Below are 72,089 nucleotides of genomic sequence, written 5' to 3' on the forward strand. Positions count from 1 at the left end.
ATCATTAAGGAGTAAGGCAACATTATTCCTCTCCTCGCAGCTCTATGGGCATCAAGTGCCCTCCTGCTATGTACATTTTAAGGGCAATTTCAGATGTGCATTTCAGAAAGCTGCATTATTATGAAAAATGCCCCTTTCTGCAGCCCGAGTGTGAACACACTGGGCGGAATTCAATTCTTTCTAGCCCCTATCGCGCCCGACGGAGCTATTCAATTCTTGCTCCTGTCGGGCACGATGAGCTGCCAGCGCTACATTTCAGCTCGCAGACCCTGGGGGATGAGAGCTGAAATGTGCAAAAAGTGACATGTTTGGGCGCCCAAACATCACTTTTCGCGATCGCACCCAGCACGTTGGTCGGGTTTAGCTGCTTTACGCGGCTAAACCTGACCTCTATGGGCGCGATCAGCACGAACATCTTGGACAATTGCATAGCGGCCCGCGATCTCCTGTCACTTTAGACTGTAGATGCGGGCCGCGAATACAATTGAATTCCGCCCACTGTACACATTTGTTACTGTGATTCACCTATAACACAATAGAGTTGTATATTGTAAAATACTACATGGTTGGAGGCAGAGCCACACAATCACACATCGAGTAAAGGCTAACATTTAATATGTGTCTCCAGTAGGAAGGAATAAAAGAAACACAGTCTCAGCCAATCCAGAGATGATTACGATGCTGAGAACGCGGGAGACCACGTGTTCCTGCTGACAGGCGCATAACTTTCCCATTTCATAGAATTCTTGGGTTTCCTTTACCCATCCACCACTATGTCGCCCTGAATTACTGGTATACAGTATAATAAACTGTGATAGCACAGCACAGAGCATTGCAATCTAGTTTATCACAAAGTTGCATATGTATCAAACCTTGGAGAGTGAATAAGTGGAAAGAGGTAGTACTAACCAATCAGCTCCTGCCATTTTTCAAACACAGCCTGTGAAATAACATATGAGCTAATTATTTGATACTTTATATCTCTCCACTTTATCTCTCTCCAAGCTTTGATACATCTCCCCGTAATCATAATCCATCTGAGATTCAGAACTCAGAAACTCTGTGATATGACAGAGTTACACACCTGTCAGCTGGGGAGCCATAATGCTGTCTGAGTTTTCAGTATTACAGTCAGGGGGAGATTTATCAAACCTTCTAAAGAGGACAGGTGGAGGTGTTACCTATATTAGCCAATCAGAATCTAGCTATCATTTATCTAGTAATGTCTATAAAGTGACAGCCAGAATCTGATTGCTTGCTATGGGTAATGCCCAGGGCCGGTGCAAAGTTCATGTTTTCTCGGTACCCTAGGCAAAACTTCAGCCTGTTGCCCCACCCATCACCAATATCCTCTTTCCAGCCTCTCAGGTGAAAGTGTGAAGGCAGCATCTTCGAAGTTTAACAGCCATCATCTGTATTTAGTACAAAAAGAATGTCTCTCTCATACCCCTTCCACACTGCCATCAAGTAACCTGGGTTATTGCATATAAATGCGCAGCAACCCGGGTTACTGTGCAGTGGGAAAGTGCCCAGTTGAAATAACCCGGGTCAAGCGTTCCGGCAATTCAACTCTGGTAACGAGCAGGGCTAAACATGAGTTAAACCCGCTCGCGGTGCTGTGTGAATGGGTAACCCGGGTCAAGGAGACCCAGGTCCTGTTCACTGCATAGGGAGAGCCGGCGCTTGGAGATGATCTCATCTCCAAGCGCTGACTCAGCAGTGATGGTGGTGACGTCATCGACCTGACATTATTGCCGGGTCAGGCCGCTGGCCTGAGACAGATCGCACCCGGTATGGACCCGACCCGCCATTTGCGATTTGAAAGGGGTATTAGAGACATCCTTCATTTTGTGAAAGGCAGACTCTCTGGCGCCCCCCACATCCTGGCGCCCTAGGCAGCTGCCTAAAGCTGCCTAATGGTAGAGCCGGCCCTGGTAACGCCTCCACCTGTCCTCTTTAGTACTCTAGTAATTTACAAGGAACACACTCCGGTGCAATCCTCTATGCACATTGGTGGAACTTTAGGTGCACTTGGGTTAAGGCTTTCAACACTAGCTGTACCTGGACCTGGACCATTACACACTTCATAACATGAACTTTATTCCTAAAGTTTTTGGTAACACCAAACAAGCTCTTTTCCATTTTTAATGATTATATGGTCACTAGGTACTAGACACTATTATGGTTCTAACGTATATTTAAATTTACATTTAACCTATAGAATAATTAATATGGTAAATTTCCCTTTATTATAAACTAATTTAAAAGAGTCAATTTGCAATTCAATAGATTAATTTAATGACTGAAAATTTACAAGTTAATGGATACTGCTTTTTAAATTCACATATAATGTTTACAGTCTCTATATGACAAAAAACATGCTGTATTCCAATAGCAAGTTTATAGAAAATGTATCCTATTTCTGAAATATTTAATATATATTTGTATTTTTTTTTCTAAAGTATTTTTCCAACAAACTCACTGATACAAATGAGTGCTTATTCACACTTATACACTTGGAAAATGCAAAAGATACAGAGAGGACTCCGCACAGGATATCATAATGTCAATAACATTTAGAAAACCAACATCTAACATTCATTAGTTAAAGGGAGAAAAAAGAAAGAAAAAGATCTCCCTATCTCATAACACGGTTGGTGGTGCTCCCCTAGAGTAAAACAGTATATATTTATCACCCTGGGTGATTATATTTCTGCACAAACTGCGGTCACATTTTGGTCTATTTAAACCGCAGCGCAGATATCCTTTATCAATTTTCAATCTTACTTGGCTACAGTTATATATGGTATACAATACTGTGGTGCTGAGCATTTTATAATGTGTGTGTTGTGGTCTGTGTTATTTGTGTTTTTTGTCTGTTGTTGGTCTTAAGTGTATAATAAAATTAAAAGCTATGTTTTAACTTAATTTGAGATATATTCATCAAGACTGCCCCCACAAAGGAGAGTCTTTCTGTTATCCTACTATATAGGATAATTCTTTCTAAATATACACTTGAAAAATGGTAACCAATGGAGTCAACATTTGTATATATTTGTGTTTATACATTAGGGGTGGCAGTGAGTTAACCATTGATGGCATGAAACCTTAGATGGCTTGCACCCATCGATAAGCATCCCTGCTGTGGGGAATGGCAGGCAGTGGGCCAATCAGGGAAGTGTGGCAGTGCTTAGTGGGCCACCAGGGGTTGGGGCCAGGATCAGTGCCCAGGGCTGCCACCAGCAATTGTGGGGCCCAGGACTGACTAAATAGCCAGGGCCCCCGGGCCCCCATGCCACCCCTTCTTCCCTGGGGCCCATGCCTGTTCTATGCTACCTTTTTCCCAGGTTTATTAAATCTGTACCAGTGCTCCTCTGCCTGGCTCTTTTCCTCACTTCCCTTTTCCCTGGTTTATTAAATCTAATGATTTACTTACCTTATTTCTTTGAAGAAAGCTCCAAGTCATTCCTTCTGGCTTTTTCTTCTCTGGCAGACCCTGGAGCTGCTCCTCTCGCGCTGCGGCTCCTCCGACTTCTCCCAGCGGGAAGGGAGAAGGGTAGTGCGGTACGGGGCGGTGGCAGCCGGCGATAGCTTTGCCCCACCTCTTTCACTCAAGAGGGAAGTACAGGGTTACATGCTCTGTATCGGCAGTAGGAGCGGACCGCCCCCCCCCTGTTCTGGCAGTGTCCAGGCCCTGGACTCCAGTGCCAGCAGTCCCCCCCTGATGGCGGCCCTGTCAGTGCCCCCTGCACAAAGAAAAACAAAATATTGCTGCCTAACAGTCATTGATGGTGGAAAACCATTGGATCTCCACCATTGAAGGCAAACCATCAATGGTTGTTTATCATCAATGGTCGATGGTTATACCAATTCTGCATAATTTTGCTTGAACAAGATGGCAACTTACTGTCTTGTTGCACACACATGCTTAGAACATGCAGAATGAACACAGGTAGCACCCTGGGGGCAGTTCCCTCAGGGTTGGTACCGTCTCTGTACTGCAGCCCCTGCATCTGACTAGCAGGGAGCCTGGAATGGGTAGCTCTTTACTTTCAGCTGCCTATAGCCCCTCCCCCTCACATGACATCACAAGTTTGGGTGCAGGGCCAGCACAGGGCAGTAGTGAGCCCTGCTCCAACACTACTGAACATATTGTATTTATACACACATACAAATGTAATAACATTTCTGTTTATATGTGTTTTTCTTGTATGTTCAACATTGCGATAGAAATGCAATGCAAATGTCAGTGTCTATGTAGCCTTACATAGTATTACAATAAGCCATAAATGTCCTGAGGCATGACTGTACAGAACTGTTTCCACCAATCTAGTACAGAGCACTAATTAGAGGTGGGTTATTACAATAATAAAATAATTTCATGTGTTACAATGTCTGAGTAGACAATGACACATGAGGATTCAAACAGCAGATTAATGTGGCAAGTGCACTGTCATATAAATATGCAGACTGTCATATATGTCTCCTTATAATGATAGACAGGGATACAATTATATCACGTTACTTCCTTAGCATCTGAATTATGCCTGGAGCTAATCGTTATTATAAGATTATGAATTATTTTTTTTCATGTTTGCATTATGATTTTAAATTAAATGCGCAACATTATGAAATAATAATATTTTCGCTTTCTTTGCTATATTTACATATCATATTTAAGAATGTTTGCAAATGTGTTTCTATTAAAGGTTGTTGTGTGCATTACACTTTCATTAAACTAAACAGGTTTGGAAAACAGGTTTAATCCTTTATTTATACTATAGCAATAAATGTAGGTTCATTGACTACTGGAATAATGTGTGACATATTGTTTTAGATACCAATACAAACAACTAAAACAAAAAACCTGCACTGAAAATGCTTTCTACTTCCCCCCTACATTTGTTTCAGCAGAGAGTATTCAGACAGGACAACATGTAATTTGAGCCACCTGCATCCCCTATAATTTACATAAATCAATATACAAAAGTAAATGTACTAGTGTGGGGGAGAGCTGGTCTAGGGAGCAGTAGCCAGTAGGGACCAGTGATAAACTGCTTCCTACTCATATTCCTCTAGCAGAGGGAGAAATAGACAATGCAATTAGCAGTGAAATGCTATTATATTAGCCATGCACCCTGACATGAGTCAGAATAAGGTATATGACTCTGTTACTGATGGAACCATTGTCATGTAGGAATTCTCACTCATATATGTTATTAATTATACCTTTTTTACATGCACAGTACTGTTAATATAGGCAACTTCCCTTTCACTCTGTTAGAATTTGAGCGCAGAGAATAGGGATCAATGAAGATTCACAGCATTCCAGATCTGTCACAAATGCCATCCCAAGGGGGAAGGGAGAGCTGGCTGGCTCTTCCTTCTCGTCTTTTACACATGTCAATGCTAATCCACTAAATAAATCAGGCTAAACAAGAAGAAATCAGCATCATCCCCATAGTGAATCACAGTAATTAAAGCTTTTAGTGGTATTATGCATTGCTTCCTTCCTGTACAAACGATATTTCTCATTGCCAGTCAGATGAGTCTTGTTGGTTCTTCACAAGAAAAGATAATTTCACAGCTACAAAGCGTCCTCTAGTTTGTATGGTGTGCAAACCATAGGGCTTAGTGATGGAGCACTGCGCCTGCGCACGGGTGTGGTCAGGACCTGGAGCTGCCAAAGAGCTGACAGTCACACAATGATACACGGTACAGCTGCTCGGTGCCTTTGTCCGCTGCTAAAGCTTATCCTTATTATAAATGCTCTGGTGCTGTCTTGTTACTTAATGTCAGTTAATATCATGTTTTTCCTGGAGACGTTTTGAAATAAGGGTAAGGGTTAACCACCAGCAAGTGGGCATTGCCAAATACACTGTAAGTGGGTGCCCTGCTGCAAACCAAAGAGTGGTATTCTGTCCTGCAGCATCAGTGTTATGTGACTTTTTCAAGTCTAATCGTTGATTCTTACACTTTGAATCCTCAGTTGCATTGATGCAGAAATGTGACAGGTCACTGAGAAAAATAAAGAAATCACCTTTTTGTTGGTTTATTTTCTGGCGTCTTCTTGACATCAGCTATGATGAGGCAGCAGTTCCTGCCGGGGTAGTGCAGTCTCTCAGCACCAAGGACAGCTCTGCTGAGACTGTGTAGGTTGGTTTATAAACTGAAACTTTAGGTTTACAGTGCAACAATAATGAAGATATTGCAGAATGTGTTATCATTTACTGTAGGACACAACAGGTGCAATTAATTGTATACTGCCCCTTTTAAATATATGTAGAGATAGGAGTGAGTGTGTGTGTGTGTGTGTGTGTTGCATTATTGTTATCCATTATTAGCCTTTCAGCACTGATATTATGGTAAATTGTACATGATATCCACTTGCCAGTAGCAACCAAATTCCATTCCAATTTTTATGTAATGCATTTCTCTGGAATGTACTACTGAAATAAAAGGGGGTGCATCCAAGGTTTTTAAGACAAACTGCATTATTTCATTTATCTCTCAGCCCTATTGGCAGATCAATATTTAATGCTTAGAGATTGAAACTTCAAATGAATGATATCAGGGGACTATTGGAACCAATCTGCTTCAGCCTAGACCTGCTAATTATTCATGGGCTCCTGCCTCTATGGTCTTTCTCTTACACAGCTCCACAGTGCTGACTCAGTGCCTTGTTCAGTCTTTGCTCGCTCTCCACTGCTGTAGCTGGATCTCTCACCTTCACATCCTCTGAGCATCTGTATACAACACCATGGCTAAAACAGCAATAGGTAAGGACTTCAATATATTATATAGTCACTTCTAGCACTCTGTGCATGGACATGGATGGGTTCTCTCTATTACATTTTGCAGTATTAGTATGCTTGCAAATAAAGGATTCATAGTTCAGGGCTTTAAGCTCGATATTGCTTTATCCTATATTTAAAGGCTGAATATATACATAATTACTTTTGGTACATTTCCATAGTATATTATTTTTTATTATTATTTATTTTTTTTAGATATTTATTTAGCCGTCCCAGAATTAGCAAATAATTTTCTTGTTCATATTACAATGATATGTACTTGTATGTATATTCTGTTCTATATATTTATTAAGTGGGTAAAATAGAATAGGGTGTCAGATCTGTGGACAGGACACGCCCAATTCACTGATGCATATATTCCTGAAATGTAATGAAACGTAATCTTAATATCATCTAACTGGATTTTCCATAATGCTAGTAATGTTAAATGTGCATTTTTGCTGTGTCAGTGATTATCCCAGACTGTGGGGTTAGACAATGATATACAAAAGCTATATACATAGTACCTGCACTTCTATGTTGCTAGCACTATAGCACAATGCAGACAGACCCCACCCATCTGCCTCTTTTCTTGCTCTCAGGCAGCACTTTTCAATCTTACCATGTTTCTGCTGCCCTCTTACTATTGTATAAGACAGGCGAGCATCTACCGTGCAATTAATTTGTCTTTCTGGAGTAAGATCAACACATACCAGTTATACAAAAGCCATTTCAGTGCGTATTCCCAACACGATTGTCATTTAATAGGCAATGATTACGATCTGCATTTGATTTTAGTACAATACATGTTGAATCCTTATAAAAATTAGCAAACTGACATCAGCACATCAATCCACCTTTGTTCATGTAATTAATAGTGAGACTGGGAAATAAATTAAATTAATTAATTAAATCAAGTCTTCCTAAAGACTGAGAAACCAGCTACTGTATTTTGTCATTATGTAGTTTAACTCCATATAGTCTATCGTAGAACCAATTCATTATTAATTCCCATTTATAGAGGTATAATTTTATATATTGAAGAATAGCAACCTTATAATGCCCATAAAGAAAATCGACATTTAAAGGGCTGGGTGTGATTATACTTTAATTATATGGCATAATACTGAAATTTACATAAGTTATTTAATTTATAGAGCATGCTACAGTACATAAAAGATCCAAAAGGCCCCCCATAACAAGCAGTTTGACTCTCTAGCACCCCTATAGTGGTTTCCGGGGGGAGGGCCACGATGACAGCTCTATATGTAAAAGGAATGAACCTGAGCTATGGGAGTCTGGCCAGCCCTGCAGTGCTAAACATGCACCCCTCCCTATTGCAGCAATATAGTAATCAGTATTGATAATTTGTAGTCACTGGGAGACTGATCACTGCAGAAGGCCACTCTTTTATGAATTCTCTGGCTGTGTATAGCTGTCACTATTTATTTGATGTTCGGATTGACGTCTCATCTGTCATAAATGTGTCTCTGGGTATGAAGGAGGTGTTTCAGATCATTAACATTGCTCACCAGACTTAATGATTTGATTATTTAAGTGCATTTGCTAATTGGATCATGCTTGACAAGCTGTATTATTAGGTCATATAATATAATAACTTAGAATCTGCATGTAGCAACAATAAATATAGTGTCACAATAATAAAAATGTATATACACACGCACAAACACACACACACATACTATACAGTATATAAAATGTACATTCACTGATGTGTATGTTTTATATTAGCAGACTTAAGCAAACGTGTGTGTGTATATATATATATATATATATATATATATATATACTGTAACAATTGTGTAGATCTACATACTACATATGTTTTCAAATAACTCAACACAAGGGGGTTATAGGGTGATCTCATGTTGCTTTATCTACTATAACCATGGATGTTACAAGCAGGATAAAACAATGGACTTTGCATTCCTGCTCTTGGGAGTGTTTCTGTATGATACTTGTCAGCATGACAGGGGAAGATCTGAGTAAACTGCTGCCACCTGGTGAGCGACAAGAAAACAGCAAGTTATTTGAAAAAATAAAAATCACTGGTTTGCAATTTATAGGAAACCTCTGGAAGGCCATTAGAACACTGAAGAAAACATAAGAGAGACAGAACTATGATTTTTCCAGTTATTTCAATGGATAAAAATATTTTTTTACTGTCATTTTATTTTTTGCACCAATCCTCCAGCCGCCCCGCCACCCCAGATTTCATAAGTACAATATCTTAGGTGTAGTCATTCTAGAACATCATCTCTACAGACCTGAGCCATATATATCAGTTTGTTTGAAACATTATCTTTGTTACATGGATAAAGGAAGAATGTGAAGCAATATACATGAGCTACATTTATATTGTACATGCAGGGTTTTCATTGATAGTAGTAGGGGATTTTTGCTAGTAATACATAACATGGAAGGACATTTCCTCTAAATTCATTAGCCATGTGTTGAATTACATAGCAAAATTACTTTGGCTGCCTTTGTTTCTTGCACTGTACATACAGTATGCAGAGTAGCTGCTGCCGGCTCATAGTGGAAGCAGCCATGTTGTGTACTGGAACCTTATTTATGAGAATGCACTAGTTCCTTCATGGGCTGACCTCATTGCCAGCACCCCAGAGTTGGTGGTTCCTAGTGAATTGATATGCAGCATTTTCATGTATACAGAGAGCGTGCACAAATATCTATCATTAAGAAAATAAATCTTTCTGTATTTTAGGGAATATATTTTGCAATAGAATGTGCCTATTTCATATTGGTATCTGACTATCTGTACATTTACACCTCTGGTGTGTGCAGTCAAGATACCCCTCTGGGGCAGGCCTGCACAATCTGTGGTTTTCCAAGTGTTGCAAAACATTTCCCAGCATTTCCCAGCATACCCTGCCAACTATCAGCTATCTGGCACAGCATGCTGGGGCTTGTAGTTTTACACCTGGAGAGCCACATTATGTCCAGTGTGAAGAACTACTAGACATTGCTTTGTAGTACCGTTGGGACAGGTAACATCACTAAGAGGATCTATCACCTATTGACTACAATAAAACAGTTATGGTATATTTTATGGTTGCTATAAAGCAAATACCTGATGCAGTCATTTAATGCTTAAACCAAACTGTTATTAAAGTTGCGGAGATACTGATTGTTGATGTCTCTAAGGCTGGCACATAGGGAGGGTAAATGAAATTAGTATTTGGGTATTTTTAGACATCGTGATTTATGAAGCGAGCTTTATTGAGTTCTCTCATCCAAGGACTTGGACAGGTCAGTGTTTTATGCTTTGTGTTAGCAGGCTATCGGCTATTCATCAGCAGAGCAGTGTATTTATTCCCATGAAAATGTGCCCATGTCAATAATTTTCAAGATCAGGAGCTGGAAATCTGTGGCATGATCGGTAACCATGCCCAGTCTTCAGGGGCCACTCACATACACCATAAAAGCATTCTATCCTGTTTCTCTAGTAATAATAGCAACATACATGATTCAAGAAACTGTGTTTCCTATCTGCAATGACCTAGCTACATGTTTTACTTATGATTCAAATCACACTGTAGTCATTTAAATACTTTCTAACACAAGAGATTAGGTTAGGCTGTTCGGTTTGCACCATATCCTGTTGTGCAGGGCCGTAACTAGGATAGTGCGACCAGTGCCATGGCACAGGGCACCGCAGGACAGGGGGCGCTGTTCGGGCCTGTCAATTTTCCTGTTTATTATCATTCTCACTTGTAGCTTCCTCTTCTTTTATTCCCAGCATCTGCTGGCCTCCCCTATCTCTTCCCTGGCCCTTCCCCATGAGGCCATGGCCCTTTTTCATGTGCACTATCTTATGTCCTTATTTAAAAAATGGGGAGGGCGCCAATGCTTTCTCTGGCACAGGGCACCAAAAAGTTTAGTTACGTTTCTGCTGTTGCGATCACCTAGACTGGTATATGACACACTGGTAAAGGTCAGGTGATGATTGCAGCATGAACATGTGTTTGGTCATTGGCTGATTGTACCGCTTGGGCCCAGGCTCTATAACTCAACAAGAGCTACTGTATGTTATCTGGCCCATAGTGTTTCTTTATTAAATCACTACATTTTTGTCCCTAGAGAAATTAGGCTAAACCATCAGATCAGCCCATACTTGGTCAACTAAAGAATTGATGTAAAAGAAATTGACATCACAGTCTATTGGTGATATTTATTTTAATTTTGGCCATATAAATTTTGGCCAGCTCACATTTATTTTATGAGGTTCTCTGCTGCAGCTGATCCATGGCCATAAAATCTGCTTCTCATTTATGGAGAAATAACATACACATATGATAGACAATAGAAATTGGTTTGCTGTATTGTCTATGTCATTTTAATCTTCATGATTATTACTGTAATCATAATATAGGGGCCAACAATGTGCTAATAATAATAATATATATAAATAATAAACCCTTAGTGTGCAATCAAAAATAATAATGTATTGACAATAGCAACAATGGTAATAACAGTAAAAGTAGACAGAGCAGGAAGGTGCTCATAGTGTGGTAAATTGGGACCAATATTTGGTGTTTTTATATTTCCTATATTATGCGTACTTTTAAAAAACAGGCTTATCTGATAACCCACCACTTGACAAATTGTAGTCGTCACAGCAATGGGGCTATAACCTATAAATGACTCCACCAACTAAAGTAGCAGCAAATCTGCAATTAATCCCAACCCCACAAAAAAGCATAGTGTACTATTTAAAAAAAAAATCTGGATTAAAAACCTGTACAGTACATGTAAATAAGAATGAATAAGCATCAAATATAATTCACCAAATCCCAAAAGGAAGAGCTGGAATGCATGTCACCACAGCACTCAAAGAGAGGGCGCTCCAGTGGCGGTGGATCTTCCAGAATGGGCGGTAACAGGAAACCAGGGAACACCACCAACGCATTTCAGATCATACTTCAAGGATGTAGAACAGGAAGAAGTGTGATACAAATCATGTTGGATGATAACCAGTAGTATGGCTGAAACGGACGCTATCGGGTGGACATTATATTTAACAGCGTTGGATTAAATCTTAATTTTTCTTTATTTCATCTGTGAGTGCTGGTCCACACTAACTCAACTCAGGTTTTGTGAGCTACAAGCTTATCCTGTACATATATGTAGACATATGCATATATCAGTGGCAAGGAATTTCCAGTTCTTTATTGATTACCAATATGAGTAAAACCTGTAGCATTGCCACTCTGTCACTGTAAGTATAAGACACTTCTGTTTGCAAAGTAGTGTGATTTCTTTGTAGGTTTGTCCAGATCAGGACCTTTTACATATTATTGCCTATATATATATATATATATATATATATACAGTACATTTTGTGTAGTAGGTACATAAAATCTGTATAGTTTGGTGGAAGCCAAAGCTGGAATGCTTCCTGTCAAAATCCTGCAATCACACCTAAATAATTATGACAGTAAAGCGGCCAATACACTGTGCGATAAAGCAGCCAATCCGACGGAGTGGTACGATTCGGCTGCTATATCGCACCATGTATGGGTATGATGTCAGACCGAGCGTTCAGTTACTGCAGGTTCAGTCGAACAGGGGATGCGATGTGCGATCCCATGCAGCCCTATGCGGATGGGGGAGGGGGAGCCGGCATATTGGGCGGTCGGTCACCCAATCGCACTGTGTGTGGGGACCGCCCGATATGCCGGACGTCGGATCCCCCGTCGCGTCACATGGTGCCTATCGCACTGTGTATGGCCGGCTTAAGTGTTTCTGAACCAAATACTGTAGTTGCCATGATTGATCATTTGTATCAGAAACAGAGAATCAGAGAATGTTATTTTTTTTTGTACCAAGTCTACTTTCACAACGGTGAGCGATAGATACAAAAATATAGTAACATGGTACAGATTGACTTTATGTACTTTAGGTACATTCTACTGTGATTTGAATCACTTATAAACATGTATATTTCAGTCCTGTATAGGCCACAAAACTATGGGATCTCTTGGGAAACACAAATGCCTATCAGTAACCTTAAAGAATTTTTATTTTATGCTCCATTTATTCTGAAATATAATTAATATATGACAGAAAAAATAAAATATGTGGGTCTGTAATATCATTTTCTCAGTCAAACAAAGGTATATAAATTAAAAGAGCTTTCTCTTTATGTGGTTAAATGGTTCAAAACATAGTTCACGTACATGCCTGAGCCCCTGAGGTTTTTGAATGTTTATTTTTCAAATAGATAATAGACAATTTTGGCAGTTTAATTGTGAAATTATATTTGAAAGTATTATTTGCACAACAGACTGAAAAACAACATATTATGTGGGGGGGCTCATCTAAGTTTGTGTGCAAACAATAAACTAAACGTTCTTAGAAAAAGTAATTCAAACAAGAACCTATATTTTCTTTTCATTAAATATTGTGTTCTTAAAGTCAGAAAACAGTGTTTGCATTCTTATTTACTGTCAGTTGAAAGCTTTTTATAGATGTTAAATAACAATATTGAAATAGTAATAATGCTTACTGTATGATTACTTACCATAACACATTTAACTCCATTAACAGATAGGCCTAATCATTCAACATATACCAAGCTGAACATTACTATTACAGGTTGAGTCTCCCATATCCAAATATTCAGGAATATGGAATATTCCGAAATACGGAATTATTTTGGCATGACTGAGATAGTGAAACCATTGATTTTTGATGATTCAATGTACACAAACTTTGTCTAAGGCCCAATTTATTCAAAATATTGTATAAAATGACCTGCAGGCTGTGTGTTTATGGTGTATATAATACACAAATGCATTCTTTGTGTATATTTAGGTCATATTCCCAAGATATTTCATTATGTCTTATCACATCCCCTCTCACAGTCCACACATAACCTCACATATTGTCTTTCTTTCACATACTCCTGACATTTTGCCGACATTCCTGTGTGACTGGATCATGCAGCCCACCAAGAAACTCTGCATTCTGGCCAGACCAAATTGCAATATATATAGCACCTATCCTTGTGTATCAATGCCTGTTTCCCTATAGATTGTAAGCTTGCAAGCAGGGCTCTCTTACCTCTATGTCTGTCTGTTATTACCCTGTTTTGTTCTATCAATGTTTCCAATTGTAAAGCGCAACGGAATATGCTGCGCTATATAAGAAACTGTTAATAAATAAAAATAAATAAATTATGGTATGGAATTATTCCAAAATACGGAATATTCCGTTATCCAAAATACTCCTGGTCCCAAGCATTTTGGATATGGTAGACTCAACCTGTACTGTGTTTCTATGGAAACAGTAGGTATGTTAGTTTGTTAGTCCTGTAGTCATTTCAATTCCAGGTATCTACTGCTTCTGTACAAACCAGCAACACACAAAGTTTTGTACTGCTCCTATTGCTGAACTACTATACATCCAGTATGTATCCCATGATGCTCAGCTTATTTATTCCAGTCATATGGCAGATTGAACCTAGTCTGGAGCATGAATGGTCTGTTTGGATCTTCAACTGCTGAATTTAAATGTATACATTACATGTACACTATCATATTCATTGTAAACTGTAAATACAAAATACTATACAATAAAAGGTTGTGTGAGTACAATATGTGGGGTTTTACCAAAACATACAGCACATTTGCCATCTTTGCCATATCAGTCCCATATTCTAACTTCAATGGCCAGCACAGGCCAGCAACTGAGATGCTCCTAACTGGGGTTAGGATTCAACTGTCTGTATGGATTGATGTTGAAGGAATTATACAGATACCTGAGTTTCCACCTTAGTCAGGATTAAATATTAAGGGGGAGATTTATCAACCCTTCTAAACAGGAAAATTGGAGGTGTTGCTCATAGCAACCAATCAATTCCTAGCTATCATCTATCTAGTACATCAACAATACAACAATAAACCAACATAAAGAGCTGGTAAGTCAGGGGAAAGACAATTGGCATTATTATTATGTTTCGCAAAAGACAATAAACATCTATTGAATCTGCCTTTCAGATCCAGCCGATAGACATGCCCCATCACTTTGTAACAAATGGCTAATGCTGGATGTGTATATCATGATTTTGCAATGGTTGTGGGGACAATTAGGTTTAGATGCTCATATTGAAGATCTTAATAGACAGCTTATTACATTAAATGAACAGTCTTCAAATAAAACATATACAGAACAGTCTGAGCCACGCTGGCACATATTGGTTAGCCCAGCAGATTTCTATCTTCTCTTGTTGATATACATAGTGCATACTGTCTGATATACTTAGTACATACTGTCACAAGCAGATTGACAGATAACGTCATGTCAGTCGTTGCTGATTAGTATGCCGGCAGATACAGTTTAATTTATACCTGTAATACAACAGTTGAACTAATACATTATAAAAGACCAGTGCTAGAGACATTGCAACATGTGACTCTACAATGAATGGTCATATACTGTAACTATAGCTCTAAGCTTTTTATAGACAATTGTGGGGTATAGCATGAAAATGTCTTTCTATACAGATGATGTCTAGCAAATAAATTCTACAATAGTCAATTTAGCCTATAGTACCCTAGGGCCTGAGTTGTATGCTATGCCAATGTCTTCACAATTGAGTGATAATCGGCAATCAGTGCATGCGTCAGGGTACATTACCATAGTCGCTCGTAGCGACTATTTACTTGCAGTGTGATTGACAGGGAGCATTTGATGAAAGCAATGGGGAGTGGCCACAAAGAATGCAGGCGTGTCGCATCTGTTTCAGGGGCGTGTCTTATTCTGCGTCTTCGAGCCCAGTTGCAAGCAATATGGCTCAGACGTCTGAATTGCCACGGCCTTTCTGCGGGACTATAGGCCTACTCAGGACTGCGGCAATGGAATGATATGTGACGCAGATGCTGTGACACTTTACGCAGATGCTTGGATTTACAAAGCCACAGGTGGTTGTCTCAAAACATCTCCCGGCGGCTGCGACATTTGCATATTTTCACATAGCAGCTGCTTACTCAGACGCAGCAGCAGGCCCTTAGTACATAACAATTTACCAATTATAATCACAGCACAGGTCAGGTTATTTTTTTTCAGAGCTGAGATTGCCATATCAAGAAAGTCTATTTGCAGACTAGCAAGATAAAGAGTAATTACATTTTCCCACAGGTTGATGGGTGACATTTTGGGCGTTTCTCGCTGCTACAGGGCAGATGCAATGATCGTAATATTGTTGGCAAGAGCCACAAAAATTACATTTTGTTTAAAATCGTAGGGTTGAAGATTGGGTATATTTCACCTCTAGCTTGTGTGTTAGTCCTTGACATAGGCGACATAAAAGCAAGGCCGGCTTAAGGGCCACATGGGCTTGAGGTAAAAAATGTTCAAGGGCCTATACTGAGAAGGGAAGGGGCTGTGTGGATGGGGCCAGAGCTATGTGGGTGTGTACACCCCTAAACAATCAGCCTCATGTCATAAAAATAGAAAAATTAAATAATTTTGTGTGAAAACTAGAAATTATTATGAGATGATGGGCCTATTATTATCTGAGACCTGGCGCTGTGGCTCTATCCGCCCTATTGTTAATCTGGCCCTGCATAAAAGGACCATAATCATACAGAATCTTGGAGGTGGTGGGAATTAGTAATTTTGAGTTTGTTACTTCAAAGTGGAAAACTTTAAATTATGGACCAAATATGTTAGCAGGTCATACTTAGTGCCTGGTGCTAGTTTCAGATATGACTTGCACGGTTCCTCCGCCCAAAGCACAATGATTACATAGATTGACCAGACTGCATTCAGTGAAGGTGTGTGCCTATGAATGTCCTGAGATGTACCAGACCCCACTGTGGCTCACTCTCATGGAACCTCCCCTATGCTACATGCCCAGACTCTGCTAAAGTCAGTGCTGCACTTGCAGCATACAGTGCATTACCACACTGACCCCACCACCTGCTACACTCAAGCTTCAGCCTATGGGGTTGCACAGCCTATGTGGATATGATCGCACGGGGTACAATGAAATAGTAGCACATAGCTAGTATAACAGAGTGTGAATATAGTTCCACACATGTCAAAATATAATTAGACTTACTATGGAAGTTTTACTGCTGGGCAGATGCATCCTCATGACCTGACCACTGGACAGAATCATTATAATAAAAAATACTGCATTTCAATCTTCACTGGTTATAATAATACTGAAACAGAACAGTCACTGCAATTGTACAAAACACAAAGAGCCAAGAAGGTCTAGTTGTTGGGGCACTCTTAAATCAAATTTAATAAAATTTAACCTTTATTAGTACTTATTAAAAAGCTGCGGATCTCCTCATTTTAATAGAGTAAATGGATACGGTGAAATAAATATTCAAAATAATTCCGGGTAATTGTGCTCCTATAAATTCTAGATTATTTATTCACATCATACAGGAGTTTTGTACCCGTGGTGATCCTCAAATCAACATAAACCAAATCAAATGTAATCACTTATGTCCCTGCTATTATACACTTAGGCCCTCATTCAGAGCCGTACGCTCTGAGCAGAGCGCACGCTCTGAATGAGGGCCGCCCTCCATGAAAATGGAGCGTCCTCCTGGACGCTCGTATAGCTGTGGGTCACCACCCACAGGCTATACGAGCGTGCAGTTTGATGGCCGCGATGGTCCTGACCATCGCGACCATCGAAACTGCGAGTCGGAGCCTGCGGTTGAGGTTTTCAACCGCAAGCCCCGAAGTGATTTTGGCTCTATCAGAGCCCAAATCACTACCACTGACATCACTAGTGATGTCAGTGGGCCGGCTTCTGACGGGAGGCGTTCCCGTGGGAACGCCCCCGTCAGGGAGGCACGCCCCCGGCACGCCCACCAAAGGGGGCGTGCTGTCAATCAACATCGACAGCACGCCCCCTTTGATCTCACACAACGAGCAAAGGACTTTCCTTCGCTCGTCGCGTCTGGCGCATGCGCACGACGGAGCTCCCTCCGTCGTGCGCATGCTCAGTGCAGAACATCGACCCACTTGCGAGCGGACAGCCGCTCGCGAGTGGGTCTGAATCAGGGCCTTAGTCCCGTTCTGCTAAGAAATCTGCTAAGAACGGAACTAAGGCCCTGATTCAGAGCCGGACACTCTGACAGAGCGCTCGCTCTGAATCAGGGCCGTCCTTCTTAATTTTAGAGCGGCCTCCTGGCCGCTCGTATAGCTGTGGGTGACCACCCACAGCTATTGCGAGCGGCCAGGAAGATGGTCGCGATGGTCAAGACCAGCGCGACCATCGGGCTTGCGACGAGACCCTTGTGGTAGGGTCTCGTTGCCGCAAGCCCTGGAGTGCTTTCGGCTCTATCAGAGCCGAGAGCACTCCCACTGACATCACTTGTGATGTCAGTGGGGCCGGCCCCAGACTGTAGGCGTTCCCATGGGAATGCCTCCGTCTAGGCAGCCACGCCCCCAGCACGCCCACCAAAGGGGGCGTGCTGTCACTCACCATCGACAGCATGCCCCCTTTGTAGCGAGACCCATAGCGACGGCTTGCCCGTCGCTATCCGGGTCTCACGCATGCGCACGACGGAGCCGGGTTCGTCGTGTGCATGCGCGGTGGGCCAACATCGACCTACTTGCGAGCGCTCAGCGCTCGCGAGTGGGTCTGAATTAGGCCCTAATTGTATAATAGCAGGGACATAAGTGATTACATTTGATTTGGTTTATGTTGATTTGAGGATCACCACGGGTACAAAACTCCTGTATGATGTGAATAAGTAATCTAGAATTTATAGGAGCACAGTTACCCGGAATTATCTTGAATATTTATTTCACCGTATCCATTTACTCTATTAAAATGAGGAGATCCGCAGCTTTTTAATAATTACTAATAAAGGTTACATTTTATTAAATTTGATTTAAGAGTGCGCCAACAACTAGCCCTTCTTGGCTCTTTGTTTTTTGTACATGTTATATTTTGGGCTTTGGGAGCACCACCACCAACATGTTATGTCACAATCTCTAAATACAAAACGAAATATGGTTGGTTGTAAATTAATGCCGTAATAATATATGGTTCTGTGCGGTACCAAAACCCCCCCATTTTTTCAAAGCAGTCACTGCAATTGGTCAGACTCAGTGACAAAAACAAATATTCTGTTATATTGTTTTGATGTGAAATAATGTCTTGTTTGATACTTTTGTATCTTAAAGCAGTTCAGCATTTATGACAGCATGGTGTAAATAGATAATGTTTATATTCTCACATTGAGTTATTTGCTAATACGTGTAAAAGCGCACATGGGCAGTAACCTATAACAGCCAGTCAGTCATTTACTTTGACCAGTCTAGTGCAATTAGGCTAATGAGAGTCAATGTCTCATGGGTTGCTATGAGTTACTGTACATTTGCACCTCTGCTTGTAGACCATCATCAAAGGGATCAATATGTTCCTCCCTGTGTGACACATCTGGCATCAGCTTCCATAGCCCCTTTATTTGCCTTCCCCAGTGTGCCACCAGAAGCTCTCCTACTGTAAGGATAGCAAGAAAAATGAAGTAGAAAACTAGATGCAAAAGTACTGCTGAAATGCTTATTTACTCATATGGCGTATATATAGAACCTGATTCAGAAACCTTCCCAATCCCAATGTTTTCGCATATGGATGAGGTTTTTTTAGACTGCGCATGCGTATAAGTCACACTGTGCATGTGTTGCGATGGTCCTGCAATGGCGGTCGCAGTGAGGATTTATTCACAAAGTGATTGACAGACAGGGACCATTTGTGGGCGGCAATGGGGCGGGGGGGGGGGCGACTCAGAATCAGGTGTATTGCAACTGTTTTTGGGGCATGTCTCAGCCTGCGACTGTGATCCTGAATGCGAAGGCTCCAGCATCTGAGTTCCGACAGCCATTCTGAGTTACCATGGGGTTACTCAGAAGTTCGATGATCGACAGGTGTGCGACCAATGGATGCGTTTTTGTAACAAAGCGGCGGATCTGAGACGAGTGTTTCCATACAAGTACTGGCAAGTGCAACCTTTGCATACTTTTGTATATATGTCCATCCCTGAATCAGGTCCATAGCACAAAGGCATTGTAATTAATATTAACAGATGAAATACAAACTTGGATCAATGTATTGGTCATGTTCTGTAATATGTGATATACTTAAACCTTTTATTATTATTATTATAATTATTTTTAAGGCACCACAAAGTTTCTGCAGCACCGTACAGAATATATGCGCACACAGTAACAGTAAAACATGGCAGATCAATGGCACAGTAAATGTGCAATAACATACAGGGACAGCTTAATAGAGGAGTGGGCCTGTGTGCAGTCTCCATGCAGGCCCCCTCCTCACTCTAGGGCGACGCAGTTGATTAGACTATGGCATTGTGCCAAAGACTACAGTGCATGTGCAGGTCTCCGGGAAAATGGCACGGGAAGCATGTCTCCGGTGATTTGTGCAGTGCTGCTGCCGATGTGGGGGATTCCGGAGAGGTAATATATAATACATAGGTGCACACCCTGCACCATACTTACCGACCTTGTGGCTGCCTTCACCAAGAGGAGACAGCCAGATTGGCACTGCTGGGGCGGGGCTCATCGGAGGTGAGAGAGTCTGCGGGGTGGCCGGGAGTGGAGCTCGGCGGATGTGGCCAGGTCTGGGGATGTGATAACTCAATTGCATCATTATAGCCCCACCCCTGTTATGCAAGATTATTGACATTGCGGAGTGGGGGGGGTGAAGCCACGATGACGTGATTCAGTGGGAAAGTGGGCTGCTGCGGCTATGTGGTCCCAAACCCGGGAGACTTATACACCTTTCAGTGTTGCCAGGAGCTACACACGATTTTCGGGAGCCTCTCCGCCATTGCAAGAGGGTAGGCAAGTATACCCTGCAACCATTTTAGTTACGCCACTGATGACATATTGTTGGACAATACGGGCCAATAAAACTGGCAAACTAAGTAGAACGTGCACAAGGGTTTGCGGATTGTTTCTTGACCGACAAGTGAAGGTGAGTCATTGGAAGAGAAAGTCAGATCAGTACTCAACTAAGCTGTACCCATGAAAGGGTAGGCACACTAAGTGATAAACCTCTCTGCATATGATATATGGGCCTCCAGCCAATCAGCTCCCAACTGTCATTTTTCAAACAGATGACAGTTAGGAGCTGATTGGCTGGAGCACCATTTATCATATGCAGACAGGTTTATCACTAGTGAGTGATAAAACTCGTTGATAAATGAGGCCCACTGTCACTAAAAGGGACAAGGAGACCAGGCGCAGTAATACTGCTGGGGAGGAACATGATGAAGAAGGGCCCTGCTTGTGACGATTTAAGAGGAGGGATGGTATACTTTCAAGTAACCTTTACAATTTATATAATTTGAATATCTTATTTATTGTATAAAAGTGTTTTCAATTTTCTTGTTCTACATCACAGCTTTAATCATTAAGGGGTCTATTCATTATGTTAATTAACATTTCATCTCACCGCGAGCACTGGAGCTTGTACACCATTGGACATCATTGGTCCAGCGCAGACAGCTTGTCCGAAAGTCATCTTTCTCCACGGAACTTTTCACTGCTTTCAGAACAGTGACACAAGTGCGCATGCGTGACCTACAGTTCACTCATGCACACAAGAGTCCCAGCGTCCGGCGGAAGAAGCCGGACAGGGGCGAAGGGATCTGAAAAGATCCCTCTTCGCAAACCCGTACCTCCTTCCCATAGGGAAGGAACGGTTTGCTCGCAGTGAGTGGGAGCAAACACTATCTGAAGATGGCGAATGCACCCGCAGTCAGGCTCCGAAAATATTATATTTTCGGAGCTTGTTGAATTCTGTCCCCATACTAGTGTATGGGGACAGCAGGCCATTCCACAAGAGGAAAGTAAGTAGGCGATATCTGTGATACTAGTGTATGGGGACAGCGGGCCATTCCACAAGAGGAAGGTAAGTAGGCGATATTTCTGATACTAGTGTATGGGGACAGCGGGCCATTCCACAAGAGGAAGGTAAGTAGGCAATATCTGGGATACTAGTGTATGGGGACAGTGGGCCATTCCACAAGAGCAAGGTAAGTAGGCGATATCTGTGATACTAGTGTATGGGGACAGCGGGCCATTCCACAAGAGGAAGGTAAGTAGGAGATATCTGTGATACTAGTGTATGGGGACAGCGGGCCATTCCACAAGAGGAAGGTAAGTAGGCGATATCTGTGATACTAGTGTATGAGGACAGCAGCCATTCCACAAGAGGAAGGTAAGTAGGCAATATCTGTGATATCTCCTGCTTTACCCTCTTGATGAATGGCCCAATAACTTAATTTCTAAAATTGCAGGTGGTAAATGTTCATTTGATGAATAGGCCCCTAAGTGTCAGCAGTAAGTATGGTCAGAAACCATACAGATATATTAGACACTAAGTACAATTTACAATACAACTAAATACATTTGTATGTAGTCATACATATTCACAGTTAGCTTCATTTTAGCTTTAAATACTTTAGCTTAACTGAAGCCCTGTGCCCATAATTTAAAAAGAACCATGACTTCTGTTATGATTAAGCTTATTGATATAAAACAAATAAAATCTTATTAAACAATGATAGAGTCTTTAGCAAAGGAGTCTTAGGAGTCAATTTAAGTAGGAGTGATGTACAAATGCTCGTTTTGGGGTGATGTATGGGTAATGTGCAGTATGCACAAAGCTCATACACATGGTGAGCTGAATTCATGCATTTTAACATGTACCCATCACTGGCATCACCCATGCATCCCTCCAAATAAAAATTGACCTCTAAGAATACAGCTTATTGAAATTTGTTTTGCACCTGGTCTAGTTACACCACTAATTCTCTATATGTCAATACAGAATTTAGGATTAAAACAAATGTGCTTGTTCATTTGTTTCCTAGTACACCATTGTCAGAACTATAAATGTAATATAGCAGATATGACTGACTAGACGCTGTATGAGTTCCACACTTTAACTTCACACGGAGCTTTAGCAATAAATTAAATGTTGCAAAAAGGATATAATAAAAACCTCCAGAATGCCATTATTGATTCTCTAGTCAAACTACGAAAAAAAATCAATGCTCTGTGACCTTTCAAAGGATATTTTAAATGCATAAATCACAGTACAAAACATAGCCAATTCAATGAATTGTAGCCAGGTATTGAAATCCTGTGTTTGTTGAGCTTGCTTAGGTCTCAGGGGATATTCCTCTAGTACAGATTACCCTCCGCATAGGTATTCAGGCAGCATAGGATGTCTACTTCCACAATCTGCTAACTCTATCATATTATTGCATCTCATGAACCAACAGTAGGAAGTTTAATGTGACCTACATCATTTATAGGATAATTAATAGAGCAGATCAGACTGACATTTTCACTAACAATTATCCGTTTGTGACAAGCTGGCTTCTGATTTTCACTCTTAATATATTCTTTACAAATGATATACACAGCAGTGGAAACAACCTTCCAAATGTCTGCAAAATGATATTAAACTGGCAATTCCAGCAGTGTATTTTGAAGATTGATAATTTTGTCTTGGATTGTGTACAGTAGTATATACAGTATCACATAATATTAGACCTATTGGTCTACTAAGGTGTAATAACCCAAACACCAGCTATTGGAATAATTCCATCTGATGGCCAAAATAATAATGATTTGCCCAAGGGGTACACAAAAGCTCACAAGGGCTCATGGAACCTGTCTTTTCTGCCATGTTCAAATCTTCCTGTTAAAAAAAAATACATCCCTACATCCGATGTAAACCATAGAAATGAAAGTAATATGACATAGACTGAAAAGAATGAATAATTTCAGGTGTGAAAAAAGTAGGTAATGGAGGAAATGCAGGAATACATAGAGACAGTGGGCCTGATTCAGACCCGCTCGTGGTCCCCCACTGCGTATGCGCACGGCCAGCGACGGGTGCTCCGTCGCTACGGGTCTCGCATCAAAGCGGGGCAGCTGTCGATTTTGATTGACAGCTTGCCCTGTTTTGGAGGCGGGCGGGGGGGGGGGGGTGGCTGGCCAAACGGAGGCGTTCCCGAAGGAAGGCCTGCCGTTTGGGGGCGGCCCCACTGACATCACGAGTGATGTCAGTGGTGAGCTTTCGGCTCTATTAATATGGTGAGTCAGGTTGTGCTGCAATATGCTGAGGCAGGCAGTACTGTAATATGCTGAGTCAGGCGGTGCTGTAATATGCTGGGTCAGGCGGTGCTGTAATATGCAGAGTGCTGTAATATGCTGATGCAGGCAGAACTGTAATATGCTGAGTCAGGTGGTGCTGTAATATGCAGAGACAGGCGGTGCTGTAATATGCTGAGGCTGGCAGTACTGTAATATGCTGAGTCAGGAGGTGCTGTAATATGCTGAGTCAGGCGGTGCTGTAATATGCAGAGTGCTGTAATATGCTGATGCAGGCAGAACTGTAATATGCTGAGTCAGGTGGTGCTGTAATATGCAGAGACAGGCGGTGCTGTAATATGCTGATGCAGGCGGTACTGTAATATGCTGAAGCAGGCAGTGCTGTAATATGTAGAGGCAGGCAATGCTGTTACAGTATGTGATGAGACAGGAAGTGCTGTAATATGCTGATGCAGGCAGTGCTGTAATATGCTGATGCAGACAGTACTGTAATATACTGATGCAGGCAGTGCTGTAATTGCTGATGCAGGAAGTGATGTAATATGCCGATGCAGGCAGTACTGTAATATGCTGATACAGGCAGTACTGTAATATACTGAGGCAGGCAGTACTGTAATATGCTGAGGCAGGCAGTGCTGTAATATGCTGCAACTGGCAGTACTGTAATATGCTGAGACTGGCAGTACTGTAATATGCTGAGACTGGCAGTACTGTAATATGCTGAGAGAGGCAGTGCTGTAATATGCTGATGCAGGCGGTACTGTAATATGCTGAAGCAGGCAGTGCTGTAATATGCTGCAACTGGCAGTGCTGTAATATGCTGAGACTGGCAGTACTGTAATATGCTGAGACAGGCAGTGCTGTAATATGCTGCAACTGGCAGTACTTTAATATGCTGAGACTGGCAGTACTGTAATATGCTGAGACAGGCAGTGCTGTAATATGCTGCAACTGGCAGTACTTTAATATGCTGAGACTGGCAGTACTGTAATATGCTGAGACAGGCAGTGCTGTAATATGCTGATGCAGGCGATACTGTAATATGCTGATGCAGGCAGTGCTGTAATATGCTGAGGCAGGCAGTACTGTAATATACTGATGCATGCAGTACTGTAATATACTGAGGCAGGCAGTACTGTAATATACAGAGGCAGGCAGTACTGTAATATGTAGAGGCAGGCAATGCTGTTACAGTATCTGCTGATGCAAACAGTACTGTAATATGCTGATACAGGCAGAACTGTAATATGCTGAGAGAGGCAGTGCTTTAATTGCTGATGCAGGCAGTGATGTAATGTGCTGATGCAGGCAGTGATGTAATACGCTGAGGCAGGCAGTACTGTAATATGCTGAGGCAGGCAGTGTTGTAATATGCTGAGGCAGGCAGTGCTGTAATATGCTGAGACAGGCAGTGCTGTAATATGCTGAGACAGGCGGTGCTGTAATATGCTGATGCAGGCCGTACTGCAATATGCTGATGTAGGCAGTGCTGTAATATGCTGATAAGGCAGTACTGTAATATGCAGATGCAGGCAGTGCTGTAATATACAGAGGCAGGCAATGCTGTTACAGTATATGATGAGACAGGCAGTGCTGTAAAATGCTGATGCAGGCAGTACTGTAATATGCTGATGCAGGCGTGCTGTAATATGCTGATGCAGGCAGTGCTGTACTATACAGAGGCAGGTAGTACTGTAATATGCAGAGGTAGACAATGCTGTTACAGTATATGATGAGACAGGAAGTGCTGTACTATGCTGAAGCAGGCAGTGCTGTAATATTAGGATGCCATGTATCCTGGATTTCCCGGGATCGTACCGGGTTTTTGTTCTTCTGCCCTGGCGTCCCGATAACTGTCTTCGAGACGCACAAATGTCCTGGTAACTGGAGGGCGTAAGTAGCAGAAGCCAGTGAGCACTGGGGGATGGAAGATGAAGCTGCGTGGTCTGGTGACGTGGCCTTGGTCCCCAGCGGTAGGCCGCATATTATGACAACTTTATATCAACCGCCTTTAATTCCAATCCGCCACGGAGCACGAGTAGTCTGGATTTCGGCGTTGGTCTGGACGGATCATTCATTCCTTGACCAGGTCCCACTGTTCCCAGAGTGAGACCAAGGGATATATTTACTAAAGTGAGAGTTTTTAGAAATGGAGATGTTGCCCATAGCAACCAATTCTACTTAACATTAAACTAGCACCTTCTAGAAGAAATAGCTAGAATCTGATTGGTTGCTATGGGCAACATCTCCACTTCTAAAAACTCTAATTTTAGTAAATATACCCTCCAGAGAGAGACAATAGATAGAGAGTGACATGGAGAACATAAATAGATAGAGACAGAGGCCCTGATTCAGAGCCGGACACTCTGACAGAGCGCTCGCTCTGAATCAGGGCCGTCCTTCTGATTTCTAGAGCGGCCTCCTGGCCGCTTGTATAGCTGTGGGTGACCACCCACAGCTATAGTGAGCGGCCAAAAAGATGGTCGCGATGGTCAAGACCATCGCGACCATCGGGCTTGCGACGAGACCATTGTGGTAGGGTCTTGTTGCCGCAAGCCCTGGAGTGCTTTCGGCTCTATCTCTACCAATAGGAATGCCTCCGTCTGGGCAGCCACCATCGACAGCACGCCCCCTTTGGTACGAGACCCATAGCGACGGCTTGGCCGTCGCTATCTGGGTCTTGCGCATGCGCACGACGGAGCCGGGTCCGTTGTGCGCATGTGCACTGGGCCAACATCGACCAGCTTGTGAGCGCTCAGCGCTCGCGAGCGGGTCTGGATCAGGCCCAGAAAGCATTGATTGATATAGTTAACGATAAATAATGTGAAGTCCGCTCAAGCTTACTTGGAGTTCCAAAGTCCAAAATATTCATTTGCACAAAGAAATAAATAGAGTACCGTCCTCTTACACTATGCATGCGCGGCTGTCACAGCACAGGGCTTCAATTCTGAATGCACTGACTTCCAACAAGCACTGCAGTACAATCTATAAGGTCACATTCAAATAGTCCTTAGGGAATACAATCACTGGATTCAGGGAGGGATCTGTATATGCTGGACTTCGGGTAGGTCAGTTCTTTTTTTCTTTGTGTGTGAGCAGCCGGATCTTCATTAGCCAGAGGCCCACGCCAAAACTATCCCATTCTGGAATTCCTTTTTCTTACAGAGTTTCAGGAGAAGCACATTACATTGCTTAACTTTGCAAATAAAAGGGATCTAAAACATTATACCAATATTTCATTTATGTTTACAACAGAGATGCAGTATTTACCTATAATACACTACAAATTAAATGCTGATTAAAATAAGACTAAACAACAATATACAGTTATGTGACATTATAAATATACTTAAAGTATATTTAAAATAAGAACTTTATATTAATGATATTCCATAACCGCATGGTGTGATGGTTTCTGAAGGGTCACCAAAGTTATTCTATTGGAATACAGAACAGAATAAGCCCAATGAATGGTGCAATATTATTAATCAAAATCTCATACAATCATATCTCATACAATCATATCTCATACAATCAAATTGACTAATCATTAATTTGTAACCTATATAAGTAAATGCCTTCATCCAAGATATCTAACTTTAACAATAGAGAGACTGTACTGCTGAGGCTGCTGACTACTGACTATGCACAAGCACCAGGCTGTGATAGTGACACACACAGTCACTGTAACATTTCAAACAAACAGAGGGTCTGATTCAGAGCCGCTTGTAAGCGGCCGCTCGTTCGTTCCGACCGATGTTCGCACAACTGCGCATGCGTACGGATTTTAATATGCATGCGCGAACCAGTCAGTGCGGCCGAAAATCGTTTGTTCGCTAAATAGCGAATGCCTGCTATTTTGAGTGACAGGAGGAGGCGTATGTGGGTGGTAACAGGGGAAGGTGCTTGAAAACTGGGAGTGGAAATCAGAACGCAGGCGTGCTTAAAGGTCAAAACGGGCGTTTTATGGGTGTGCATAATTAATACAGGAGCTTCATTAACCACGTCACTTGGTTGATTTATAGTCAGAACTGCTCGCAAGATTGTGGTAGGAAAAACCAACCACAAGAATAGCGACCAGTTCATACGCTGTTCGATGTACTCGATTAATCTATTAAATAGCGGACATGACGTATGGTGCGAGCGGCCAGGGGGCGTCTTTTTCAAAATTACGACCGCAAGTTTTGTTCGCTCGTTCAGACATAGAGGCGTGAACAGACCGCAAAGTGCGAACGGTTCATTTGAATAGCCACCCCTTTTTAATGAATGAGCGAGCGCAAATAGCGTCCAGCTCTTAATCAGGCCCAGAGTCAACACAGACTGTCTGAATACTGTATTATCTGCATATTATATAATCTGTTTGCTGGACGCTAAATCCGAGTGTGCTGACTAAGTTTTTGGCTTGACAAATCTTAGCCTGCAATTAACGGGAGAAAAATATATGCAGTATAATATGTTTGTTTGTTTTTTTAACTTGGACTTGTCTCGACTCGGTTCTCCTACTAAGACATCCCGTGCAAAACACTGAAAACTAAATATAAACTACACTATTACCCTGCAATAAGGGATAAAAATAGTTTTTTTGTATTTCAAGTTGCTCTGGCTTTACTTTGTATTTCAACTTGGTCTTGAGTCTATTGACTCAACAGACTGTCTCCCATCATTTATATTAAATCCTATTTTGTGTTTAAGTTCATAGTTCTAATTTATAATAATTTAACAATGTCATCACCAATGTCAGTTAACTGATAAATTGCGTAATGACTTTCCTTTTATTAACAAATTGTAAGAGAAGAACAGTAGAACTGTGTTATGCACAATGTGCAGTGCTGTGTTTGCAATTGCCCATGTTTGGAGGTCTGGCAGTACGGACTATATAAAAACAGAGAAACACAAACTTGCAACTCAGGCTTCTTTAACTTCTGGGAAGGTGACCAATTTTTTTTTACTCCTGCCAAAGTGGATAATGAGTCCTATGAATTGGCAGCATGCACGGGAACTACGGCTTTCCATATGGTAAAGCAAAATCATAGTTTCAATTCAATGAACTGCACCTCAGAAATTGTAAGGGAACTGTTTGGGAAAAAAAAGTTACGCGTTCTCGGCAAAAATCAAGAGAAATTGTTGGCACCGTATGCAATGCTAGAAGCTTTTTGTGAACTGGAAGATACACGGTTTGTATCCCTGATTATTAGTAGTTCAGTTCAATCACAAGGCCATAAAGTTAGTGCCTGTCCTTATTCACTAGTGTAGGTATCATGGTGAAAATTATTCACTTTACTAATCTTCATGGAGAAACGTCTGGCCTGATTACGGGCTTAATTATCGAAGTTCTGAACAAATACAATTATCAGATATCGTTGTCTGATCGTCCTGCATGTGCTGGATGTTCGATATCGAACATCCAGCAACATGCACCAACCCCCAAACGACGTAACGATCTATAGTAACCAGGCTAACCTGACCATCCGTGCCTGTGCATCGACCATCATTTGGTCGTTGGAGAGGTTAAAAAAAAGGACGATATAAACGATCAAACGAAAAACGATATCGTTATCGTTTATATCGTCCTTTAAATCTGACCGTGTGTATGCACCATTAGACAGATAAAATAATAGCATTGTCTGCAAATAATACGAACACCAACTTTGGAGGGTACAACAGTGGGAGTAAAGGAGAGGTTTTCGCATCTAAAATCCCATTTAAAAAGTAACATATTTGGAATGGAGTGTGTTACTCACATTATACACAACAGTATTCAAAGTGCCAGTGATGTGTTACCAGTTGATATAGAAACAATTGTATGCTAGATATTTTCAGGAAGGGTATTGAAATACCGACGGCTCTTTAGCCGCCGGTTCAAATATCACCTCCGGAAGCCCGACAGCCAGAGATCCCACCGCGACTAGGTAGGTAATCTAACCCTACCCTGCTCCCCCCCTAACAATAACCCACCCACTAAGTGCCTAAACCTAACCTTCCCGGGGTTTGCCTAACCCTAAGTCTCCCCCCAGTGGTGCCTAACCCTAAACCCCCCTTCCGGCGCCCTATACCTAAGTCTCTCGGGGGGTGCCTAACCCTAACCTCCCCCCAGGGGGTGCCTAACCCTAATGCCCCCTCCCCACCCGCTAACACTTCTCCTGACAGAAAAGAAGAACATTATTTACTACAGGACTCTGCTACAAGCATTGCACAATGAGGGGGACTTAACCGAAGAATGTTTTCATTTTGACGAGTGTTATGATGCCTGAGTGAACTGTATTGAAAAGTGAGTAGCTCAAACTCCTGCAGAGGAATAAGCTCATTTTCCATGGCTAACCTCAAAGGACAATATAAATTGGTCTGATGCTAGATGATCTTTAGCAGTTGTTCGGCAAATTTCCTCCATTATTATTGATGAAGAACAATATTTTGACCAGTATAAAATAGTTGAAAGGCATATAAAATTAAATTGGGAGATGTGTACTTCTAATTCAGAAGCTAGTCTATCCTTAGAAGATAAATGGGTTCATCTTTTCAAAACATTCATTGAGCAAGGAATTGAAGTTTCAGTGTTTTCAACTGTGGTGGAATTTGTATTCTCACCTCCAGTAACTAACTCTTCAGTGGAACGTGTATTCTCACCTCCAGCAACTAACTCTTCAGTGGAACGTGTATTCTCACCTCCAGCAACTAACTCTTCAGTGGAACGTGTATTCTCACCTCCAGCAACTAACTCTTCAGTGGAACGTGTATTCTCACCTCCAGCAACTAACTCTTCAGTGGAACGTGTATTCTCACCTCCAGCAACTAACTCTTCAGTGGAACGTGTATTCTCACTTATGAATGCACTATGGACAGACGAGAGAAACAGATTAGCGATTATCGTAATGTGGTGAGGCAGGCAGGGCTGCGATGATGCAGGAAATTCACCATGTATTTTATGGCTTGTTGTAGTGTTGTATAGTGTTTGATGCTAAGGGGTCGATTCAGTAAGAAGCGAGTCAGCTTGTTCCGTGATTAAGTGCGACCATATGGCGCATTTGCCATAGCTCCCTGCTCACTCCTAATTGAATCGACCACAATATATAGCAAGGGTAGTTTTATATTCATGTATACAGGGGCATTTCTAGAGAGGAGGGGGCCCGTGTGCAGTCTCCGACACGTGCCCCCTCCTCTCCGCCCGGCAGCGCACTGAGATGTGCACGGCCAGCGCCGGAGTTATAGACTCTGGGCACTAGAGTGTGCCCAGAGTCTATAATGAATGCACAGGTCACCGGGAAAATGGCCGCGGCGGCCATTTTTCCTGTACTGCGCATGCGCATACGACGGGAAACTGGCCATTTTCCAGTTGTTTTACAGAGCCGGACCCACACGCCGACGTGGGACCCTGGAGAGATAAGTAATATTATGGGTGCAGGGTGTGCGGTGCGGGGCCCCCATGGACCCAGGGACCTGTGTTCCCGCACACCCTGCACCCATTATAGATACAGCCCTGCATGTATATTTGAAAGTTTGGCTAAGAAGAAGTATTTGATTTTGTTCTAACACATCTAAAGTGCCTGAAGTAGAGGGGTTTTTCATATAACATATAAAAAGTGTTATCTTCTTCATGTTCTGCATGGTTAGATAGTAGTTAAGGTTAAAAAACATGAATTTATATTCTCATTCCATGTTTAATCTATCATAAACAATTTCAGGACATATATACAATAAAAATAAATATTGTATTTTATCATTCTAATAGTTACCATCAATTAGAGAACACTGATGTAGACTTTTGCTGTGAGAAAGAGTATTTTTTTTTTTTTTAAATTCTACATTTTAGGTGACTCCCGAAACAACCTCCACATTTTGCCCTATATACATGCTCACCCTACAGCCTAGATACAGCTCTCATTCAAAGGGGGCAATCCAATTAGCGGCGAGGGGTGCGATCGGGTGCATGTTGCAGTTGCAGCGGCATTCAAACGTCGGCAATGGCACCGCCTCTCGCACACCCCTCGCAGCCCTCTTTCAGGCTGAACTCACTCCATTTTGTACACAGCCCTATAGGGCTGCGCACAGTTTTGTGCAAGTTCAGGCTGCTACTGGGCTGCCATCAAGTGCGGCCTTTAGCGCAATGACTCGCATCCGCAAGTACATCACGTATAATTGGATTGACCCCCAAGTTCTTTTTTTATATATTTTAAAGGGCAGGGTATAAAAATAACAGACATAATAGATACTGAATAAATACAGGAATATGTGAGAATATCATGTCGAATAGTAGAATTAAGTTAATTAAAGAAATATAAACAAGGTTATATATAACAATTGTAAAACATACAATACATAAATGGAATTATAGCATTATTATTATTATTATTACAGTATTTTTTACTTATATTTTACAGTGGCAACATGTTATCTTGCCATATACTGTACGTTTAGTATAAGGTCTTCAGACCTATACCTATGGATATAGAAGTTCCATTTACAACCTTTAAAGAAACCAAATACCAGTGATTCATCTTTTTGTGTTGCATTTTGTTGGAAAGAACACCGACATACTGTATCTAAATTTATGTAAATTTGACAAGACATGTTTTTAGATGTTTTAGAATGATATGTGTAGCATTTATCTGTCTACAAATAAATATTTTTCTTTAAAGGAACAGCTATTTGGCAAAAATAGTAAAAGTCTGTCTTATTAAAATGATTTCCAAGATAACTGGAGACACTCATACACACAAGGACACAGAAAGACAGACAAAAAGTCACACAGGCACACACATACAGTACATATACGGAATACATATGTTACACCGCCGGCCGCATGGAAGGAAATCCCGATCGTGCGAAAGGTAAGTATTTCCTAACCTAATCTACCCCCTAACCTTAACCCTTCTTTAGGGTGCCTAACCCTAACCTCCCCCCCTGTGCCTAACTCTAATCCCCTCTCTAAGTGCCTAAACATAACCCCCCCTTTCCCCGCCATCTAAACCTAAGTCCCCCGGGGGGGTGCCTAACCCTAACCCTCCCTCCCCCTAGCCTAAACCTAACCTCCGGGGGGTGCCTAACCCTAAGTCCCCACCCCCCGGAACCCTAAACCTTACCCTCCCCCCCGCGGCTGTCCGCGGTCTGCGCCCTGCATCCCTTCGATCGGATGCCGGGTGCCGGTCTCCCGGCGTAGGTTAATTAACCCTCGCCGGGATTCTGTAGTGGAGATGCCAGCGGTTGGCATAGAGACCGCCGGCATCATAAACGCATACCACATATACACATATATGAAAATGTATTGTATTTCAGGATGTGTTGTATATAATAGATCTTACTGTAAAGGTTCCTCCAGTGGGATCTCATTTATGAAGCACCAGACTGGCAAGGCACAGTGCAAAGTCCTCTTTGGTAATGTCAGGGACACTGGTGTGTGTTTAGCAGTAAGCAGAAGTTTATACTTGAGCAGACAGAGCTCAGTGGGGTGTCCAAAACCATAAAGTAGGCGTGCATTTTGATGTACAAAGGGTGGAATACCTAGGTGCTATGGTGCAAAATCAAAGTGATTTGCTGTGAGATACATTGTGTTTAAATTCCAATGAATACAGGTATCAACTTTTACTTGTAATATGCATGATAGAGGACGTAGTTTGAAACTGTACATGCTGGTTCTCAGCAGCATCTAGTAATATATGTACCAATCTTATATTCACAAATGTTAACTACAGCCACGGCCACGATCTGAGTAGTATTTAGGATTACTCATTTACAACCAGAAAGACTATGCAAAAGTTATTTATCAACATCACAGATAATAAAATTCAGTAATCCCTTATAAATAAACTATCTGTGTCATAAAATACCTTCAAACCAATGGCGGCTCAGTAACACCGCCAATGTATAAACCATATGGATAGTGGCCTGCAGCGCTCGACTGGCTTATAGTGGAACGAGCCTGCACGATAATCCAGCAGTGACATGAAGAGGCTTCTTGGTGATTTTGTTTAAACTACACTCAGTGAAGGCACAATACTCGCATATATGAGGATAAACTCATATTAAGTAAATGTTCTACAGATGTGTCCACATACATGTTACCTCCGTGTATTACAAGTCGTGTGAGCACTGTGTGACTCGGTAGTGCTGAGTGTCTTTTATGTGCATAATTTTACCTTCAAATGCGTCTTATTTGCAAAGCGATGCGAATAGCAACTTCTGCTGATTAAAATATGTGCACACCTATATTCTGTGTGCGACTGCAGCTGTATCTGCATGTGAAATGCTACGTCACAGTGTCAGGAGCTGTGACACTGTAACGTAGCATTTAGTGCACATGCAGATGCAGTTGCATACAGGATCATGGGTGCCGAGAGGGGGGGGGCGGGTACAGTTTACCGGCGTCGCCCCCCCTCCCTCACAGCAGCTCAGCACACAGCAACAGAAGCTGCGTGTGCATCCTATTTACATTGCTTTGCGAATATGATGCCTTTGAAGGTGAAAAGATGCACAAAAAGACTCTCGGTGCTACCGAGTCACGTAACGGCATGGCATGGCTAGAAGGACTGGTTAACATGCAAGGAAGTAAAATGTATGTGAACACATCTGTATAAAATTTTACAATGTATAAAAAAAAATTACAATAATGCGTGTAAGACAGATGAGGTTATTATTAAAGAACAAGTAAAGATAATTTTGACATTAATATACTGAATGTTAAAAGTTTTTATTCAATGAGCTAAATAAATCCCTGAAATAACTGATGTGTTTACATCTAAATAAATCTGCCCAGAATGTTGTCTGCTTTGCCGTTTAGCAGCCTCTGGCTTTGATTAGGGAGGTGGTATTTCTCCGACTTGCATCACTCTGAGAAGTTAAAGCCGGTGTTTGGTGCTCGCTTACTAATCTCTGAGGTAACAGAAATGCTTTGGGAAGGTGGAAGATCATTTGAAATTAAAAATCCATTGCATACTTCCTTTATGATCTTAATATAATAAAAGAGTTATAATAATATATTCTTACTAACCATGTTAGATTATCAGGAGTCCAAAGTATGGGAATATAAGTATGCTACTGGAAATATCTGGTGAGAAAATAGGGGACTGTCTTTGGAAACCATGATAGGGGATCCTTTAATAGTCCTTTAATGTTTAAGTTCTTAGGGTTACAAGTAGGATTTGTCGCTCTATTCTAACTAGTAAACTAGACCTAATGAGGCATGATTGATCAACTAGGCCAAGTAACAGCAATATCCTTGTCTGTAATTAAAATTCCTCTGGTGGTTGAACCTTCATTTTATGGTTTTGTTGCCTAATAATGTTACCAACTAGTTGTAATTTTGTGATCTGTAATGAGAAGGCTCTTCCTGCAGCTTTGTGTTTTATATCAAGCACCCACGGTCTAAGGCAGAGGTTTCCAAACGTGGTCCTTAAGGCACCCCAACAGTTCAGGTATTAGAGATAGCCATGGTTGAGCCAATTAAATCAAATTGACTGAGGCACCAATTAAGTCACCTGTGGTCAAGCATGGATATCCTTAAAATCTGTACTGTTAGGGTGCCTTGAGGACTGAGTTTGGGAACCTCTGGTCTGAGGACTCCAGTGAACACCAGGGAATGTTGGGAGGCTGTCTTAATTATTAACTCCAGAACAAAGTTTGGGTAATAGGAATGTATTTTACTTTCACCCTTCTTATATGAACATTTTAATATTTGGATTTATTGCCATATAAAACCAGCAACTGACACATGATTTAATCCTGAGCCTCCACTTGTCTTGTTAAACATATATGTAAAGTACTTTAATTATCCTGGTTGACAACAAATATTGATGTTGTATGTTTTTGGTTATCAGCTACTAAATTGTATGTCATCAATATAACTGGAAATAGTAAAATTGCACAATTTCATATATTATTTGGACAGTCAATCCTCCTTAAACATTATGAAGTGATCTTTAATTATATTAAAGTTCTCATTATACTCTATATGTTACTGAGCACAATTGTGAATAAAAAAGACAGAATTCATACTGTATTTCAGTTTTAGGTTTCATTTCATTTACTGATAGGCTGTTTTTAATTTAATCTAATTCTATGGCAGCAAGTTCATTATTTTAGTAAAATTTGGAGCAAAGATCTCACTGGTAAACGATGTATGTCTCATTCAGGCTGGTAATGGTTTAATAATCAGATTTATGTTGTATCACCAAGAGCACTTTGAGAAAATAATGAGATTCTGCAATTCCATCTACACTTCTTTCTTAAGAATTTATAAAACATGAAGCTTTGTAAGTGACATATCTAGGTTAACCGGAGGGATTGCTTGCAAAAGCTTCTGCTCAGTGTTTGTACCCTGAAATAAATTCCCTGGGTAATTACAAGTTGAGAACTGCAATAAAGGGGCAGCCAAGTAAAGGGCAAATGTGTTATAATTCAGAATACATTTATCTTAGCTTTATTAACAGCACATGTCTGTGTTATATTTATTTTATATTTTTGTTTTGTTCTAAATGTTTACCTCAGTGTGGAGATTTATAACATCAGACATCCAATGTATATGGAACAGGATGGATATAAAAAACGTCCAGCTGTAAAAAGTTTATCTATGTAAATATTCCATCTTTATTCAAAGTGATATGCCCTGGAACTTTAGCTATATGACATCGTTGATTTTTACTGAATAGTATTTGTGTTTATATATTTATTCATGTTTTAACACCATTATTTATTGCCTTTCGTTTTTGGGAACACTTATATGAAATATATATATGTATATACTGTAAAAATGGGTATGTAATAAATCAGTCAGGATGCCTGCTGTCAAAATACAGACAGCGGCATCCCGATGGTCGGTATGCCGACAGGGGTCAGGTAAGAATACTTACCCTCCCCCCTACTCCCCCTAACCCTCCCTTGTAGCCTAACCATAACCATCCCCACCCCGCACTCTAACTCTAACCCTCCCCATTAATCTCCCCCTTCGTGCCTAAACCTAACCCTCCCCCTCAGTGCCTAACCCTAACCCCCCAGTGGTGCCTACCCCTCCACCCTAGGGGTGCCTAACCCTAACCCCCTCCCAAAAAAACCCTAAACCTAACCCCGCTACCCTGCATAAACCCAACACTCACATTGTAATTAGCTGGTAGATGGGTGTCAGTGGCGCAGTGTCTAAGGTGCTTAATCAGGGTCCACACATTTTTTCAGGTATAAATAAAAGAAAAGTGATTTACGGTCAGCATACTGTAGAAAGAAAATAACAAACGCCTAGCCCCCATTCAGGGCACTGACTCACTTCTATGCTCTTGACTACCTTTGGCAGCTAGTCTGCATCACAAAGTCTCTGCCTGCTTCTCTGCAGGTTTATCACTGGCTCCAGCTTGGCTGCCACAGCTACACAAAGCACAGCTCAGTCTTTGTGGCCTTCCCTATTTCTTACAGGTATAGGCTCTGGCTTCCTTAGCCTGCAGCTTAGCTGCTTCAATGTCCTTCAATGTACAGTATGATATTTACAGTCATCCCTGCCTCCTGCAGGTCTGAACTCAGGCCCCCTGGCCAACAATGGCCTTCAGGCACACTGGGCTCTGTAGCTTCCTTAGGCTGATTCTACATGCAGCCTAACTGTCGGTCTTCTTCATTAGCCCTCACCTGAGCTTTCTCCACAAGGCAGCAATTAGGTGAGCTAATATATATATATATATATATATGTATATATATATATATATATATATGTGTATATATATATATATATATATATATATATATATATTTTGTATATAAATAATCACAAGTACTGAGAATTACATGTCTCTCTAAGATATTTTTAAATCTATTTAAACTAGATTTTTTTTGTAGTCCTTCACTATTTATTAATTTGGGTATATCTCTACTAGGGACTGAGGACAGGAGACCTTTGTTGGCTGGCTTCAGTATATATAATATAATTTCCTAGCATCAGAGCAGTGATAGAACTAATGCAACACTTGAAATGCCTGCCCGCATCCTGAGTGGAAAAACCCCACAAGCTGACTATTAATTGTAGCATGGTCTTGGTCCCTCTGCTGCTCAAGATGATTTCTGAGGCTGACTAGCAATGCTCCCCACTAACTAACCCCCCTCCCCCTATCCCTAAACGTCCCTTAGTGGTGCCTAACCCTAACCTCCCCCCTAGTGCCTAACCCCAACCCCCCCTTATGCACCCTAAACCTAACCCTCCTGGGGGGGTACCTAACCCTAACCTCCCCCCACTGGCATCTAACCCTAACCGCCCCTCCCACAAGCCTAACCCTCCCCGGGGGGGTTCCTAACCCTAAGTCCCCCTGGGAGACCCTAAACCTAACCCCCCCCCCCTCCGCGGCTAAGATGCCCGGACTTACTTCAATCGGTCCGATGTCTTTCTGTATTCCAGCGTCGGGATTAAGATAGGCGTCGGTATTTCAATGCCTTTCTTAAGTCCCCCGTCTAGCTTTGGTTAATGGGATATAGACCGGTGGCATATACTTGGTCTGTTACCTACATCCCTTTACAATATAAATATATGGTTTATTCAATATAATATTTAATATAACCATAAAACAAAATTAGTGCTGCTCATATTAGCAGAATTTACATACATGTGAATATAGTTTATGTTATATGAAAATAAAATGTAAGTACTCAGCTGTAAGAGTTCACATGAAAAGCTGGTGTCCTCTAAAGTGCAGCCTTGGAAATCTATCCTGATTGTACTGTATGTATTCACTTGTTCATTTATTGCTCCTATTTGAACTGTAGTGCAAAATGAGAAGAAATTCATGGTAATTAGTTTTACTGGGATATGATGTACAATGTAATTTGAATGTGGCATATGGATGTCTCTAGGTGTTCAGTCCCACTGAGATAAGTACTTCGACAGATTAGCATGTACCTTCTGTCATTCAGAGCTCCCATTACGTGTCTTAGCTGGGAAGGGAAGACTTCACATAACCTCGTTCCATTATTAAGGGGATCGTTAAACATTTTATTTATCAATTTCATTTTTCTTTTCTATGCAAATAGTTTTCTTTAAGGCAGAGGTTACCAAACTCCACCATTACAGTCTAGGTTTTAAGGATATCTATTCTTGCGTCCTGGGACAGGATGTCCGTTTTCGAGGGTTTGACCACATTTCTCATTTGCACCAAGCCCCAGAATGCGATACTTTCCTGGACTTGAATACGGGCGATGGCGTTGCCCAATAGAAGCCTATGGTCTTCTATATGCAACGCTTCGCTGGGAGGGATCCAGTCAGATTATTGGAATGTTCCCAACAGGCCCTAGGATTGTTATAATATCCCTTGAATCATGGACACATATATATATATATATATATATATATATATATATGACAGGTTTTGTGGCTTGGTGATTTCAAGTCTGCATTTCTACTGCTTTTAATCAGCCACAGAACCTGTGTATTTCATGTGTGTCCCAGAATAAAGGGATATTATAGCAGTCAGTATGATGATAGATTAATTATTTGTAGATGGTGGCAGTATTACATATATTCTGACATACCTTTCTGTTTCCTCAATCTTGGGGAATGCTATAGTATAAGTATTACACAAGTGTGTGAATAAACCAATCTGAGTTCACGTCCTTTGTATCACACGGTTACATTTGAACTAGGCACTATAAGCCCAACAAACGAAATTAGAGTGACACAGCTCTCAGTGCCTGTATGCTTTACCGTCATAATCTTCCTATGTGGCAATAATGGAATGAGACATTTGGCTGTTTCTGCCTCTATGCTAAGGAATAGAAGGCAAAATGATATCTATAAATGCTTCCTGCTTCCCAGAGAAAGCCACACAATGATTAGGAAACAGTTCTCTCTACATTCAATGCACTCCTTACACCGTAGAGATGCTATAAGGGGCTATCAGTGTCCTCAACAGCGTAGAGAGACTGCAGAGTACTATATAGGAGCCTATGGGAGAGATGTATCAAACCTTCTAAAGACGAGAGAAATTGCCCATAACAACCAATCAGCTTCTACTTGTCATTTTATAGAATGTGCTTGATCAATGATAGCTAGAAGCTGATTGGTTGTTATCGGTAACTTCTCCACGTTTCCACTCTTTAAGGTCTCTTCCTGAGTCCTACTGAATGGTAGGTAAGTTAATGGGCCAACATGGAGGACCAAGCAACCTTTACATTCACCACCCAGGATTTCTATTGGCTTACCCCAGACAGTTAAGATGGAAGAGGATGAAAGATTAATTAAATAATTCAGAATAGCAAAGGGCCAAATCCTCGGTGTGCAGCAATAGTCCCAGAAAGCAAGGAAAATATAAAAAAAGACATACATAGATATGTAGATCTTAGGAAGATGAATGAAGCATTAGTAAGGGAAAAGTGTCACATTGGAAGACTTCCTACCTAAAATACAAGAACCATTTTTAATCCCTTTAGATCACAGGTTCTCAAACTCGGTCCTCAAGACCCCAAACAGTGCATGTTTTCCAGGTCTCCTCACAGAATCACAAATGAAATAATTAGCTCCACCTGTGGATCTTTTAAAACATGTCACTGAGTAATGAACACACCTGTGTACCTGCTGTGTGACCTGGAAAACGTGAGCTATGTGGGGTCCTGAGGGTTTGAGAACCACTGCTTTAGATGATTCTGTGTTCCAGGAGGAAGCCGCTACTCTGTCTTACCAGCCAGCCCTAACCAGCTCCTAGGGGCCGCAGACGATGCAGCTCTTTGGATGCAGGTGGCATGCGCGGCTCCCCACCACTAGTGCACGTTTGCCGGTCCCGGCTCCTGACAAATCGATTGCGCAGCAGGTGTCGGGACCCGACCATGAGGATCGGTTGACCGGGGTGAGTAATTGTACCCTCCCTCCCGTTTTCAGAGGCGGCAGCCCCCCTCATCTAAGAGGGTAGGAGCTGCCGCTGGTGCTGACTGCTTCAGTTTATTATATAGTGGTATGTTGGTACAGCTGTAGTCACAGTTATATATAGTCAGAGTCCTGTAAGCAACAGAACTTGAGCGGAGCATACAGATCACCAGCCCTGAAGGTACAAAATGGAGGCTGCGCAGTAGCGCACTCCATATTTCACCACTTCTTCTTAGAATAAATGTCTGGCAAGTGTATGGACTTGGAATTACATTTGTTCTAAATCCCTCGCTATAAGCCACTCTGATGAAAGATAACATTTGAGCTCAAGCACTAGATTTCAGTGTTTACTGATCCAATGTGTGCATTGTTTATAATGGAGCATAATTACTCATTTAGGATGTATTCTCTCACAATGCCAAGGACAGTAAAGGTCCCCTATAAACGTCCAAATATGCAGCATGCAGGGCTTAACATTGTGCACAATATCTCCCCTTGTGCATAACATGACCATATATATATATATATATATATATATATATATACACACACACAGTATATACAATGTTCTCTGTATGGTGAAACATATTGTAATATACAGTACTGTATAATAAATGAATAGTAGATTCAGACGTGGCTTCTTATAAGCATTTACCCCTTTTCAGCAGAATAGGTTCAGAACATTGCATGCAAAACCAGCCCAGACTGAGAGAATTGCTAACGCTACCAAGTACATTGACTCTATATGGTGCAAAGCATATGCAATTCCCTCATAGCTGCATGATATCATGGCAGTGATGCCATTATATACTGCTCTTTAGGTGATACCGGTGTGATAATGCTCTTTACCCATTTTCTCTTCTATGTGCAAGCAGAGATATAAAATGAGAAACCTATATGTACATTGGGCCTGATTCTGAGCCTGGGGCATGTCTAAATGTGGGCGCATCCCATGGATATATGCAAACTGTGCATGCTTCATAGGAAACAATCACATACAGACTGCACATGTATCTCACCATAGGTGTATTTATAATGGCTGCAGGGTATGCAATGCTCACGGGCCCCTGGGCACAGGGGGCCCCGCACAGCACACCCTGCACACATAGTATACTTACCTTGTGCCGGCAAGAGGGTCCCTCCCCCTCTGCGGTGCCATGTTCCCAGTGAAATCTTCGGGAAGATGGTGTCACACTGTGCCAGTGCCTGTGCTCTGTTGTGCGCATGTGCCATGTTCCAGAAGATCACTGGGAAGATGGCTCAGCAGAGGAGAAGGGACCTGCTTCTCGCCTGGTGCAAAATTCAAGAGGTGCGGTTGAGGAGAAGGGTGGCACTGCTTAGAGGAGGGGGCCTGTTGCACAAGGTCCCCCGTGGGCGTTAATACGCCCCTGCAGCTCACCATGTATACACACACAAACGGAGATTGAAAGACTGAACGGATTGATCCGTCCTCTGTCGGATCATTATTTCTGTGAAATGGGCATTTCTGGACAGCAACTGGGTGGCGACCATGCGATCGCATCACGTGAGATTGTCACGGGAGTGTCGTGGGCCTGTAGCCAGGCTTCAGTACTCTATAGGAGCATAGCATGCAGACAAAGATGGGATGTCTGTTTCTGACGGATATTTTGCTCCCAGCATGGGGTGGGAGTAAGTGCCAATACTAATTATGGTGGCTTCGGACAGAAAAACTGCCTTCTGCATGAAGCCGGATGGAGGTGGATGTTCACATTAGCATAAGATAGCGAGCAATCTGCCGTGGTCGGGCGGAAAGCAGCCACAGATGTGTCTGGCTGAGAATCGGCACCATTATGTACTGGGGCCCTGAAAATTCTAGTTTCACTAATTACACTGGATTTTTCACACCACTGATCTTTATACATAACGTTTACATTCATCTCACAGCTTTTAAATCTTGTTTTTTAACATCATTTAACTGAACATATATAAGAGGAGAGAACCGATGGCTAATTAGTGATGAAACAACCTGTCAGTATATAACATGTATGGCTTAGTCATACAGATTGAGCCCACGGTAATGTAGTTTTTGGATCAATAATTATATATATATGTAATATATATAGTTTTAAAAAAAACTATGATGTTTTGTGCCAAATGCTGCACTAATGTGTGTTCCATCTGTCTGCTGCTGAGGGCTTAAAATGATACCACCAAGTATGCTAATCCACGTAGTCATGAATATGCAGGCTTTTTCTGTCTTCTCGCCTGGCTAATTTTAGCTTTATATTTAGGGAATTATATATATTTGCTGGATATTGTTAACTACCAGGATCCCAAGCTTTCCAATTTCTTTACTTGAAACATTTTTCTAGAAACAGAAAATACTTTAAGGATGTCACTCCCAAGGTACTCTCCTGCCAGAAGGTCATTTTCTCTGTCGATGGCAAATTGAAAACTACATAGTACAATATGTTGTACTGGAATTCTCCCATTTTACATGACTTCATTTGTATCCTATCTCTCCTTTCCGATGCTTGCAATATCTTGTTAGTGCCAATGGCCATATATTGAAGGAGTAGACAGATTCCACATCTATTTTAACAGTTTAAATAGAAAAAGTCTCTGTGACTGTAAAAGTGAAATTTGGTCAGACACATTCATCTGCCAGTGATAGTGAACAGCTGTTAAAGAAAACGACATAAACTATTTGTTTTATACCTTGCTTATATTTCTTTATTATTCAGATGCCTGTTGTACCAAATATAGGGGTCTACTGTATATACTAAGCCTTGGAGAGAGAAAGTGGAAGGAGATAAAGTACCAACCAATCAGCTCCTGTCATTTTACAGGCTGTGTTTTCAAAAAGGATTATATATTTATTTAACATTTAAGGGCCACCTTTTGCCTAGAATACAACTTGAATTCTTCTAGGTATGGATTCTACTAACTGTCGGTATATTTTATAGGGAATATTAGCTCAAATGTGATGGACTTTATCCTCCAGTTTCTCAAGGTTTGATGGCAGTGAATCACTTTGATCTGGGGATTGAATAGCTGACTGCAGCAGAGAAAAGTCTTTGTCGTGCTTCTCAAACCATTTGTGCACAATGTGAGCCCTACGATATGGAGCGTTGTCCTGCTGGAAGTATCCTTCTACATTGGGAAAATCTATCAACATCACTGGGTGCACTTGGTTGGCAGTGGTATTTAAATAACCTTGGCTGGTCAGACATTTCTCCACATGAATGAAAGTGCCAAACACTCAAATGAAAACACGCCCCATACCATAACGTTGCCTCCATCAGCCTGAAGAGTCATGAAGATGCAAGAAGGATCCTTGCTTTCGTGTTGTTGTCTCCATATCCCCATCCTACAATCTGTCATTGAAAACATGATGGTTTAGACCATATGAACCAATTCCAGTCGTTTACTGTCCAACTCCTGTGTTCCAGAGCAAACTGGAGGCATTTCGCCTTGTTTGCAGCGAATAGCAATGGCGTAAGGACAGGCCTTCTGCTTCTGTAGCCTATGCAATGTGATGTGCGCGTACATTTCATTGAGAGGCCGTCTGAATTGGTTCCTGATTCAGATTTTCAGTAAGTTAGTGCTCTGTTACCCATCAGTAGGACTGAATGTCTGACCACTCTTCATTCCGCTCGAGCATCCAATAGCTGTTTATGACCACAGGCCTTGCACTCAGTCCAGGGGCGGATTTATAATGGGTGCAGGGTGTGCGGTACACATGGGCCCCTGGGTCCGGGGGGGGGGGGGCACACCGCAAACCCTGCACCCATATGTTTTAATACTCACCCCTCCGAAGTCCCGCATCTGGCTATAGCGCTGGACAAAACACCTGAAAAATGGCCCCCACAGGCATTTTTCCGGCACTGTACCCAAGCGCACTAGGGAAATTACTGGGAACATGTCGGCTGCGCCATTTTCCCGGTGACATGCACATGTGCAGTAGACTCTGGGCACACTCTAGTGCCCAGAGTCTACTGCTGCGGTGACACAGCCGGCCGCCAGTGAGAGAGGAGTGGGCCCCAGACGGGGAATGCACATGGACCCCCTCCTATCTTAAGACGCCTCTGTCTCAGACTTAGTTTTATGTCTGCTGGTCCACTCTGTGTACACTTTAACAACTGCTGTGCTCGAACAGTTCATCAGTGCAGCCATTTGCTAATGCTCACACCGCTGCTGTCAGTGCCAACAATCATTCAACATTCAAAGTCCATCAGACCATGCCATTAACCCATTAATTCATGAGTGAGACACTTCATTAGGCTCTGCCTACTTTTACCTTTCCGTTCTTATACAGAGTCAGATATCCTACGTCAACATTATCAACTGAAAAGCTACTTTGCATAAAATCACCTGGTGGTCTTAATAATTCATTGTATTTAGGGAGAGATAAAGTACCAACCTATCAGCTTCATTTTTTAAACACAGCCTGTAACATGGCAGTTAGAAGCTGATTAGTTGGTATTTTATCTCTCTTCACTTTGGGGCCTATTCATCAACACTAAAATAACGTTTTTAAGGACATTTTCCTTAAATAACGTTATTTTGGTATTCATGAACAGACTTAGGGGCCTATTCATTAAACGTAAAAATTCAATGGAGATAATTAGCTTTAGAACTCTCATGGAGTTCTAGCTAATTATAGGTGGAATTCATCATTCCACCTCTCCATAAATATCTATTCCGAAAAGCTGTCATTTTTACGATGACAGCTTTTCGGGAAATAGATACTTTTCCCTGCCTACACTACCTTATCGCATCTGGAAACACTGCTGCGCATGCGCTGTTACATCTGTAAAACCAGCGCATGCGCAGCACTGCCTACAGATACATTAAGTTAGGTACCCCCCCCGACCCCCCCCACCCCCTCCCCCCAACGGCTCACCTTCCCCCCCCCCGACTTACCTGTCCGCGCAGCAGCCTCCGGCTCCGTCCTGCTGGTCTGTCATGTGGTTTCCCAGCCGACCACATGACAGATTAGAAAAAAAAATTTTTTTTTCTTTTTCTTAACTTTCTTGTGCTCTGCTGGGGAACACACATGTCCGACCAGCCTCCGGAGCCTGAGGACGGAGCAGAGCGCCAGAGGGACTCGTCGGGGGACCCCCACACGCTGATGCAGGTAAGTGAATTCTGCTATTCGCCACCTCACAGTGGCGAATAGTAACTGCATCAAATTCCGAAAATTTATAATTTTCGGAATTTGATGAATACCACAATTTCCACATCTCCATACTAATGTATGGGGAGTGTGGAAATTAACGCAGGGGAATTTAGCACAGGAGATATCACAGATATCTCCTTGCTAAGTGGCTACATGAATACCAAAATAACGTTATTTAAGGAAAATGTCCTTAAAAACGTTATTTTAGTGTTGATGAATAGGCCCCTTAGCACAGGAGATATCACAGATATCTCCTTGCTAAGTTCCCCTGCGTTAATTTCCACACTCCCCATACATTAGTATGGGGATGTGGAAATTGTGGTATTCATCAAATTCCGAAAATCATGAATTTTCGGAATTTGATGCAGTTACTATTCGCCACTGTGAGGTGGCGAATAGCAGAATTGACTTACCTGTATCCGCGTGTGCAGGTCCCCCAACAAGTTCCTCCGGCGCTCTGCTCCGTCCTCAGGCTACGGAGGCTGGTCGGACATGTGTGTTCCCCAGCAGAGCACAAGAAAGTTTAGAAAAAGAAAATTTTTATTTTTTTTCTAATCTGTCATGTGGTCGGCTGGGAAACCACATGACAGACCAGCACGACGGAGCCGGAGGCTGCTGCGCGGACAGGTAAGTCGGGGGGGGGGGAGAGGTGAGCTGAGGGGGGAGGGGGGGGGTCGGGGGGGTACACAAACTTAACGCATCTGTAGGCAGTGCTGCGCATGCGCTGGTTTTACAGATGTAACAGCGCATGCGCAGCACTGTTTCCAGATGCGATAAGGTAGTGTAGGCAGGGAAAAGTATCTATTTCCCGAAAAGCTGTCATCGCAAAAATGACAGCTTTTCGGAATAGATACTTATGGAGAGGTGGAATGATGAATTCCACCTATAATTAGGTAGAACTCCATGCGAGTTCTAAACCTAATTATCTCCATCGAATTTTTAGGTTTAATGAATAGGTCCCTAAATCTCTCTGCAAGGTTTGATGCATCTACTCCTTAGTTGTTACTGGAGGCCTGGTGTAACGATACGTGGTTGTGGTGGTGATGTTGATGATGACACCTGCATCACTATTTAGTAACTTCTCATTGGCTGCTTTAGTGTTGAACCATTAATTAATTCGTTTTGCCGTTAAATTATGACAGGTTGTGGCTGTTGGATTTTTTGTTTGCCATCCCCATTTGGACTATTGCAGAAAGGCTTCCATTGGATTTATAAAGTGTTACACAATGGATATGAGAGTATTGGTAGTTCATTACATTTTATATGGAAAATGTGACTTTTCCATGTACCCAGTAATATAGACAAGACATTAAGCTCCTCAGTGATGCCACTGTTTGCTTCTGTAAAGGGCGTCCTGTGCCACCTCCACCCCCTACATCCGTGACGTCATTATGTCACGCCTGGGGGGCAGGGTCGCTGACAATGCTGCCCACTACTATACAGGACTGCTGACGCCGCCGTCTCTGGTAAGTAGAACACACCCTGCAGCGTCGGATATGTAGTAGCGCTAGTGACTGGAGGGTGCCGTTTCTGGCACCCTGCAAGCCACATGTAAGTGCCGCCGGTCAGCGATGGTGCCGCCCAAAGGGCACCACTCGCACGACCCTAGTTACGGCCCAGCACACTGTAATAACAATTACTGTGAATCTGCCAAAAAATAAGGTTCTATGTGGGCTGCCAGACCATTTTTAAAAATGATTTTTCATTAAAAATTAGAATACTGGCTATTCAGAAATATGTTTTATTTTCCCTTAAGTATTGATCATATAATTTCTTTGTTTGGTTTTAATTTACTATTTTCACTTTCTCTTTTTGATGCTGATAATCTTATTGTTATGGTATTTATTAGCAAATTTTGCAAATTGGTTTTATGTATCTAGAATGTGAAAGCATGACATCTGTAAGAAACAATACATATGTACCTTTATTTCCTGCAAATGGTTGAAGAAGATTTGCTTACAGCTTAGTGCAATGTAAAAGAAATCATTTCAAACGTCAGAGCTTATTTTCTTCATTTTATTATATGTTTCAGCCTACAAGGAAAAAATGAAGGAGCTGTCCATGCTGTCTCTGATCTGCTCCTGTTTCCATCCGGAGCCCCGAAACAACATCACTGCATATACATATGATGGTAAGTACGCAAGCATTACTTCTTGCTATTGGAGAAGCGGGTTACAAGGGTTATGGTGGGAAGACGTCCTTGATGTCTAGACATCCACTATTCTTCCATTTTTTATTTATTGGACATTATCTTGTAGACTATGATAGACCAGGAATTATATATTGTTTAATCTCTGTCTGTTTATATCATTTAAAAAGTATGTGTATAAAATTTTGGGATGCAGTTTATAGATCAGCGGACTAAGGGCCCGATTTAGACCCACTCGCTAGATGCGTTCGCTCGTTCGTTGCGTATGCATATTTAGCTGACTAACAGCAAGGCAGGCAATCGCACGGCAAGGCATAAGCACGCCCACTATGTCTTGGCGTGCGATCGCAGACCAGCCTGTCTTAAGACGCCCACTTATAAGCGTCATCTCCAGGAAGTGTATGCAACCATCGGTAACATCGGGTACCATCGGAAGCTAATGCAGTGCTTGTGGTTGACCAAACCCTACAGCAAGCACTGCAAGCACTTCAGTGTAATATCCAGCCAGGTGACGTGTACTATGATGCTCCATCTTAATTATGCACGCCTCTAGAACGGCGTTAAGATGCAGAGACACGCCTGCGTTCGCACCTCCACTCCCCTGTTTTCATCGTCCAACCCCTGTCACCATCCACAAACGGCTTCGCCTGTCACTCATTCTGGCGGGGCATCTTTAGATATGGGGCGATCACTTTGTGATCGCATGGACTAGTTCGCGCACGCGCAGAGTAATGCGTACGCATGCGCACATTGCTAAACATCGGCAGCTATGAGCAACGCTTCCTAGCGAGTGGGTCTGAATCAGGCCCTAAATGCCGCCAGTCTATATCCCTACAAGAAAAGCCAGATGGGGGACTTAAGATAGGCGTAGAAATATTGATGCCTATCTTAATCCCAATGCTGGAAATTATTATCTTCCTGAAGGTGCTAGATCAATGTTAAGTAGCATCTGATTGGCTACTATAGGCAACATCTCCACTGACATCATGTGCTTAGGGGGAGGGGCCAGTACAAGGCGTTCCGGAGTCTAGATATGCCACTAGGGGCTTGATGGGGTCGCAAGATTACTCCTTGGTGCACCATACTTTCCCTACTTCTCTGCAATAATGGGTCATAGTTATGTTTTTGTTTTTTTATAGATGACCAAGAATCTATATAATAAGCCAGTCTGTCCCGTTCTGTCCCATTTCCTACATGCCTGCTCAGTGAGAGCCAGGACATACGCCACCCCTCCAATGGTTCTGACTACATTGAGCAAAGGGGCAGACCCTAGAAGAGTAGAAGAGAAAAATAAGTATACAGACTAGGAGGAGTGAGGAGGGGCAGAGTAGGAAAGAGCGGAGGATAGAGATGGGGCTGAGCAGGACAGAACAGGGGCAGAGCAGCTGGCAGAGAGACAGATCAGGGGTGGGCATAAGCAGTGGTCATAGAGGGATTGTTTGGGACAGAATGGGGAAGCATCAGGCAAACATAGATGACCTGCAATCTAATATAAATAAAGGAAAGGCCAAAATCACCTTGTGGAGGGAAAGTTTGGTAATTATGGCCTGTTTTAGAATTAAGTTACTAAATCCAATTTTTATACAAGTGGTGTATAGAAGTAGTGTTTTATTGACACATATTTCCCTTGTGTATATTACAGTATATATTTTTAAAGTGTGACCGTTTAGTGAGAGATGAGAACAATATTTAGGCTACTTGGCCACTGCATTCTCCATTATTGTCTATTCTTGGTCAACTATAACAAAACCATAAATGAGAGAATAGTGATGGAAAGAGTAGATAAGCTGGGCTACATACCCTCCACCGCTTCTCAGATGGGAGAAGGCATTTATCCATTCACTCACTACATCTAGGACCCACCAGTGGACATTGGTGTAAATGTTGTCTAAAAGCCCCAGTAATTTTCAGAGGGTGTGGCCCAATTGCGGAAGGCATGACCACGCCCCCTTAAAGGGAAAAAATTAATTACCGCACCAAGAAGCACTAAATAGAGGGTCGCTGTGAGCCCCTCTGCCAGGGGTAAATCAAGGGGGAGGGGGTGCTCCCCCCTACCCCTGCACAGACAGAGGAAACTGCCTCCCTAGCCACACTGCAGCCCAGCGCAGGGGAGAGAGGATGCTGACAGGTAAAAGGGTGGGTGGCATTGGTGCTCCCGAGCTCCCTTCTCTGGTCCCTCCAGCAAGCCCACGCCCAGGAAATAAGTACCCGCTCCCTCTCCCTGTCGGCACCCTTGCATATAGTTGGCCCATTGCCTGGTCTGAAAAGGGGGACTTGTCAGTGGCGATCCCTGTCTCTCCCTCTCAATAAAGTTCTACACTGATATGATCTATTTCCCATAATCCTGTTTCAGGCTCACAGACACAGCTGAGCTAATCAGTAAGCCCAGCACTGTTGGAGAGTAGACTTCCCTCTGTTTACAGCCTTTGTGAAGCTGGGAGGATGGGAATTTAGCTAGGAGATTAGGATTGTTGTCCTCCTACAGCTTTATCAAAAGTCAATAAAGTTTTGGTAGAGCTAAAGGAGAACAGCAGCGAAACACTTCAAGGTGACTCTATTGGCGGTAGGAACATAGCCCTGGGAGGGAGCTCTCGGAGCTATTCAATTCAGCGCGCTCTTTGGTCCGACTGAAGGATTTGTTCTCGATACCCCCTGAGGGTGCGAGGAGAAATCCAACAAAAGTGCAGGCCACAAGGCTGTTTTCCGGTTTATTGCGGCGCTAACAGCCTCGCAACCAGCACTTTGGTCGGAGAATGCCGGTTCTCGCGACTTAACACCCAGGTTAAGTCCTGAGAACAGACATTCTCTGACTTAACTGCCAACTGTTGGACCAAACAGCGCGCTGAACTGAATAGCTCCAGGAGCTCCCTCCCAGGGCTATTCAGCATCGTGCTGAAATCAATTGAGCCTGTTGTGCAAGTATATTTTTATCTGATTTAGGGGGGTATTCAGTTAGGCTGCGAAAAGTCGGAATCATCATTTTCGCATGTTTCAATTATCCCTGTATTCAAATTCAAAGACTTTTCGCAGGTTCGAAAAGTCTTTGAAAAAAAATGGGGATAAGTTTTCACCATGTTTTACATGGCGAAAAAAAGTGCAGAATTGGGGTTTAGGGGTGTAGGCTTAAAAAAATTAGCCTACACCTCTGCTAATGTCATTTTAAAAGGAACTGTGTAAAAAAAAAATTAATAAAAAAATCGGGACACCCCAAAAATTAACTTTAATTTTGGGGTTTAAACAAATAAAAGTGTTTGAAAAAATTATTAAATTAGCGGAATAGCCTCAGGGGGGGTCCCCATGTATGTGGCAGGTGTTTTCTAGAATGCAGGTGCATTTTTGCAGAATTTTGAAAAGTCATTCTAGGGACTTAAAAAAATGCTTACCCTCATTTTCATGTACCCCAAAATTGATGGGACCTCTTAAAAAAAAAATAAGTGCTCTTCTGCATCACTTCTTCAATGTCGGGAAAAAAACACCTGCCGCGGCTATTTAAAACCCCGGCTTTCTTTTGCAGCCAAAAGCGGGGGTACCCATAGTGATCCCCCATGTCTGGACAAATTTAGGGGGTTCCTACAATTAATTCCCGAAAATTCCCGTTTTTTTTCGTTCCTCCCAATACGCTGAGTCCCGTTTTCGCTGATTTTTAATTGAATACTGGGCTAAAGCGGGTGCGCGCCCGATACTTTATCCCAGGAAAAGCTCCGATGTTTAGCGAAAAGTCCAGCACAGACTTTTCGCTCCCATATTGAATACGGCTCTTAGTGTCATTTATTGGTTATTTTATACATTTTTTCATATTCTAGCTGCATGTTGTTTTACTAAAACTTACATTCTATCCTCTAAGCGCTGTACATTCATCTATATTTGCTTCTGGTTGGAAGCTCACTCCACTTTTACAGCTGCTTTGGATTGATTACCCTAGGTAGCACCTGGCTGGTTGTTCAGTCAACTACTGCATTGTTAGGGGAGACAGTCCAATAGTCTACTGTAGATGTAAACAAACATTATAAAGTCACAGTGTTAATAAAATATTTAACCAAACTGGCAAGTAAAATAATGCAGCAAACTAAATAAAAAAAAAACTTCTACAAATTAAAATGAGCTGAAACTAAAACTATATGCAAATTACTAAAAATAAAAATTAAATTGTCATTTGTGAATTGGTGGAACAAATTTAAAATTTATCAATAACTATATAAATTTTTTTAAAAATCTTACTTCTGTGGACCTACAGTATATATTTAATTGGTACCAAGCAAACACAAATCATAACATGATTTCATAATGGTAAAATCAATAACAATTCATTAAATATCATATATTAATCATTTACATTTCAAAGTGTCTGAAAGAGTTGGAGCATCCCTAGCTATAACTAAGTTATGCTGACAGACTTATCCTACTATTCTAAATCTCTTTTCCCCAAAGGTTTTGTCTCAAACTGACAAAGCAGCTGCACACAAATAATAATGCTCCAAAATGGATTAGCAATCTGTTTTCCAGAATCACAGTGGTCTATAAACCTGCCCAGCACCTCCTGAGAGTCATTATATTCAGTAACTGGTCTGTAGATAGACAGACAGACAAAGTAAAATCATAGCGCTCATTGAGAATACTCAAACACAAACCAAAATGTTTTAAGTGAATCAATTCTCCAACTGCATTTTCTTCCTTCAGACTTTTCATGGAGGCAGCAAATATTTTTTTGTGATACAGGATATAAATAAATACAAAAGATAAAAAGGTACCTCTAGTGCAATAATAAGTAGAACACCCAGTGAAGTACAACTAACATGAGTGAATTCAACTTATATATATAGCATATATTTTCTGGATTACCTGCTAGAGCTAGTAAAATCCGATTGCTCCAAAATGTAAAGCTTAAGACCAAATATCCTCAGGTATATGTTCACAGATTAGAAATAATAGAATAAAGCTGGTGTAACACATTTTTTATGTGCCATCCCTGATGAAGTCACATCAGCACTGTTTGCTGAGACAAAACGCGTTGTGTTCTACGTTTATCTCATGACCTGCTCTGTTGGAGGAACCTTTTCTTTGGATGCATTCTATCAGATAAGCTCTTTTACATTTATTGTTATGTATGTGCATTACTGGGTTCTGAAATTAAAATATGTTAACACATAATGCCATCTGTCTTAGTGATCAAGTAGAAAGGAAGTATTTGTCTATATCAGGGATGGGGAACCTCAGGCCTGGGGGCCGTATAAGGCCTGCGGAATCCTTTGGTATGGCAATCTAAGCTTCTTTCTGCTAGCCTCATCTGGCTAGCAGGGTGCCTAGAATGGCCCCCTGCATCCAGAATCTATGCAGCAGTGCTGCCTAGAGTGTCCTTAGGATGCTTCAGATGGTCACACTGCTGCCCTTACAGCTCCCCGGAGCATCCTCAGGATTCTCTGGGCATGGCTGTAATCACGGACGAATGTGGCCCGGCCCCTGTGACGTCACACGGAGGGGGCGTGGCCTGCACCAGGCCCACAAATAATGTTATATGTAACAAAATGGCGCTCGGCAGAAAAAAGGTTCCCCACCCCTGGTCTATATGTATGTGAATATCCACATAGTTCTAATTATGTTTTCAATCCATGCATTTTAGATATGGAAGTGGTACAAATTAACAAGCGTGCATCTGGTCAGGCTTTTGAGCTGATACTAAAACCACCATCTCCAGTCTCTGAGGCTCCAAGGACTTTGGCCTCTCCAAAGAAGAAGGATCTCTCCTTAGAAGAGATTCAGGCAAAATTGGAAGCTGCAGAGGAGAGAAGAAAGGTATACCATGAAAATATATACATTTCTTACCAGGTCAAAGCCTTATTTTTCAAATGAGAATCTCACACAGGAACATCTTTGACAGAAGCTGTATTTAGGTGAAGAGAGCGAACAAAGTAAATTTCTCAAATTGTTCACAGTCTATAAGACTCTTTATATATTTTATTAACTTAGCCTGTGTAGTAGATGTTAGAGAATATTGCTACCTGTAATGAGATTCTGGTGCCTGAATGTGATATTAAATGATATGGGCTAAATATCATCAATAGATGCGTAACACAGTTTTTCCAATTCAGTGGTAGCCAAATTGCTTGTTTATCAAAATGAGGTTTCTGCAGATGACTGACCCCAAAATCTTTTCTATCTGTCTATTGATTATAATCACATTGTAGCATGTCCATGTTGGGGGGTAGTTGAGATATGTATATGGAATTAATTATGATAAAGTATTACAAGTTAACATTGTGTTTATATTAGGTGGTGGATCAGTAACAGTTCCTGTCCAGTTATTTGGGTTTTGAAGTGATTTACAGTAGAAGTAAAGACCTTAGGTGGACTAAATGCGTGGCCAATTTTTCCAAGATCACTTCTTGCTTATGAAAAGAACCATATTGATGATACGTATGTTATGTTGCAAAATGCTAATTATAATATCCATTTAAATGTACACCATAATGCACCAGGCAACAAGCTGTGCTTTTACATAAGTTATAGATTCTCCACGGTGACTTATATTATCCTAAAATGTTATAGTAGAGGGTGCACTACGGCTTTAAATACATGGCTAGTAGTTTTAAAATAAGGAATTAAAACATTGTATTATTTTAATCAGTATTGTTTTAAATTATGCTTTGATGTCCTTAGTTTTTTTTTATTATGTTTTTAAATATTTTTATTATATGAGAAAGTAAGGTGCCTGTCTATCACATCACTATGTCTTGTTGGAGGATCCTGTGATAGATCATACCTTTCATAATGTAGGAGTAGAAAGAAGGACAACCAATCACACGTTGAAGGCATGTCCCCAAAAAAGAGAGACGTGGTCTTGCACCACAGCCCAATTTAAAGAGCTTCCCGAGCTGCTAGGCTGCCCCCCAGGCTCACCTTGCTCTGTTTACAAGCTGTATGCGCACGGCATGTATTACCCACTGCTCTGATATACAGAGTAGTGGTGATGAGTGCTCCCCCAAACCCCTCCCCCCCAGGGACACTGCTGCCAGTGGGTGGGATGGCAGGACAGCGGGTCTGTTCTGCCAAAATCGGGATGGTTGGGAGTATACTACATGAAGGGAGTTGGGTGCAGGCGCTGTGCAGGTGCTGTGCTGGGTCTATTGGGACCAGTTTAATGTCTGACGACGGGATGCATCAAGCATCACATTTTGCATTCAATGCATCCCGCCACTCATCGAATGCATGTTGGCATTAATAACACTGGTATGCATCAAGAAAATCCCAATAAGCGCTGTCCTCTGCGATAGAGGGACTTCGTGGTTTATGATCCAGAAGTCCCTCTGGCACCCTTCTGCACATGCCACGGGGGACACTGGGACGGATTCAAATGGATCCCTCTCAGTTCAGAATGCAATAAGAATCCCACAGGCTTCTATAGGGCAACACCATCTGAAGATGGCATTGACCACCGTCTCCAAGCTGCGGAAGCTTTGCTCTCTGGAGCTTGGTGCATATGAGAAAAGCGGTCAAGTCCCCAATAACTGCATTTTTGGGGGGGTTGAAAACATAATAGAGAATATTGCATCCCTCCCTGGTTGAGATAAATGTCTAGTTGAGGTGATTTTGCCCAAAGAAGCGTAGAATGAAAAAGAGAAGCTGTAAGTATTGCTTCAATCAAACCCAATATACAGTATTATCATATGGAAAGCATTTTATGTGTGTTATTCTTTGGCATGGATGAGGTATGTTCTACTATGTGCAGCATAATAATAAAATATATAATTACATTTGATAACCAGTCATTTCAGATGTATTCAAATATAAGCATCAATTTCAAAGCTTTTCATCTTGCTTATGATAACAACCATAACATCATATTGATATTATACAGTATTTTTTAGATGCCATTTTGCAAACTGTAAATCATATCTACTATTAAATTACTGACAATCATTATGCTGCTACAGTAAAAAAAATCCTCTTTAAGACTTTAAAACTGTGGTTTTCCAGAGAAATCTATGCTGGGAATTCAATTTAACGCAATGTGAAATGCCCGGCTGTACATATATCGGCTATATGCTGGACTTGCGATCCTGGCACAATGTGCTGTTCCCAAATGGCACATTGCGTCCTTTGTGCTGAATTAAATTCCCCCCTATGCTCTACTCTAAAAAGAGATGGTACAAACATGAAGTACTTAATATTTAATATTTGTTTTAGGCTTTTTTAATAAAAATTGACTAACACCAAGAGATAGATTTATTGTAATAGATAAACACTGAATGTTACATCCCATTTTGTTCCACAGTCTCAGGAAGCCCAAATCCTGAAGCAGTTGGCAGAGAAACGGGAGCATGAAAGGGAAGTTCTCCAAAAGGCTCTGGAGGAAAATAACAATTTTAGCAAAATGGCAGAGGAAAAACTGATACTTAAAATGGAACAGATTAAAGAAAACCGTGAAGCCTATTTAGCTTCCCTTTTGGAACGTCTTCAGGAAAAGGTAAGGGTACGGGCAAATGTATTACCCAGAATTCACTTGAATAAAATTTAACTTTATTATCATTATCAAAGCAAATATTTGACTTAATAAAAGATAAATGTTCATTTATATGTTGGTGTGATGCTACTTGCCAGAAACTGTGTTTAGGACATACCCCTATCTTTTGTAGTCCTTACCACGTATTTAATCAGCAAAGCTACAAAAGCTTTTTGAGAGACCAATGTTCCCTCACTAATGATAACCACCTACCAACTGAGTTAAGAGTGAAGCTAACATATTCCATATTTGTCTGAAATCATTAATCCACAGAAAAAAAAACAGTCGGAGGGGCACAAACAGTAATTGTCAGTGGTGTATCTATAATGGCTGCAGGGTGTACGGTGCTCACGGGCCCGTGGGTCCAGGGGGGCCCACACCACACTCCCTGCACCCATATATTATACTTACCTCTCCCGAGTCTCGCGTCGGCACTGCAGAAATCACCGGCAAAATGGTGGAGCGGCCATTTCCCCAGAGAATTGCACAGTAGAGAAGTCACCGAAAACATTGCATAGATGCCTTGGGGGGGGGGGGGCTGCACAGAGACTGCACACATGTCCCCTCCTCTCTTAAACCGTCCCTGGTTGTGGGTATGTGTATTTTCACTGAACTAAAAGAGAAAAAACCTGCATTCAATACCCATTGAAATCTGGTGCATCTCCATCAGTAAGAGGAAACCTCCAGCTCTACAGCTACTGTGTTACTTTGAGTACTGGAATGCTCGGACTGCTACAACTTAAGGAGTGCCCAGGGCCGGCTCTACGATTAGGCAGCTGCCTAGGGCGCTGGGATCTAGTGGGGCACAAATGAGACTGCCTGTCAAAAAAAAATGAAAGATGTCTCTGAGAGAGACATTCTTGTTTTATTTAAAGCAGGCGGTGGCTATGGAACTTATAAGAAACTGTTTCCACACTTTCACCTGAGGGGCTGAGAAGTGGATATTAGGGGCATTAGGCTGAAGTTTTGCCTAGGGTGCTGAGAAACCTTGCAAGTTCCCTAAGTCTGACCTAAATCCATACCACAGTGTCCAAAATGCTTTACATACTAATGTAACCATCTGTTGTGTTTCAGGAGAGACATGCTGCCGAGGTCCGCAGGAACAAGGAGCTCCAGGAAGAATTGTCAGGCTGAGAATATACCACCATTAGTCCCTTATTTGCCTATACTTACGGATCATGCGATAACGATATGGAAAATGTATGACATCACGAAAACAAATCAAAGAAAAACAAATGACAAGAACTCATTCCGAACAAAAAAAAAAAAAACACTATAAAAAAATGTGATCTCTTTGCAGAATGATTTGCTTCATGTTTAAAAAAAAGAAAATGAAAAAAAAATTGGGTCTTATTTTGTAAATACTTACATTTTTGTTAAAAAATTACAAGTATTGCATTATGCAAGTTATTTCATAATCTTACATGTCCTGTAACAGGCTTTAGGTGTTGTCTGTTTCTTCTCAATTGAATTTGCTGAAACTTTCCAATTACTCATGTCTAATCTCATTCCCTGCTGTCTTTCTTTGGTACATAACAAACAAGAAATCACAAGGTCGGTGGTGGTGAGGAAAGCCATCACTGAGACATATATTTTGTAAGCTTTCAACTTTGTTAATTCAGTCTTTATATCCCAAGTACAATGATGTTATTACATGTCAGTGTCCAGAGAGGTTCTTACGTATTGTCAGAAAAACAAAAAACTTTTCCTTGGGTTTTATGGTAAGACATTTGCAGTGATTTCCAGTGTAGGCTAAACTGCTATTCCATTATTGATAGTCTGTAATGTCTGCAGAACGTCTCTGTTCTTTGGTCAGTGAACAAAAGACAAGCAAGAGGCACATAGGATCTGGTGTATAATACAGTATCTTTCACAAAAACTAGTAGAAATAGTACAAGACAATTAAGCAACGCCATTGCACAAGGGCCTGACAACAAGCAAAAATGGCTCTATTCTAGCAATAGCTCCCTGTTCGCTCTCTGCTATACTGCAAACATTAATTAGGAATTTTGCCATTAAGGATTATTTTGTATGCATATTCTGTGCGCAAGGTGGAGTCTTTTAAGATTAAACCTGGAGAACTTTGCCATTTGTTCAGCAGTATGAGGGTTACCTTTATTAGCAAAAAATACAAACCTGAATAGGTTGTCGGTAGAACTACAGGGATCATTAGACAGGGTGCACGTGCCAAGTGTGGAATTGCCTAAAAGCCACCGAGTGTCAAACATAGTTGCGATTTTGAAATTGTTCCTACCCTAAGGAAGTTGCTTCCTGCGTATTCTACTCTCCATTAGTGCTATTTCCTGTATGTCATTGTGAGCAAGCTGTGGTTAATAAACAACTGGAGTTCTGAGAACTTACAATTGTTTGGGCTATTTCTTATATTATTTTGCTCAAATTCTTGTGGGTTTTTTTTATTTGTTTTTTAACTAAAGATGTAATAATGAGTGGTCCTTCCTAACAGAACACACGCACATAGGGGCGGGCTTGCTTACCCTCCCGATTTGGCCGGGAGCCTCCCGAATATCGGGTGCAGCTCCCGGCCCCCCCCGGAAAGGCAGGCAAGCCTCCCGGTATTCACCAGCCCACCCGACCTCCCCCCAGAATAAACTAGAAATCCTCGCAGCGGGGGGGGGTGGGCGGTGATGCGATTTGCGCTGAATCGCATCATCGTGGCCCCGCCCCCTGCTTCACAATGCCGAAAATAACGGCATTGTGTAGAGGGGGCGGGGCCATGATGACGCAATCATGTGGCCCCACCCCCATTGTGTCATAACTGTCCAGACACGCCCTTGCTATTAGCCAACAATCAGCTCCCTCCCGGAAGGAAGGAGCTGATTATCAGCAAGTATGACATAGGGGTATATTTACTAAAGTGAGAGTTTTTACAAGTGGAGATTTTGCCCATAGCAACCAATCAGATTCTAGTTATTATCTTCTAGAAGGTGCTTGTTAAATGTTAGGTACAATCTGATTGGTTGCTATGGGCATCATCTCCATTTCTAAAAACTCTCACTTTACTAAATATACCCCATAAGGCCTCATTCAGAGGTGCACGTAATATCGATGCCGCTTGCAAGCGGGCAATGTTTTCAGTTTGCGCTTGCGTCCAAGTCGCACTGTGCATGTGTCACGATGGTTACCGCTCTAAGACGCAGATTGAAATGGCACAGAGAGATGCAATTTCAGTGGCCACAACGGGGTTGGTTAGCCAGACACAGGCGAGGTGTCGACAGCGACTGCATGTAGTGACACAGTTGCACTGACTGTCCAGATGGAGAAATTGCACCTGCCACAGAGTAGGTGCAATCTCCGATGGTGCATCTGATGGTGCGTTTTAATATGCACAGCAGGGGATTAGTGCAGCAGCAGGTGGACATCGCCGTACAAAGACCATCGGCTGCGGCATTAGCACAAAGACACAGTCGCACTGCAGCAAATGACACAATCGCGGCTGCAATAGCATGCACCTCTCAGTCAGGCCCATAGTATCAGGGTAGCAAAAATATAAAAACACTACGCCATGCAGCTATGTACAGGCTATTCATGAAAGCAGATTTCAAAATAAAATTGTATCATTATTCTTATTATTCTTTATTTCTATGGTAAAACAAGGGTTCTGCAGAGCCGTACATAGGAGATATAACATAAGGTACAACAAAATTACTTAAGTACAACCCACAAATAACGTTATTACGTAGAGAATACAATAAGAGAGAGAGTCCTGCTTGCAAGATATTGTACATGTTGTATGGTAGCCTACGATGCATGTTCAACTATTTTCGTGGCACAAAAGGTAACCAAAGTAAAAGGCAGTCACAAAAGGATGTGTGTGAGCTCAAATATCAGATGGCACTAGCCGTTAGTAGGCAGTTATATGGTAATGCTGTGGCTTTGAGAGCTGATGGTGCGGCAAATGTGCCGATGGTGCGGCTTGTGTGCCGATGGAGTGGCAATAGTCATTGGTAGACAATTAAATGGTAAGCACTGTGGCTTGGAGAGCCGCTGGCAGCACAGAAGTGTAGATGCAGCTTGGAAGCCGTAGAAGAAGCTGGAGAGTTGGGAACAGCTTGGAAGCTGTTGGTGCGGCAAATGTGCCGAAGGTGCGGCAAGAGCCGATGGTAAGAAGGTAAATACCCAGTGCTGCGGCTTGGAGAGCCGATGTCAGCACGGTGGTGTAGATGCAGCTTGGAAGCCATAGGCAAGCTGGAGAGCCGGAGGTGGCACGGAAACCACTTCGGGAAGGACAAAATCTGTACCATGAGGAGGAATGTTCTGTGCAGCCAAGCCGATGGAACTCACAGATACACTATAGTTGGCAAGGCAGCAAAAAGTCCAGTGAGTACAAATGGAAGGTAGCACCAATCACGCAGCACTGTGGATGACACATCACTTCCTGAGGCGTGCCGATCGCCTAGTGACTTTGAAAGTTTACATTTTTCTCAAACAAATTCAAAAAATGGTTAATTAAATTATTGAAAATGGTGAGCACAAATCACAGCAAGTGTAGCAACAACTGACTGTAGCAGACGATAACAGTGTGAAAACAATTCCAGAAGGTATAGTAACAAATGTCTGTTGCTGATGAAAATGCACCACAAAATCACTGTTCAAAAGTAAGTAAAGAGATACTTAGGGGCATATTCAATTACCCCGCGGCTAATTATCACACTTGACGTCATTCAATTAGTGGGGATTGCATGCGCGGGTGTCCCCGAGACCCCGCACGCGAGTCCCCGCTGTCGGCCTTTACCTCGCACCTCATGTAGGTGCGAGGTAAAATATGCGTGTAGGCGTCCTAATCGGCCTCGCGCTAGATGCTATAACACACTGTTTCTGCGTTGCTCGCGGAAACAGTGTGTTCCCGCGTGCGACATAGGAATTAACGGCGTGGGGAAAAAGTTATTTTATTGAATAGCTTAACCCCGCGCCGCTGGACTATCAAGCCCCAATTACTCGCGGGAGAGGTCCCGCGGGTAATTGGATATGCCCCTTAGTAATAGATGTATTTGCAGGATGCAGGAAACCAGAGACCAGACTGTCTAGGCACACAGGAAAAAGGAAATCAAACGGCACTGGGATAAGAAAGCTAACTCCCATGCCAGAAGCTCAGTATAACTGGCAGGGAGTCTAAGCCCTACCTGCATTAAATCAGAAACAGAAGCCAATCAAGCCAAGCCCTCTGTGTACAATAAGTAGGGGTGTGCACCGGCCACTTTTCGTGTTTTGGTTTTGGATCTGGATCTTTCTTCGTGTTTTGGATCTGGATTGGTTTTGCCAAAACCACCCTTCCGTGTTTTGGGTTCTGGGTTTTGTGTTTTGGATCTGTATTTTTTTTTTAAAAAGCATAAAAACAGCTAAAATCACAGAATTTGTTGGTTTCTCTGCTCCTATGCTATTATTAACCTCAATAACCTTAATTTCCACTCATTTCCAGTCTATTCTGAACACCTCACACCTCACAATAGTGTTTTCATGTCCAAAAGGTTGCACCGAGGTAGCTGGATGACTATGCTAAGCGACACGAGTGGGCGGCACAAACACGTGACCCATCTAGGAGTGACACTGCAGTGGCAGACAGGATGGCAGTTAGAAAAACTAGGCCCCAAACTGTACATAATGCAAAGAAAAAAAAGAAGTGCAAGATGGAATTGTCCTTGGGCCCTCCCACCCACCCTTATGTTGTATAAACAGGACATGCACACTTTAACAAATCAATCATTTCAGCGCCAGGGTCTGCCACACAACTGTGGCTGAAATGATTGGTTCGTTTGGGCCCCCACAAAACAAGCTGGCAATTAATGTGTCCCTGCACAAACTGGCTCTACGGAGGCAAGATGTCATCCTCATCCTCCTCATCCACCGATTCCTCACCCTCTTCAGTGTGTACATCCTCATCCTCACAAAGTATTAACTCGTCCCCACTTGAATCCACCACCACAGGTCCCTCTGTACCTTCTGGAGGCTGGTCTCCCTCGAAGAGCTGATAATTCATTTTGATGAACATCATCTTCTCCACATTCTGTGGAAGCAACCTCCTACGCCTTTCGCTGACAAGGTTCCCGGCTGCACTAAACACTCTTTCGGAGTACACACTGGAGGGGGGGCAACTCAGGTAAAATAGAGCCAGCTTGTACAGGGGCCTCCAAATTGCCTCTTTTTCCTGCCAGTACAGGTATGGACTGTCTGACATGCCTACTTGGATGCTGTCACCGATGTAATCCTCCACCATTCTGTCAATGGTGACAGTATCATATGCAGTGACAGTAGACATGTCAGAAATTGTTGCCAGGTCCTTCAGTCCGGACCAGATGTCCAAACTTGGTCCTGCCTGCCCTGCATCACCGCCAGCGGGTTGCTTAGGATACCTAAGTTTTTTCCTGGCAGCCCCAGTTGCGGGAGAAAATGAAGAAGGAGCCGTTGACATGTCACGTTCCGCTTCAGCTGACAGTGTGTTCACCAGCAGGTCTTTGCACCTCTGCAGGCTTGTGTCGGCCGGAAAGAGAGACACCACATAGGCTTTAAACCTAGGATCAAGCACGGTGGCCAAAATGTAGTGGTCTGATTTCAACAGATTGACCACCCTGGAATCCTGGCAAAGCGAATGAAGGGCTTCATCCACAAGTCCCACATGCCGAGCGGAATCGCTCCGTCTTAGCTCCTCCTTCACTTTCTCCAGCTGCTTCTGCAAAAGCCTGATGAGGGGAATGACCTGACTCAAGCTGGCTGTGTCTGAACTGACTTCACGTGTGGCAAGTTCGAAGGGCTGGAGAACCTTGCACAACACGGAAATCATTCTCCACTGCGCTTGAGTCAGGTGCATACCCCCTCCTTTGCCTATGTCATAGGTGGATGTATAGGCTTGTATGGCCTTTTGCTGCTCCTCCATCCTCTGAAGCATATAGAGGGTTGAGTTCCACCGCGTCACAACCTCTTGCTTCAGGTGATGGCGGGGCAGGTTCAAGAGTGTTTGCTGGCGCTCCAGTCTTCGGCACGCAGTCGCTGAATGGCGAAAGTGGCCAGAAATTTTTCGGGCCACCCAAAGCGTCTCCTGCACGCCCCTGTCGCTTTTCAGAAAATTCTGCACCACCAAGTTTATTGTGTGAGCAAAACATGGGACGTGCTGGAATTTGCCCAGATGTAATGCCCGCACAATATTGGTGGCGTTGTCAGATATCACAAATCCCCAGGAGAGTCTAAGTGGGGTAAGCCACTGGGCGATGATTTCCCTCAGTTTCTCTAAGAGGTTGTCGGCGGTGTGCCTCTTACTGAAACCGGTGATACACAGCGTAGCCTGCCTTGGAACGAGCTGGCGTTTCTGAGATGCTGCTACTGGTGACGCTGCTGCTGTTGCTGCGTAAGGTGATACATCTACCCAGTGGGCTGTCACAGTCATATAGTCCTTAGTCTGCCCTGTTCCACTTGTCCACATGTCCGTGGTTAAGTGGACATTGTGTACAACGGCATTTTTCAGGACACTGAGGACACTTTTTCTGACGTTTCTGTACAGTCTCGGTATCGCCTGCCTAGTGAAGTGGAATCTAGACGGGATTTGGAACCGGGGACACACTACCTCCATCAATTGTCTAAATCCCACTGCACTAATGGCGGATACCGGACGCACGTCTAACACCAACATAGCAGTCAAGGCCTCAGTTATACGTTTTGCTTCAGGATGACTGCTGTCGTACTTCATCCTCCTCGCTAAGGACTGTTGGAGGGTCAATTGTTTAGTAAAAGTAGTGGTGTTCCTACTTCCTCTCTGGGATGATGAACGACTCCCAGCAGCAGCAACAGCAGCAGCGGCAGCAGTAGGCGTAGCAATGCAGGATCCTCCAGAGGAATCCCGGATAGGAGAGTCAGTCATGCCAGTGACATGGCCTGCAGGACTACTTCCGATCCTGACTAAGGAGGAAATTGACGAGGAGGGAGTTGACGGTGTGGTTTGCAGGCGCTTGGATACAACAGGACAACGGGATTTAGGTGTCCCTGGACTGCTTACGGTCTTAGCCAAAGTTTCTGAACTTGACAGTAACTTTTTATGAACGCGCTGCAGGTGCCGTATAAGGGAGGATGTTCCTAGGTGGTTGACGTCCCTACCCCTACTTATTTCACCTTTACATATGGTACATATGGCAAGACAGTTGTTGTCCGGATTTGGATAGAAATATTGCCAGACCAAAGAGGTGGAATGTTTGGTCTTCTGCCCAGGCATGACCGTGATGGGCTTTTTCATCCCACGGACAACAACTGTCTCCCCCGGAGCCTGATTTAAACAAACCACATCACCATCAGAATCCTCCTCGCCAACTTCCTCCTCAGCGCCAGCTACACCAGTATCCTCATCCTGTTGTACTTCAACAGTGACATCTTCAATTTGCATATCAGCAAGTGGACTGTGGGTGCTCCTTTCAGCACTTGCAGGGGGCGTGCAAATGGTGGAAAGAGCCACCTCTTCCCGTCCAGTGCTGGGAAGGTCAGGCATCGCAACCACCACCACACTTGGACTCTCCTTGGGGATTTGTGATATCTTCTTAGAAAGCACAGTTCTTCGCTGTGCTTTTGCCAGCTTAACTCTTTTGATTTTTTTAGTGGGAGGAGGGCTTCCATCGTCATGTGAAGCTGAACCACTAGTCATGAACATACTAGGGATCGACCTTAGCCGTTCCTTGCCACTCCGTGTCGTAAATGGCATATTGGCAAGTTTACGTTTCTCTTCAGCTGATTTAAATGTCTTTTTCAAGGTCATTTTCCTGAACTTTGCCATTTGGGATTGTATGTGCCCTCTACTATGACATTGGGCATCGGCCTTGGCAGACGACGTTGATGGCATGTTATCGTCTATGTCATGACTAGTGGCAGCAGCTTCAGCACTAGGAGGAAGTGGTTCTTGATCTTTCTCTATTTTATTTTTATCGGAGAAAGTTTGGTCCTCCATTTATGTTATATCGATTTGATATATACGTGCGGCTAAACACAGAAAATAATTTTTTTTTTGGTTTGGACTGGAGTGTACTTTGGGGGTTACAGCACCCTTTAACGGTCAAGCCAGCCGGCCCTTATGACACAGGCGCACTCTTGGCACTACTTTGTTGATGCACGTGCGGCTACTGCGCACACAATTCACAAACACAGAAAATAATTTTTTTTTTGGTTTGGACTGGAGTGTACTTTGGGGGTTACAGCACCCTTTAATTGTCAAGCCAGCCGGCCCTTTACTTATGACACAGGCGCATGCTTGGCACTACTTTGTTGATGCACGTGCGGCTACTGCGCACACAATTCACAAACACAGAAAATAATTTTTTTTTTGGTTTGGACTGGAGTGTACTTTCGGGGGTTACAGCACCCTTTAACGGTCAAGCCAGCCGGCCCTTTACTTATGACACAGGCGCACGCTTGGCAATACTTTGTTGATGCACGTGCGGCTACTGCGCACACAATTCACAAACACAGAAAATAATTTTTTTCTTGGTTTGGACTGGAGTGTACTTTCGGGGGTTACAGCACCCTTAATGGTCAAGCCAGCCGGCCCTTTACTTATGACACAGGCGCACGCTTGGCACTACTTTGTTGATGCACGTGCGGCTACTGCGCACACAATTCACAAACACAGAAAATAATTTTTTTTTTGGTTTGGACTGGAGTGTACTTTCGGGGGTTACAGCACCCTTAACGGTCAAGCCAGCCAGCCCTTTACTTATGACACAGGCGCACGCTTGGCACTACTTTGTTGATGCACGTGCGGCTACTGCGCACACAATTCACAAACACAGAAAATAATTTTTTTTTTGGTTTGGACTGGAGTGTACTTTCGGGGGTTACAGCACCCTTAACGGTCAAGCCAGCCAGCCCTTTACTTATGACACAGGCGCACGCTTGGCACTACTTTGTTGATGCACGTGCGGCTACTGCGCACACAATTCACAAACACAGAAAATAATTTTTTTTTGGTTTGGACTGGAGTGTACTTTCGGGGGTTACAGCACCCTTTAACGGTCAAGCCAGCCGGCCCTTTACTTATGACACAGGCGCACGCTTGGCACTACTTTGTTGATGCACGTGCGGCTACTGCGCACACAATTCACAAACACAGAAAATAATTTTTTTTTTGGTTTGGACTGGAGTGTACTTTCGGGGGTTACAGCACCCTTAACGGTCAAGCCAGCCGGCCCTTTACTTATGACACAGGCGCACGCTTGGCACTACTTTGTTGATGCACGTGCGGCTACTGCGCACACAATTCACAAACACAGAAAATAATTTTTTTTGGTTTGGACTGGAGTGTACTTTCGGGGGTTACAGCACCCTTTAACGGTCAAGCCAGCCGGCCCTTTACTTATGACACAGGCGCACGCTTGGCACTACTTTGTTGATGCACGTGCGGCTACTGCGCACACAATTCACAAACACAGAAAATAATTTTTTTTTTGGTTTGGACTGGAGTGTACTTTGGGGGTTACAGCACCCTTTAACGGTCAAGCCAGCCGGCCCTTTACTTATGACACAGGCGCACGCTTGGCACTACTTTGTTGATGCACGTGCGGCTACTGCGCACACAATTCACAAACTCAGAAAATAATTTTTTTGGGGGTTTGGACTGGAGTGTACTTTCGGGGGTTACAGCACCCTTAACGGTCAAGCCAGCCGGCCCTTTACTTATGACACAGGCGCACGCTTGGCACTACTTTGTTGATGCACGTGCGGCTACTGCGCACACAATTCACAAACACAGAAAAAAAATTTTTTTTTGGTTTGGACTGGAGTGTACTTTCGGGGGTTACAGCACCCTTTAACGGACAAGCCAGCCGGCCTTTTACTTATGGGACACAGGCGCACGCTTGGCACTACTTTGTTGATGCACGTGCGGCTACTGCGCACACAATTCACAAACACAGAAAATAATTTTTTTTTTGGTTTGGACTGGAGTGTACTTTCGGGGGTTACAGCACCCTTAACGGTCAAGCCAGCCGGCCCTTCTACTTATGACACAGGCGCACGCTTGGCACTACTTTGTTGATGCACGTGCGGCTACTGCGCACACAATTCACAAACACAGAAAATAATTTTTTTTTGGTTTGGACTGGAGTGTACTTTCGGGGGTTACAGCACTCTTTAACGGTCAAGCCAGCCGGCCCTTTACTTATGACACAGGCGCACGCTTGGCACTACTTTGTTGATGCACGTGCGGCTACTGCGCACACAATTCACAAACACAGAAAATATATTATTTTTTTAGCACTTGGGGGGAGCACCCCTGATGGACAGAGCACCCCCTGGACAACACTACAGCACCCCTTTAGGACTGGGACACTGCACAGGACTTTGGAGTGGACACAGCCCCTATGGAGAACTGACTGCACAACACAGTCCAGCCAGCCCCTATGGACTTTGAAGTAGTGGACACAGCCCCTATTAACAACAGCAGCACAGCACAACACAGCCAGCCCCTATGGACTTTGAAGTAGTGGACAACAGCAGCACTACACTACACTACACTACACAGCACTAACTCCCACCCTCCCTCTTCACTGTCCACAGCCGAGTGAGAAAATGGCGCCGACGCGGGTACCTTATATAGGATCCAAAACCCGCGAGACTCGGAAGGCGGGATGATGACGTTTTGCCTCGATGTCAGATCCGAGTCAGGCGGGAAAAGTCGAGCCTGACTCGGATCGGACTCGGATCGGGGGGGCTCGGGGGGGTTCGGATTTCAGAAATCCGAACCCGCTCACCCCTAACAATAAGCAGCGTTCTAATAAAGCAAGGTGTGCCAGCTGCCGTCAACTGGGACACAAACAATCAGCCAACCACAGCCCCATTGCTAGGAGCCGGTCGGGACCATGATCCTTCGCGTCCAGCTTGACGTAACGGTTGGATGCCTAGCAATCGCCTGGAACCACCGTGAGACGCCGCTGCTTCTAACAATAAAACAAATAACCAGCAATGATTGACGAGGTCTCACATCTGAATACATCGCTACAAAGAACTCAACTGCTTTCCATTATCAATCCAATGGTCAGATTAATCATACAAATTAGATGCAGTGGCAGAAATACAGGAGACAATGGAAGCCAGTAGACTCCGAAGACCAGCCCTGAAGGGGGCACAATGACCTCTTCCATTACTCCAGGTTCTGCTTTATGTGCCCCAGAGCAGAAATAAGCAGGGAGTCCAGGGGGCATGTGCTGCAATCCTCCCTCTCCCAGGACCCCCACCTCGCACCAGTGTACATAAAAGGGGCAGGCCAGAGGCTGGAGTGCATGGCCCCTTCCTCCTTTGTTGGTTCTTCCCCATCACAAACGTGGGACCTACTTCCACTACTATTGCTGTGGGAGCAGCAAATAGTAAGAATGGAAGACTCAGATCAGCAACAGCTTGTAGCGAGGGGGAATGTTGGAGAGTAGTGCATTAATGCACTGTCTCCTCACTGTACATACATGCTGGGCACTAGGAGACAGAGTCTGCAGGGAGGTCTGAACTCCAACCTGATGTGACTGCAGTCATCTTTACTCTGTACTGTAAGACTGACATATTGTGAGAAAGAAGTCTCCTACTTCGCTCCTATATAGTTCCTGGTTATTACCTGCTATAAAGCTGTTCCAACATCCTGCACTGCTACCTGTTTGCAGCATACACTCATCAGCTGGTGAGCTGTATAAAATACCACTCCGCTCAAGCTCCACTCCATCACCAGTGTGTATGTAACAGTGAGTACAGTTGCATTTGCTATATCTATCAATAAATCAACACCACTGGTTAAGTAACTGGGCTGTTCATAGTTTGAATCATCCACTGGTGTGTGCCTACATAACTCTGCAGTATCAATACCTGCACACACATAATTTCCAACAGGTGGCAAATCACTAGGAAAATGCCACTGTATGTATGCGCATGAGCGGTGGACTCTGGCTCAATGAGTCTTTACTGTGCATGTACCGTCTTAAGGGTAGGGTCTGCACAGAGATCATGGGCCCCCTCCTTGGATAAATTGCCTTTGTTCAGAGCACAATAGCAGAACACTCAACATAAACCCTTCCACCTACAACAAAATACATTGCTTCTCAACCTCCCAGTGAAAAAAGAACTGTGTTCAAAGAATTCTACTGCTTTGGCAAATGTGTTTATATTGGAAGGCCTTGGCTATAACAGATAAGCTCAGGTCTATGCACTAAGGGCCTGATTCAGACCCGCTCGTAAGCGGGTCGATGGTGGCCCAGTGCGCGTGCGCGAGTCCCAGAGCAAGCACAAAAAGCACTCGCTCCGTGGCTCACTACAAAAGAGGCGGCTGTCGATGATTATAGACAGCTTGCCCCATTTTGTAGGCGTGGCGGGGAGTGGCTTCACAAACGGAGGCGTTCCCATGCGAACGCCTGCCGTTTGTGGGCGGCCCCACTGACATCACCAGTGATGTCAGTGGGAGAGCTTCCGGCTCTATTAGAGCCAGAAGCTCTCTGGGGCTTGCGGCCACGAGACCCTACCACAAGGGTCTCGTCGCAAGCCCGATGGTCCATCATCTTGGCCGCTCGCAATAGCTGTGGGTGGTCACAGCTATGCGAGTGGCCAGGAGTCCACTCCAAAAAAAAAAAACGCCCTGTCTCTGAAACACGTCCGTCTCTGAATCAGGCCCTAAATACAAACATGTCTACACATTACATGAAAATAAACGAATCTGCTTTCACAATAGAATTCTAGACTTGCTTTCAGTCTGCGTTTGCAGTTGAGCTGTATCAATATATTGGTGAGTAAAGTCTGTCAGTACAGATGACTGCATTAGCAACTTAAGGGCCTGATTCAGAGCCGGACGCTATTTGCGTTCAGAAAAAGGGGCCGGATATTTTAATAGAGCGCTCGCCCTTTGCGGTCTGTTGACGCCTCTATGTCTGAGTGAGCAAACGAAATATGCGCTCGCTATTTTGTATAGACGCCCCCTGGCCGTTTGCATCATACGTCGTCTCCGCTATTTATTAGATTAATCGAGTACATCGAAAGGCGTCTGAATTGCACGCAGTGCTTGTGGTTGGATTTTCCTACCACAATCATGCGAACAGTTCAGACTAAGAGACAACCAAGTGACGTGGCCGATGACGCTGCTTTGTTAATTATGCACTCCCATTAAACGCACGTTTTGACCGTTTGGCACACCTGCGTTCGGATCTCCACTCCCCGTTTTCAAGCACCTTCCCCTGTTACCACCCACAAACGCCTCATCCTGTCACTCAAATTAGCAGGCACTCGCTATTTTGCGAACACACGATTTCCGACCGCACTGACTGGTTGGCGCATGCGCATTACGACCCATACGCATGCGCAGATGTGCAAACATCGCTCGGAGCGAACAAACGGCCGCTTACGAGCGGCTCAGAATCAGGCCCTAAGTGAGACGTAATTTTGTACCTGGTGAAGGATACAATTATTTTATGTATGCATTATAATTTGTTAAGGTTTTATTAGGGATACTAACTACTACTCATACCTTACTAAACACTAGAGATGTGCGCGGGCCCCTGTGTTTTGGATTTGGCAAAACCACCCTCAAGTGTTTTGGATTGGATTTGGTTTTGAATTGCTTTATAATTGATAAAAACAGCCAAAATCATGTAATTTGGATCTGTTTATATGCAAACCAAAACCGAGATTCGGTTTTTAAGGTCTGAGGGCCTGATTCAGAGCCGGACGCTATTTGCGGTCGTTCGTTCTGAAAAAAGGGGTGGCTATTCAAATGAACCGTTCGCTCTTTGCGGTCTGTTCACGCCTCTATGTCTGAACGAGCGAACAAAACTTGCGGTCGTTTTTTTGGAAACTACGCCCCCTGGCCGCTCTAATCCTACGTCCTGTCCGCTATTTATTAGATTAATCGAGTACATCGACCAGCGTATGAACTGCTCGCTATTCTTGTGGTTGGTTTTTCCTACCGCAATCATGCGAGCAGTTCTGACTATAAAATAACCCAGTGACGTGGTCAATGACGCTGCTGTATTAATTATGCACACCCATAAAACGCCCAGTTTGACCTTTAAGCACGCCTGCATTCTGATCTCCACTCCCCGTTTTCAAGCACCTTCCCCTGTTACCACCCACATACGCCTCCTCCTGTAACTCAAATTAGCAGGCATTCGCTATTTAGCGAACAAACGATTTTCGGACACACTGACTGGTTCGCGCATGCGTATTACGATCCGTACGCATGCGCAGTTGGGCAAACATCGCTCGGAATGAATGAGCGGCCGCTTACGAGCGGCTCTGAATCAGGCCCTGAGTTACAGCAGACCCAAGCTGGGACTTCTACTCGGGTTCTACTCGGAACCCCAAAAGTGATCCGAACCAGGACTCAATTTGACTCAGAACCCCAAAGGTTGGGTGTGTTCGTTTTTCAGGAAAACCGAACTGCACATCTCTACTAATTACATGGGGGTGAAATCGCAATCAACCCGCCAACCACAGGTGCTGTTTAACTCCTTTGCTGCTTAGCTTACTGTTGCACTTTTTGGGATGGTCTCATTCCAACATCAATAACAATG

At 42.9% G+C, this 72,089-nt stretch overlaps 1 protein-coding gene across 1 annotated transcript; it reads left to right on the forward strand.

Annotated features, from left to right (window-relative positions):
• Positions 1–6,674: 6,674 nt before the first annotated feature.
• On the forward strand, positions 6,675–58,924 carry STMN2 (stathmin 2). Its single transcript, XM_088471566.1, has 5 exons — positions 6,675–6,779; positions 47,955–48,053; positions 53,689–53,861; positions 56,341–56,532; positions 57,643–58,924. Exons 1-5 carry the CDS (start codon positions 6,761–6,763, stop codon positions 57,700–57,702), a joined length of 543 nt encoding a protein of 180 aa, XP_088327692.1. The 5' UTR covers positions 6,675–6,760; the 3' UTR covers positions 57,703–58,924.
• The last annotated feature ends 13,165 nt before the right edge of the window (positions 58,925–72,089 follow it).

The sequence above is a fragment of the Taudactylus pleione genome, unplaced genomic scaffold (genome assembly GCF_031769625.1).
Source record: "Taudactylus pleione unplaced genomic scaffold, aTauple2 ptg000114l, whole genome shotgun sequence".
NCBI classification, from domain to species: Eukaryota; Metazoa; Chordata; class Amphibia; order Anura; family Myobatrachidae; genus Taudactylus; species Taudactylus pleione.

What these genes read in the sequence shown, in the direction of transcription:
- STMN2 (XM_088471566.1), top strand. An exon ending in CTGCAGAGGAGAGAAGAAAG is followed by an intron (nt 53,862 to 56,340) that starts GTATACCATGAA and finishes TTTGTTCCACAG; the next exon opens with TCTCAGGAAGCCCAAATCCT. An exon ending in TGGAACGTCTTCAGGAAAAG is followed by an intron (nt 56,533 to 57,642) that starts GTAAGGGTACGG and finishes GTTGTGTTTCAG; the next exon opens with GAGAGACATGCTGCCGAGGT.